The following is a 69,681-nucleotide window of genomic DNA, read 5'->3' as shown; positions in this document are numbered from 1 at the left end:
CTCCCAGATCCAGGCCTGAACACCCCAGCTCTCCGCTGTTCCTCTGAGAGCAGCTTGTCGTGTCCGGCCCTCCCTCACCAGCCACAGAGCAGCTCAAGTCACCTGCAAACCCTGCCATCCACGCACGACGTCCTGGCCGCGCTGGCTCCTGGTCAGGGCAGCTCCGGGCCCAGCTGTCCTGCTGCCCTAGTTGAGGGGTTTCCAGGACATGAGACTTTTGATAAAACCAGGACAAGCCTGTCACCCACTCCCACTCCATTCTTCCCAGACTCACTCAGCTCCCAATTTAAACCGGTCCTTCCCCGGCCTCCCACCCAGCAGGGCTGGGAGCGCCCCGCACACCAGTCACGGCCCCTGCCTCCTGCCCAGGGGTGTCTATACCAGTGTTTCTTGAGAACAGGAACCACGTGGGATTCATCCAGATGGTCCCAGAGCCTGGAGGATTACCTGACATATGGAAGGTGTCGGGATACAGCGAGGGAAGGAAAAAAGGAAAAGACAGAGTCAAAGCTCCCAAATCTTTAATCTCCTCAGATTCTAGGAATTGCACATTCAAAACAATGCAGGGAATGAGGTGTTTGAAGTTTCTAAAGGTTTACCACCCAAAGCAGTCTGCCAGGGCGGGTCACCTCCAGGTGTGTGTCGGGCTTCTTCTTCTCTGCGAGGCCATTTAACCACAGCTGTCAACAGCTCCAGCACGTGACCCGGCGTCACGGCTCAGACTCACCCCAGAGCTGCGTGCCCATGTGTGCAAGAGGGTGTGCTACGGGGTTCACGCAGGAACAGGGCTGGAGGCAGCCTCCATGTGCATCAAGAAGGGTGGACAGCGAGCAGGGCAGGGCACAGCCACAGCGGGGCTGTGACAGAAGGGGAGGGGCTGCGCTGTCCCCCGACAGTGGACGGGCACAGCGCAGGGCTGAGCGGAAAAAACCCAAGTCAGAGTCCAGCATGTCGTGTGCCCGCCTTCGGGTAGAAGTGATGGGTCAGTGGGAGTCAGTGTGTGCGTGTGTCAGGCTGTGTGAGCACGCACGTGTGAGGAGGAGCCTGTGTGTGCAGGTGAGCAGGTATGTGTGCACGTGTGAGTGCATGATGGGTGTGAAGGTGAACCGCCTGGGGGTGTGTAAGTATGTGTGAGCACATGTGCATGGGTGTGCGTGAGTGTGTGCAGGAACTGCAGTGTATAGGCGCTGGGTGGCTCCAGGAGGAATCCCAAGAGCTCGGGAGTTGTGTCTTCGGGAAGGAGAGCTGGGGGCTCAGGGGTCAGAATTGGGGAACAACTTTCCTAATAACCTTTTGAACCATTTGAACTTTATTTCATGGGAACATAATACCTACTTAATAAAATTAGAACCAACATCAAAATCAAAAGTGTGGTAGATGGAGTACCCTCAAGGCACCCCAAATACCAGCCCTCTTCCCACGCCGGGTCCCTAATCTTGCCAGGAGCCCCCAAATGTCCTCGAGTCCCTAGACCGTGGGACGGCCTCCCAGAATCTGCGATGCCCAGGGCGGGAGGCAGGTGGCTTCTGCCAGCCAGGGTCGTGCTGTGGGGACTCAGGAAGGTTCTAGAGACCCTCTGACAAGAGCTGAGAGAGTCCCCCCCTTTCCCGTGGGAAACAGCAGCATGAAAACATCCTTTTTACTTTTTCTTACTCTTAAGCAGGTTTCACCCAGATCTGTGATCTTTCTCAGAAGACAGCCTAGGTGTTGAGCGAGGGAGAGGCCGTGTGATGGGTGCGAGGGATCTATGAGAGGTTCCTCTCTATCTAGAAGTTATGTTTGCTGGCTTTTTTTTTTCTGAGTATTTTTATTAAAGATCGGAACAAATGGAAATGTCCCCCTAGGCAGCTTGGCCAGGCTGCCCCCTCCCAGTGCGCCGGGTGAAAGCCAGAAGTGGGGCAGGAATCCGCTCAAGCTTGCCTCCAGGACCAGGCACCCTGACCCCCCACCCAGCAGCAAGGTGCCCGCTGCAGAGCCAGCAGGGCAAGGTGGGCCTTGCGGCCCCGCATCCGAGAGACTCTACAATCTTCCCCTGGCATCCTGGGGATCCCCTGACATCTCTTGGCTTCCTGGCATGTCAGTCTCCTTGCCACCTCCAAGAACCAAAATGAGATGAAACCGAGAAGAGAGAAACGACGCTCTTTTGGTTAACCCCAAAACAGGACACAATGAGGATGCAGAAAGGACCACCAGTCTCCACCCCAGAATGCAGGGGGCCCAACTGCACCCGAGGAAGGGGTGCTCTGGGCGAGGGCACAGGCTTAAGGTACCCGGCCAGCGACAGGGACGCCTGTGTGCTCAGCCGGGGCTCTGCCAGCTTAAAACAGCTTCTCGTGACATTTCTGAATGTACAGGGGTTCAGACTGAAGCGTCTCCCCCAATTGCTCTAAAGACATCACAAGACAAATGGCATTTTGGGGGCAATCAGCCATTAATTAAAATGCCCCCTGCTCTCTTGGCTCCTCAACCACAAGTCGTGTGAGGGAGGGACCTAGTCTCTGGCTCACGGCGGGCAGGAGACCCCAGAGAGATGCCCGTGGGGTGGGGTGGGGTGGGGTGGGGTGGGGTGTGGACAGAAACCAAACCCCGCAGGGAGCCAGGGCGGACTGGAGAGCCCATCTAGGCCACACAGGCGTGATGGCCCGATGCTGCCGGATCATTCTCGATTTTTAGGAGAAGCTGATAGTTGGGATTTAAAAATACACAGAACCCTCTATTTAAGAGTTTAACTTAAACACACACCACCACCCCCCAGGCCTGCGGCAGAAAACAGGCGCCCGAAAGCAGGTGGACGTGAGAGAGGCAGCCTCAGGGGGAGGTGGAGCGGACGCCAGCGCTGACAAGGACCCCTGTCGGGGGTGCTGCTTCTTGTGTGCAGTCGGACATTTGTCTTCAGCATCTCTGCAAACATTTCCTGTGTCTGAGGTGTTTACTTGTTTAGGGATCATGTCCCAAGCCAAAACCCCCCTCGCGGCTGGGGCAGTGAGCATGGGACCTGGCTCCCCCGAGCACAAGCCTCTGCTCTCAGTCTCCACGTGGGGAAGGGAGCGCGCGGCCCCTCCTGCCCAGGCAGAAGGCTCCACTCCAGGCCTCCGTTTGGGAAAGAGCAACTCAAGGAGAGGCAGGGAAAGCCAGGAGGCTGGGGAGAGCGGGTAGGAGCAGCACATCTCAGAGGCTGCGCCCTCCCCAGCCGGATCCTGGGAGTCTGCAGAACTTCAGAGAATCGTGGACAAATTCCTCTTGTGGTGAGAGTCACCGCCCTGGGGTCTGTGTCTTGCAGCTGATCTTCTCGGCGGACACGCATGCCTTGGCCAAGCACGGTGGGACATTCACTAGATCCAGATTTGGCCATAAAGTCACATCGTCTTTCCTGACCGGCCCCAGCCCCACCCTTCTGCAGTGGCTGAGCAGCCTGGGGGTCGGGGAGGCAGGAATCCAGGGAGAGGGCGCAAGGAGACGTGTGCCCACCCAACCATGGTCTTCTCTGCCGGGACCCCGGAGCAGGGTCAGTGTTGTAAGGGAGCCAGGAGTGAGCCCTGGAGCGCAGGGAGCCACAACGGAGGCTTAAGACAAGAGCCACCTGCTGCTTAGCTTGCTCACAGGGGGGGCCCTACATGGGAGTCCCAGCAGGATGGCTTCCCCCTGGCTGGCTCTGTGTTTGAATGCCTGGTTTCCAAGGTCTGGGGCAGCCCGTGTTCACCCCAGTTGGCTGGCTGGCTGGCCTCGCCCTGGGCCGCTGCTGGCTTCCACTCTGGTGTGTGTAGAGGACTAAGAAATACTGGCATGAAAATGCATGAAGGGAACATCCCAAATGGACGCCGGTGGTCGCTGGAGGACTAGAACTCAGACACGTCGAGCTTGGTAACCGGCTACATAACCCCGTGCATCACCCCCATGAAATCAGCATCCTGACGCCTGAGAGCTGAGGAGTGTGGAGACGCCTCTCCAGCCTGCTCACAGAGAGAGACAATCACGATGGCTCTCAGCTTCAGAACAGACAATCTCTGCCCGCAGCGCTTTGCGGGCACCCCTTCCTTTTGCGTCTGTCTTTCCCTCGGTGAAGAATCGAATTTCTACACCCGAGGGGGGCAGCTCTGTCTATAAATTCTGTGTTTTTTCCCACATCACAGCCTCACCTGAGTGCTGTCTCCTGATAGCAATCCCCGAGGGACCCCAAGTGGAAGGCTTGTTCCCACTCACAGATAAAGCTCTGGCTCGTGGCTGAGCTAGTCTAACGGGGACGGGTTAATAGAGAGAGAGGCTGATGGAAGGAGCTTTCAGAAGGCAGAGGCCCCGCGCTTGGTGGGTGGCTGGTTTCACTTTCAGAGTGACTGAGACGCCTGTTGCGAGTCCCCCCTCCGCATGGCGCCCCGAGCTCAACCCGGTCAGCTAAGGCCTCTGCTGATCAAATCCTGGTTCCCTGGGGGGCAGAGTTCCCTCCACACCTGGGATGCCGGGCAGGGGCAGGGCCTATGTGGAGCCCCCTAGCCGACCCTTCCCACCCCCCCTGCCCTGTTTCTGCACATGTCCTCACACTCTGCCAAGCAGCCAAACCACCAACACCCCCACCCAACACCAGAGCACACATGACAGTACTCATTTCTTCACTTTGGTTCCACTTGTTTTGTCCCTGCTGTGCCTCTCTCCTCCCCGGGGATGTGGTAAGTGGGGTTGGGGATCCAGAGACCCTGTGAGTCCCAGCAGTGCCACCGCCTCACTGGCGGCAAGTCCCTCCCTGTGGTAATCTCTATTCTGGAGCTACAGACCACAGGAAAGGGCTGTGTGGCTAACATGAGGCAAACAGAACTAGCTAGAAGGATCTGACTAGATCAGTAGATCAAATCCTGGCTAGTTCAGGATTTGATCAGGAATGAACGCATGCAACGTGCTCAGAACAGGGCTTGGCACGTAATAAGGACTGGGAAACGTGTTGCTATTATCTGGTTCCTCTCAGGGAAGGGTATGGCTTCTAGAAAATTCTACCTTCTCCATTTTCTCTGGACCCTTGGTGAGGCTGTAGCCTCTGGGGGCCTCTGATGCCTTTGAGGTGGGCTCTTTTGAACCTCCTGAGTGTTTATGGTTCCTTCTACCACTCCCAGAGTCTCACTGGCTAAGAGAGGGTCAAATGCTCACCCCCTAGCTGGCAAGGATGAGGCACTTTGATTGACAGCTTAACCACAACCTCACATAATGCAAGATAGCTCCCCAAAGAGAAATGGGGTGCTGTACCAGACACAGGCCAGACAGTGCTGAGCAAGCAAGAACCAAAGTTGCCAACAGGACCGTCTTTGGGCTCCATGCCCCGAGTCCCATAAGGATGGGCTCCAGCTGGAAAGGCCTCCTCTGATGGATGGAACCCCAGTGGGGCATCTGCCTCCCTCAGGGGAGAAGAGAGTCTTCCCTGTGCTCAGAAGGGGCTCCTGGCCTGAGGAAGCCTTGCCGCTCCACGCTGAGGCCCCCCATTTAGGCAGAACCAGGCAAGAAAGGAATACCCTTTGAGTGGAAAAAAGGGAAGCCAGCCTCCACCCGCCTCATACTGCGATCTAGGACTTGAACTAGTGACCTTGATCTCATGAGCCTCCTAAACTCACAAGCCAAGCTGAAAGCAGCAGAGGGCATGGGCCCCAGGTTGCGTCACCCTGTCTGGGGGAAGACCAGCGGCAGTCCCTTACTGGGCTGCTCTCCGGGAAATGACTTTAATCTGGACCTCAGGCAACCCCCCTGGCCCCAAGGCCCTGATGAAGCAAGGCATGAGCCCAGACCGTGCGACCAGCCAGCTCCAGCACAGGACCCTGCCGCTACACCGCCTGCTCCTCTGACCCTCCCCTCAGGCCTGGGAACAAGTACCTAGGCGCCCCAGCCGCACCCCGGGGCCCAGACCAAACAGGCCTGGCCAGTGCACAGGGGCTGCAGGAGGTGCGGGGGAGGGTGAAGAAAAGACCACAGCACACTTGATCAGAAGGATGTGGCGGATGGCTTCAGGCCAGCGGCTCCAGACCAGAAGTGCTGCTGGCACCCTGGCTGCATCACCTGTCTTTCCTGCAGGAAGCAGGGGCAGCGGGAGCTGAGGGGGTTGGGGGTGGGGGCAGCTGTGAGGTGTGTGGTTTGGGCTGTGAAGTTCACACCAGAACAGGCCCGGACAGTCAAGCAAGTGGTCCTCTCACACCGGGCCCTCTTCCTGTTTCTCTTCTCAGCTCCTGAGATGGCCCTCTCCCGGCTCCCCCACCCCCATCCCCTGCCCACACCTGTCCCTTCTCGGGGCCAGAGCAAAGACCACTCAAAAAGTTGAGAAGAACTCACCTCAAAGGCATCAGAGGCCCTCAGAGGCTACAGCCTTACCAAGGGTCCAGAGAAGATAAAGAAGGTAGAACTTTCTAGAAGCCATACCCTTCCCTGAGAGGTGCCAGATAATAGCAGGTAGCAAACACGTCCCCCAGTCCTTATGTGTTAGGCCCTGTTGTAAGCACGTTGCATGTGTTAATTCCTGAAATCCCCAAACGTGGCCAGAGGCCCAGCAGCACTGGCATCCCCAGCAGCTGGTGAGAAATGTACAGTCTCAGGCTCCACCTAGGCCCACCGAGTTAGACTCTGCACTGCAGCCAGGCCCCCTGGCGAATCCCGTGGATGTGGATGTTCGAGAAACCTTGTTCACCCTGATGCCAGTGCCTCCAGCAGGTGCTCTTTGGTGTCCTATCATGCAGTGGGGAAACTAAGGCACAGAGAGGTAAAGGCCTTGCCCAGGGTCACACAGGTGGGCTCAGACTTGAATCCGGACCTTCCTGCTCCAGAGTACATGCTCCTAACAGCAGGGCTTCTGCTGCCTGGGGATGCGGGGGCTGTGGGCACGTCTGGCACTGCCTGGCCAGGCTGCTCTGACCCTCCACAGCCCACTCCAGCCTCCTCACCATTTCCCTGACCCCCTCCTCCCTGGGGAGAGTCTGCACACACTTTCCCAGACATGGAAGGTAGCAGTCAGCATGCACCATTTAAGCAGCCACATCAGCTCAGCTCTGGGCTGGGACATAGGGTGGCTGCAGAAGGAGCTCACGGCTCAGAGCCCGGGGCCTGCGGGAGAGACTGCACACAGCCAAGTGTGTGCCACAGTGACTGCAGCTTGCATGGGATGTTCAGACTCTCCTGGGCCATGGCTCCTCTGGGCAGGCCTCATGGAGGAGGCAGATTTTGAGCCAGGCCTTAAACACTGAAAGCTGGCTAACGGGGCAACGGGCAGAGGTGGCAATGGGCAGGGATGTGCAGGCATCCGTGTGGCTAAAGGAGAGGTCTGATATTTTAAGTATCCCTGAGTCCAACCCCCTCCACAGCATCTCACCCCTGACCAGACTCCCTTGAATTCCCCTAGTGATAGGGACATCATTCCCTCCTGGTAGCATGAGCCCATTTCAGTGCCAGTGGACACACAGGTGTGGCCATTCCAGCCAGCACACAAGACTCCTGTCAGGCTTCCTTCAAGCAAGCCTGCACCAGGCTGACACCACCTGGGGCGCGGGGGCCGCCTCGCACACAGTCCCTGCTACATCAGACGTCCCCCATCCTTGGCCCCTAAAGTCCTGGCCCTTTGGAAGTGCCACCAGCAATGTATCTGCACAGGTGAGCGGCCCTGCCCAGGGTGGCTGCCAGGGGCACCCTTTACTGAACCCTGGGGACAGCACTGGAAAGGGGCCCCTTGGCACCTGAGCGGCACCTGCCGAGAGGAGCCCTGGGGGCTGCTCCGTCCTTGCACACAGCCCCTCTGGACCAGGGCTCCTTGGAAGGCACTGAGCACCAAGGCTGTGCCTCCCCCCACCCGGGGTCAGGCCGGAGGGCACTCCATTCCTGACCCCTTTGATCCTCAGTTACCAGCAAAAGGAAGACCCCAGGACCCAGATGTTGCCCACCACAGGCACTCAGTAGCTGCTTTAAGAATTCTTGAGTTAATCATGCCATTTGCAGCAACATGGAAGGGGCTGGAAGGGATTAAGCTCAGTGAAATAAGTCAGAAGGAATAAGAAAAATATCGGATGGTTTCACTTATAGGAGGAATGTGGGGGCCCAAGCAAGGGAATTTTATGAGGATTACACCTGAGAGGAAAACTCAAACATTGTTCAGAAATGAGCAATTATGTAAAATAGAGAGAGAGGTACAGATAGATAAAAAATAATAAAAAATTTAGAATTCTTGAGTTAAAAAGCTGCAGGGCTCAGCGAAGGGAGGGCCCAGAAGTGGCCACCAGAGGGCGGTACTTGCTCTCCCCAGTCTCCACGCAGGGCTGCTGGCAGGAGGCAGCTGAGGCCCGGCCAAGGAGGGCTTCCCAGACTGGACAGGCCCGCCTTCCTCTCTGGGAGTTCCAGGTGGCTGTGGGACACCAGGGGCAAGCCAGCAGGGCCTCCAGATTCCAGGAGGACGAGGAGCCAAGAAAGGAGAAAGCCAAGACCGGTGACCTGAAGGGAACTTGGAGGCTCTCAGCTCCAGATTCCCTCCCTGCACAGACGCTGGGCCTGGGTCCACAGAGGGGCAGCGAGGCAGGGCCTAGAACTCGGGCTTGTAGGCTCTGTGGCGGGCGGGGAAGCAGAGCCCCTTGGCGGGCTTCCTCAGGGTAGGCGTCGCCAATAAAGCTCTGACCGAAAACAGGGCCTTTCAATAGGCTTTATTCACACGAGTCGCACACAATCAAGCACCATGCCTAGCGCCACCCTATCGCTGTGTCCCTCGAGCGATCGCTTACCGCAACGTCACTTTAGTTGCCGGGGAAAAGTTGTCCGTGGTCGGGCAGCTCGTGTTCAATCTCTTGAACTCAGCAGCTCGAGTACTGTCTCGGTTCCGCAGGGTTGCCCGGCAGGTGCAGCCCAGGAACGACGTTGGGTCTTCTTCTGTGGCTCTCGAAGGGGCGAGGCGGCTCTCAGTCACGCAGCAGAACATGCTGATCTTGAGCTCACCTTGAAGGTGAAGGGCTTTGCGATCGCTCGGTTTATATGCTTTCCCGAAGCTAGGTTACGTCATTTATGTTTCTCAACATATTTTCAATCACTTGTTTACATCCAATAACATATATACGTAAATATTTACGTCTTACTTTCACCAAAATATTTTCTTCACTGCAAATTCATCACCAAAACAAAAATATTTACTTTCATTCGCCCTTGGACAGCTGGTGTCTGATGACAATGTGCGTTTCGTTGCGTCATTCACTCCCGACCAGCGTCTGGTGTGCGCAGTCTGTGCCTGCGAGAAGCTGGTATGCGCGAGGAATGCAAGTGATGTTTACAACTGACATACTCGCTACAGCCTCCCATATTGCTTGCGTATTTGTCAGGATGCTTTAGGGTGCAGGGAATGCAGATCCAATTCCAAGAGCGCAAGGGGAATCACTCAGGCCTGAGGCCGGGCACACTCAGCAGGGAGCTTAACCTGGGGGTTCCACATCTCCCCATATTTGGCTAAAAAAGGGTTCACCTCCTTCTGGCCCTGGCTTCTAGCGCCCCTGACCACGCCAAGCCACAGCTCTTTGCCCCTCCTGCATCTCTTGCCCGTAACCCTGGGCGGTGTCCATCTCACTTCCGGCCTGAGTGCCCTTGAGGGCTGAGGCTTAGAGCCTGCAGCTGGTGCTGACCGCACCCTCAGCCCGCCCTCCCTGCCTGCCCATCCGGGCCTGAGACTCTGTGGCTACCTGTGTCACGTCCGTCTCCCCACAACCTGTAAGCCCCGCACGGCAGGACCCTGTGGCTCTGTGCTCTTGGCGGCCCCCAGGGTCGCACCTGTAATGTGTGGTCGACCCGTGACTGTTGAATGAATGAATGAACTAACGAATGACACTATCCAGTCTTTGCACTTCTTCTGTAGACGAATGTCATAAATGGTCTACCTTTAACAGCAACTCACCCCTCGGGGAGGCTCCTGTGTGCCAGCACCTTGCATACATTTATTTATTTATTTTTAAAGATTTATTTACGCATATAAAAGTTGGGGTACAGGCCAGAGATGCGGGGGGGGTGTGAGAAAATTCACCAGAGACAGAGTGGGGAGCAGAACATGCAGACTGACCGAAACACACTGCTGAGGGGAACAGCGGGCGAGACAGGAGAGGTCTGCTGCATCATGTGGGTAGCGCTCTGGCTGGCTGGGGATCAAACTCTTGCTGCAGAGGCTGCGGATTGCTTCATAGTGCAGTGCTTAACCCCTTGCACCACTAGGGAGGCCCACCTTGCACACATTTAGCTCCTTTAGCCCTCCCAGCAGCTTTTGGGGCCAATGTCTATCATCACCCACCCCCATTTTCCAGATAAAGAAACTGAGGCCCAGAGAGATCAGGCCACTTACCCTCATTCACCCAATTAGATCTGAACTCCAGTGGTGCTTCCCGCTGCCTCGGTTGAGCCCAGGGAAGGTCAGCCCTGCTGGGGACGGAGGGGGCTCCCAGAGGTGGGGACACTCATGTGGAGAGAGCCCCTGTGCCCCGGAAACTTGAGGCCAAATAGGTAGGGCTGTCAGCTGATAAGAGCTGTCATCAGGATTCTCGAGGTGAAGACCGCCCCCCAAGTCTGGGAAGGCTCCCTAGAAGCCCAGGACCCTGGCTGAGTCAGACTCTGCGTCCGCTCGTGGCCAGGGAGCTCTTTGAGGAGAACGGCGGCACTCCTCTTGGCCGCCTTTCCCCCCACGTCCCTTCAGATCTGGATTGAGGGTCCAGTCCAGCTCCCTGGGGTTCGTAGGTAAATCTCGTTTCCAGTAAGCCTATTCTCTTTCCCAGAGGTTGGGGTAGGTCAGGTCATGTGACGGGTTCTGGCCGACGAGGAGTGAGGAAAGACACTGGATGGAAAATCTGATTCTTTCATGACCTGCGTCATGCCTGATGTGACACCGGCACTGGGGCAGCTTCCTCTGGCCCCGTTTGTCCTGTGCCCTGGGGGCAGCTGGCCCAGGGGCAGAGGCTCACTTCAGTGTGCCCGGCCTCAGACCTGAGTGATTCCCCTTGTGCTTTTGGTATTGGATCTGCATTCCCTGCACCCTAAAGCATCCTGACAAATACGCAAGAGGGGTGTGGCCAAAAGCAGAGGAAGGGGGGTGCGTCTTCTCCAGGTTTTTAGGCGTCAGAACAGGCAAGGGAGAGCCTGGGTGCCCAGCCAAAAGCGTCAGAAGGGGAGGCATGACATGGACATCAGTCCCCTGCCCACCAACACCCAGATGACCCCTAAGTGCCCCTGGAGGAAGCAGGTAAAGAGGCAGCAAGGAATGTGTCAGTGTTGGGGCTCCTCCCCTGACAGAGCCTGACAGGGGCCACAGAGAGGACCCCCAGTAGGTTTGGAGCATCTGAGATCCAGGGGGACCCTCCTTCTCTCCCCGGACAGAACCCCAGGGAGGCGGCTGAGACCTCAGGGAAGAAATGGCCACGAGGTGTAGACAGGGCAGTGGGTCAGACACAGGCTGCTCTGAGGGACATAGAAGTTTTTGGCACCTGTGCACAGAGCACCTGGGCATCCTGGGAGGCCCTGCAGGTAGCCAGGAACCAGAGCTCAGAACTCAGCTGATGGCATGTGGGCACAGGTGCCAGGGCCCTGCCACCGCCGAGAGCATTTCTTCAACTTCAGCAGGACGGAAACACTTAATGGACATGAAGATTAGCTGGGCCATAAACTAGTCTGTTTTGTGTGCAGCTGAGACTGGGGCATCAATTCATTCCCCTCAGTGGAGATTAACAGTCAGCAAGCGAAGGTGGGTCGCTGGCACCCACACCCATACCCCGCCGCTGCCCTGCAAAGGACACGGTTCCTCCGTGTGCCTGGACCCCACCTACTGCATCCTCCTACCCGCACTGCAAGTGGTGACTTCATGCCCGTCCTGACCCTGAGCTACAGCCCCATCCAGTTTCTGTGCCCCCAGCCCCCCATCCTCCCAGGTTTGCGGGCCAGCGCTCCCCACCAGGCCAGCTTAGCGCCGCCAACTCTTGACTCCTGTCATGGAAATCCCTGCTTCCTCTCTGGCCCAGACTCCCCTGTCGGCTCCACCCGCAATGCGCTTGACATCTGTTTGTGGTCACGTTGAGATTTTGTCTGTGTCTCCCCTTCTCCGGGCTTATACGTGGCAGCCTGCGGCTGCTGGGATGGGTCTGAGGAGGTGGTGGTAGGGGTCCGACTTCTGCCTCTGGCCAAGGACTCCTGGCTCCTGTTTCTGGCTGCCCCTCTCAGTGAGTCATTTATTCATCCAACAATTGCTCCTTGCACACCCACTCCCTGCAGGCCACGGAAAAGGCACCAACGTCACTCCATTGCGGCCCTTTTGGAACAAAACGGAGATTCACAGGGAGGAAGGGACAAGCCCGGGTCACACCTACAGGAGCATTCAAGTCTGCTCCGAGCCAGGAGCTGGTCAAAGGACATGTGAACCCAAGCTCAGAGCCCCCACAACCAAAGGAGCCCTGATCCCCTGGCCCTCCACCCCCAGCACCCCCAGAGACACCACCTCTGGAATTTGAGCCTGTGCTGCTGCTCTGAAACTTTTCAAACCCCGCTGAGTGCACTTTATGTTCGCTGCTGCAGTCAGCACTGGCTGCACCTTGCCGTCCCATTGTTAATCTGGGGCGCTAATTCGAGGCTTTGGAACTGTAGCGTCTCATGCAGACTTGGAAACCCCCAAAGGCCTCAATGGGGCACTAGAGCAGGGATTCTGAATCTGACCTGCCAGATAAGAATACTAAGGGGGTCCAGGGAGTTTGTTCGCCTTCAGAGAATGACAGCAGCACCCACTGGGCAACCTCTCATCCAGCCCTGTGGGGTGCCCCATGGGGTAAATTATCATCATCCCCATTTTACAGACAAGGAAATTGAGGCTCGGAGATGTGGGGACTTTCCCAAAGCCACAGCCACGCACTGCACAGCAGACTCTGGGCTGGTTCCTGGGCAGATCCGCTGCCCGAGTGACTGAGGAGGCTGGTTTCTTTGTGCATGAGAAGTCCCGGACCTGAGCCCAGGGAACCAGGACCAGATGCCCGCCCAAGGTGGGCGAAGGGAGCCACGCAGAAAGCAGCAGCTGAGTCGCCGGGAAGACACAGCAATCTTTAATCACGCTGGATAAGCAGGGCAGGGGCGAGGCGGGCAGAGGCTGGACTCTCCGTCAGGCCTGGCCCCCGGCCCCCGCCACGCAGCCCTGAGCCCGTGGCTATGAGTGAGCACCAGAGAGCACCGCCAGGGCCGCATCAGCCCCGGAGTCTGCATGAGCACCAGTGGGTGGCGGCCGTCTCCCTGGGGAGAGTTTCAGGCCACCTGGAGTCAGGGGCGAGGAAGACCAGCGCAGTCAGGCCGCGCCACCCCAGGAGCGGGAGAAGCGACATCAGGCCTGATGTCCCTCCCTTAGCCTTGGCTTACCCGCTGCCTCTCTGGCTGCGTGGCTCAGAGGAGGACCCCCTGACTGACCTGGAATGCTGCCCGCTTCAGTTCCCCAGACCTGCTGAGGGACCCTAAGCCCAGTGCCTCCCCCAACCAGGCCCAGCACCCGACGGCATGTATAAAGGAAGCACCAGACCAGAGGAGGCTCTGCTGGGGGCGACTGCCCACCAGACTCAGCACCTTAGCAAAGCCTGAGAGCCGGGGGTGCCGGACCAGAGGAGGGGGGGGTCACGAGATCAGAGAGTCGGGGCACAGGCATCAGGGCTGACAGTGGCTGGGAGGCTGGAGGGCTGAGGCTCAGAGGCCCAGAGGCCTTGGCAGGCAGGTGAGCAAGGCCCTGGAAGTCCCCGGAACAGGGTGGGAGGAGGTGAGAAACCTTCGCTGGGGTACACAAGCTATGAGGGGAGCTTCAGGTTTGGGCACCCTTCTCAAGGGACCAACGTTGCCCCAAATACCGCTAAGGCCTCCCCTCATAGCATCCTTGCCCCGCCCAGGACCCCTTGGGGTTGGCTTTACTGATGGGCACAGGAAGGAGGGGAGTGGGCAGGGCTGTCCCACCCCGTAACTCCATCCTGCCAGGCTTGAAGAGCCACAGGCAGGAGGGGCTGCAGGACTGAACCCCAGCCTGCAGACTTGTGGGGAGGGACCCATACGTCTCTTGGGGTCTGCACATCCTGGCGGGACTGGGTGCACCTGAGGGCAGGCCCGGTGCCCGATTCACCTCCAGGTGTTGCTTGAATGAGGATATGAACGTGGTCCCACAGGAAGGGGTGCAGAGGAGCGTGTGAGGGAAGGAGAAAGAGGACAGAGGAGGGATGTAGCATCCAATGAGCTAAGAGGACAGCAGGATGCTGGCAGGATTCTAGAACACTTGGAGGATTCCAGAATGTTCAGAAAACCCTAGAAGGCTGTGCAAGATCTGGAACCTGGTTACCCAAGTGGGCCCCCAGGCCAGTAGCACCGGCTTGGCCTAACACGGGTTAGAAACACAGACTCCTCGGCCCCTCCACAAGCGCTTTGCATCTTAACAAGACCTCCAGGTGATGTGTGCACATTCCAACCTGAGAAGCACCAGCCTGAAAGGTGGGGAAAGTTCTAGAACATGTAGGTTAGGAGGTTTAAAGCACAGCCGAGGAGCAGACGGCAAGGGACGACGAGGCGGGCTGCCCGGAATGCCAGGTCCGGGCCCCTCCAGCAAGGAGCAGCCCCAGCCAGGGCCCCGCAGGAGGCGCTAATCCTCCTCGGGCTTGATGAGGTGGCCGCTGAAGGTGATGTAGGTGTCCACGTCGTCGCTGTAGACAGCGTTCTCCCTCTCGCGCTTGAAGAGCCGCACCCAGACGCGGTCGCCGGGCGCCAGGGCCAATATCACACTCTGGCTCTGCATGATGCTGCGGTCGCTGGGCTGGGCGTACAGGATCACGGCCGCCTCCTCGTTGTGCACCACGTGCACGTAGGTCTCCTTGAAGTTCCAGCTGTGCACGTTGAGGCTGAAGAAGTAGAGCCCCCCCAGCGGGGCGACAAAGTGGCCGGCAGCCAGGTCGAAATGGCCATCGGGGTTCACAAAGACCGTGTCGAAAAGCAGCGGCTGGAAGCCCTCGCTGCTGTGCAGGGCCGTCTTGCGGCCCACTGAGAAGGCCGAGAAGCGCGTCTGGCATGGGCTGCCGGGGCTGCCTGCCTGCCCCTTGGCGCCCTTGCTGCCCTGTGGTCCCCGCTCTCCCCGGGGACCCTCCCTGCCCAGCTTCCCGGGTGTGCCCAGCAGGCCTCGGTCCCCTTTGTCACCTGCGGGGACAAGAAGAGAGAAGTCAGGGTGGCCACCCAAGCTCTGCCCATCTGCAGAAGGTTCTGCCCCTGCCCAGGCCAGAGAGGGAGCCAGCATGTAGTGGACACACTGCTTGCCAGCTGTGCCCTCTGTGGGCCCTCTAATGCCTCCACGACCCTCTGCACTCACAGGTTGAGTGTCCCACGGATGGCCACACAGCCCAAGAGCAGAAGGGCCCCGGCCCCTGTACCCCTGTGGAGTGTAGGTAGCGAGGTGCACCTGGCACCTCTGACCCAGTGGAGGAACCAAGAGAAATACCCTTGCCCACCAGAGCCGACCCCTGGCACAGGGCGGGGTGGCCTGTGCCAGCCTCAGATGCAGATGCTGGGTTTCCCCTGACACTGGTGTAACCTCCCTCCCCATCTGCAAGGCGGAACTAATGACAGCTACTGAATTCTCGGGGTTGTTGTGAGTGAAGACAGAGGTCTAGGGTGTGAAGGGCCTGCGGGCACCGCGCATGGCCTCCTTCTTGCACCCTCCTACCCGCCGTCTTCTCTCCGGGAGACAGTAGAGCCATCCATTCGCGAGCTAAGTCTGGCCAGGCCTCTGTCCTCCCCATTTCACTTAGAGGAGAGTCTCACGTGATCTGTCTCCCCTTGAGCTGCTCCCCCGGTCCCTGCTCCTTAAACACATCAGGCCCTTCCTGTCCCCGGATCAGGCCAGTCCAGCCCGAGTCATGTGGGGGTCCTCACCCTTCAGGATGGTGATGTTAATGTAGGGCTTGACCTCGGGCAGCACGTACGGATGGGCAGCCGGAGAGGCCAGGGACGCATCTGCCGCATCAGCGGGGGCCAGGAGCTCCTCGGGGTCACAGCACCGTCTGCAACGCCCAGGAGGACCAGAGGTCGCCACTTCCCCGGCGTTGGGCTCCTGGGTGGGGACCCCAAGCACCAAGAGAGGGAGCAGGGGCAGTGCCCAGAGGAGGCCCAGGGCAGCCATCCCCATGGCGACCGGGAGCCTGCAAGGAGAGGCAGAAACACGTTTAGTTTGTCAAGGCACCAGGGCCCAGCATGGGTGCTGCATCCACGTGCATTGCTGAGGGTCGCGGGGGGTGCCAGCGCGGCAGGAAGCCTGAGGCAGACACCGAGAAGCAAGTTGACCCATGCCACGAAACGACTGTGGCAGAGCAGGCCATGGTGGCTGAGTCTCCCGGAGCCCAGGCCACGGCGGCCAGCAGAAGAGGGTCCCGGGAGGCCTGGAGGAGGTGGGTGAGGACCAGGCCGGCTGCCCCTGTGTCTAGGCCAAAGAAACAGCAAAACGCCTCCCGCCTGCCTCTGGCTGCCTCTCCTGCCATTGACGGCAGCATCTCCTGCAAGTCCTGCCAGCGGCGCAGCGTGAGCGAGGCTAGCATGCCCAGGGACAGCACGGACGATTCTGAGGCTCGTTCTCCAGGCGAGGGGACCCGGGGTTGAGCCGTGTGGCCGTGGGCACAGGGGTCCCCACAAGGGAGCCAGGAAAGTATCCTGGCAGGCAGGAGGCAGCGTGTCTGAGCAGCGCCCAGAGCCAGGTGATAGCATGGAGAGCCAGAGGAGGGGCTGGGCTCCCCAAGGCCACTGCTGACCTCTGCAGCGCCTCTGCGCAAGGAGAAGGGGCACCCTCTACACAGGCAAGTCAGGAAAAAAAAAGAAGTCCCTTTTGGGGAGGGGGTGGGCATCTTGGTGCAGTCAACAGCCCACACCACTCCACCTGGCGGGCAGCCCCCGGGACGGTGCCAGGAGAGCGAGTTCCCTGGGAGGCGGCACAGCCAGCATCACAGACCTGGCGAGCGCGGCCGAGTTGGGAAACTGGACTGAAGGGGCAGGACCACCAAGTCTGGAAAATTCAAAAGGCTCAGAGGAGTCCCAGGGTTCATGAAAACCCACCATCAAGCTTGGCCAAGCAGGGACCCAGGAGGGCAGGAAGCAGCCTGGACAGCGGGCTGGAGGCAGGCGGGCGGTGGGCAGGAAGCCGGGCAGCGGCCTTTGAGGTGGTGGCAGTTTGGGGGCTGGCGCCGGGTTATCGCAGGATCAGAAACTCGGCTTTTGAAACCAGACTGGTTTTTACACTTCTGGTGTTTCTTTGTTTATTTCCTTTTTGTTCTCCTTTAACATTTAGTACAATTCAAAAATATTTTTCTGTGGTTAATACATTATTACTATTTTTTTTCCCCTGTCACCTTAACTCAGCTGAGCACTGAGCCGAATCTTAAAGGGGCAAGAGCCTCAGCCCCTTCCCCTGCAGGAGGCGGGAGGGGTGGACAGGTGGACAGGTGTCTCTGAGCGAGACCACCCTTCTCCTGGAGGTGACCCCTCCCAGCCTCACTGCCCCCAGCCCACTCGTCCAGCCTCCTGTTGGAGCAGTGGGCCAGGGTAAATCCTCAGCGATCAACATTCTCACCTCCTCTATCTGTAAGTGACAGGTCCCTGTGGTTGTGAGAACAAAAAATCCCCTCTTTTTCTGACCATAGATGCGACCTCATGGGGAAAAGGGAGCCTTCGAGTCAGACCCGAGGAGATCCCAGGAGTTTGCAAGCTGTGTGACCTGGGGTTAGCGGCTTAACCTCTCTGGGTTTCCTGTTCCTTGCCTTAATCTCCCTCCCAGGCCATAGGAAAGGATTCAAGAAAATGCCGACCTGTGAAAGATTCCAGAAATGCAGGCAAAGTGCCTGACTCATAAAAAAGACTCAATAAAAAGTTTGTTCCTTCTTCTGCCCAACCTGGACCTCTTCCCAGAGGAAGAGCAGACTTCCCCCCAGAGGACGGGCACAGCTGGGGAGGCTTCTGCTGGGCCTGGCCAGGAGAGAGTCAGAAGCTCGGAGACACAGGACTGCAACAGAAGCAGGACACAGGAAGCAAAGCCACTGTAAAGAGTGACCATAACCACAGGGAGACCATCGTCTGGCCCTGGAGGGTGCTGGGCGGCCATCAGGTGTGAGGGGCCAGGCCAGTCTGGGGGCGCTGGGGGTCCCCGCAGCCTCTACCCGGGAGGGAGGAGGCCGGCGCTGCAGAGCTGAGTGGGTGTGCATGCCGGCAGGGGCGGGCACAGCCCAGCGCCAGCTACCCAAGTCTCAGTCTGCAGGAGGGAGGGGGAGGGTAGAGCCTGGAGGGATTTGCTGGGGAGCGCGGGGCCTGAGCCGGGGCCAGGAAGAGAGGAGGGAGGAGAGGGATCCCAGGCTCTGACCTCAGCCTCCAGGGCGCTGGGGCCCCGGCAGCGGCTGCGGCGGCCCCCCATCACTCACCCTGCGCGCGTCCCGTCCCGTGGCCTCGCAAAGCACAGCCGCTCACTGACCCCGGGCCTCTGGGCCGCCTCTGGCTCCTCGGCCCATGTCCGTGGTAATAAGTCCTTGCTGGCCCAGACCCCCAGGCTCAGCTGAGAAGGGAGGGAGGGAGGGAGGGAGGGAGAGAGATGGGATGGAGGCAGGGCGGAGGAGGGCGGAGGGAGCCCAGGCCGGCTTCCCACTTCCCCTCTCCCTGATCCCTCCCCTCCAGCCGCTGGGATCCGTGGAGCTGAGGGAGCAAGGATTCCCTTAACTCTTTGATGGTCCAGTGGGCGCTGCTGGAGCCACAGATAGAGTGAAGGGCTCTGAGGCCCCTCAATGTACAGGCTGGATGGGAAGTTGAGGCCCTGAAGGGGGAGCAGCTACCAGAACCCCAGAGACCAGGGGCCTCCAGCCTCAGCTCCAGAGGCTGAGAGGCCGGAGAGGCGTGGACACCAGCCCTGCAGCCACAGGTTCAAATCCTGGCCCTGCCACCCACTGACCAGTGACTTGGACGCTGTAGTCCACAGAGCTTCCGCCCCGCCCCACGCAGGCCTCCGGGCAGGGAGGAGCAGACACAGCAAGTCCTCGTTTCTCCTTTCCTGCAGGTTCTGGCAAACTTTGACTTTATGTCCAATAGCAAGAGCAGGTCCGGGCCTCCCTGGTGGCACTGGGGTTGGGCACCGCACTATGAAGCTGTCCACAGCTTCTCAGTTCGATCCCCGTCAGGCCAGGGAGCAACCCACATGGCGCAGCAGACCTCTCCTGTCTCGCCCGCTGCTCCCCTCAGCAGTGGATTTCAGTCAGTCTGTCTGTTCTGTTCCCTGCTCTGTCTCTGGTGAATCCTCTCACACACACACACACACCCGCCCCAACCCCCCGCACCCCCCCACCTCTGGCCTGTGCCCGGGCTGGCTCTTGTATGCATAAATAAATAAATCTTAAAAAAAAAAAAACAAGAGCAGGTCCTCGGATAAATTCTCCGCAATGTAAAAAACAAAAGGACTTCATTCCCTTTATACCTGCCCAATCCCCTCCTCAGGGTCTTGGAAGGCAGCCGCCAGTCAACTCCCAGCTCCCAGTGGGCACCAAGCTCTCCTGCCCTGCCTGGAATTCTGCCACAACTGATTCATCCTCCCGGCCTGGAGTTCACAGGAGGCCACGGCCCGCAGGGCCCCGGGCTGCCAGCATCCTGCTTCAGTTACCTTCAGGATAGGATGTGGGAGGTTTTGCAAAGGCGGCAGCCCTGGGCCTCGGGGCTCAGAGACCCCTGTGCAAAGCCCATCTGGCCCTCTAGCACCTCTCAATCAGCACTTGAGGGTTTACTGCCTGGGCCAGGCCTCATCTTTGCAGGGGCTTTTGGGACTCAGAGAGGGTTGGCATGCATTATTTCAAGGAACTCCACTCCAGCCTTAGGAGAGGGAGCTAGGGTGGGGCTGAGGTGCCTTCAGTGGAAGGGCCCCATCCACATGCTGGCCAGAGAACCCAGTATTAGGGGGGGGGGCAAAGGCTGCAGTTCGGGGCTGTCCCTTGGGAGGAGATGGGGACCCTCTCACATTGGGGTTGGAGCAGAATGCAGGGACCTGAGCGGGATGTTTGGGCCTTGGGTGCCAAATCCCAGTTCCCACTGACAGTCCCTGGGGGTGGGGGTGGGGTGTTGTGTTCTTGACCAGGGCTCATCACTGGGCCTCAGCTTTCCTATTAGTTCAGGGGAGAATCTAAGAGCCGAACATCAAGGCTGGAAGGTCCCTGGCGATGATCTAATCCAATTCCTTCAGCTGACCAGGGGGGAGACCTTGACCCAGGGAGGCCAGCTCTGTGGCTCAAGGCCCCAGGGCAGGCTGGAGTCCAAGCTGGGAACAGAGCTGGGTTCTCCCAACCTCCAGGCGCGTGCACGTTCCCACCTACTCCCCCAGCCCACTGGGAGCCCCCACACCCTGTAGGGGTCCACAGAGAGCAGATCTGTAGGAACTGCGGCCACTGGGAAGCTCAGATCCTCCCTGGCTTGCCCCAGGCAGCATTCCCAGGGCCCAGAGCCAGGGCTGCAGACCGGGAGGGGGTGGGGAACCATCCCCTCAGTCTTTCCAGGCTGCACCACAGAAAAAGGGCTGAGTCAGCAGAGCCCCAGGGGAGACGACAGCTCCTGGCCTCTGAGATCTGGCTGAGAAAACCAGCCTGAGAACAAAGAGGAGCGGGAAGGGAAGAGGCTGGGGGGCGGGGACAGCAGCCTGGGGACGCGGAATGCCTGCGTCCAGGGCTTACCGTGCACCCTGCCCTGTGCCTCACTCAATGTCCCCTGTCAGGGGAGGCTGCTCCCCCCACTTAACAGGGCCACAGGCTGAGGCCTGAAAAAGCACGAGGACTCTAGGTTCTAGGCCAGCTCCTTTGGCTCCCAGCCATGCCTGTGCCCCAGAAAAAGTTCCCTGTCCCCCTTTGGTCCAGGGAGGCTGGCTGGGGGTAGGGCAGACTCAGGAATATTAAACTTCATAATTTTTTCCTCCTGCTCTCTTTCACCATGCCTAAAGTTCCTCCATCTGGGTATCAACCCCTCACCCCTCCCACGCCCATCTCCAGCCATTCTGAGGGTCTCCCCAGCTGGCCGGGCAGCTCAGAGACAAAGCTCTGGCTGTGAGGCAGCCCAAACTGGGTTATATCTCAGCTGCAGCTCCTCCAGCTCCATGACCTTGGACATGCCTCCCCGCTTGACGCCTGGTTGTCCCTGGGCCAGAGAGCAGGAGGAGGCCAAGCCTCTCTGAGCAGCCTGGTGGGGACCCCAACAGAGGGACTGGTCATCGGCGCTGCTTCCCCCGTTAAAGGGGGGGATCTGGTGAGGGCATGTACCCCTCATGCACGCTCAGCCTGGAAGCCCTGGGACCCAGGACATCAACAGGTTCAGAAGCCCCCCCCCCCCTTTGCTCTGTAAAAACCCCTATAGCAAGGGCAGAGTGCCAGCGCATTGGGCCAGACCCTTGTCACCAAGGTCAGAGACCCAGGGCCTGAGCCAAGTGTGTGCAGCCACTCCCTGCTCACAGACAACAGTGTTCACTCCCACCAGGTCCTGCAGAGTCTGTAGCCCACTAACTCCCGACCCTCTCAACACCCCGGGGCGGGCATGGTGTTATCCCCATTTTACCCACGAGGAAGAGGAGGTTCAGACAGACCACACAACTCACAGGCCAGGGTGGGGAGAAGGCAGGTAAGTCCTCACCTGATGGGGACCCACAGGTTCCGGGAAGTGGCACTTTGAAGCGAAACAATGTACTCGGAACCGAGTGCCAGGATAACCCACTTATTCCCATGTCCACGGTTGGGTTTTTTTTTCTCCATCAACATAATGAAAGGACAGAAAAGCTATTCTAGGATGTGCTGTATGAAAAGAGTGATATTTAGTCCATGCTCACAGAGCCCCAGGCACCCTTCCTGCACTGAAAGGGATAAACCGTGTGCCTGCCAAAAAAAAAAAAAGACACAAAAGAGAAAACACGACGACTCTGGCGTGAGCGGCTGGCAAGTCCCAGACCCGCCTGGTCAGGGGCAGCAGGAATTAACAGCGACAAGGAGGCCGTGAGCGCCACCTGGCGGCGGCCTGCGATGCCCCGGCCCCCCCAGCACCCCCCCACCCCCCCCAGCACCCCCCCACCCCCCCCAACCCCGAGAGGCCCCGCGGGTCCCCATCCTAGGGCCTGCAGGGGGGAGGGCCCAGGCCGGTGAGGGGCCCGCAGGGGGCTGGGGGGGCCGCCCGCGCGCTCACTTCTGCCTCTGAACCCCACTCCCGGCACAGCAGGCAGAGGGTCCACCAGCACCCCTGTTCTCCAAAGCAGCCTGCTTGGGGGCGCGGGGGGGGGTGGGGGAGTGGGGGGGCGGGGGGGTTCTCCGGGCTGGGCGGCCCCAGATCAGTTTCGCCCTCAGGACTCAGTTTCTCCAGCCTGGGCTTGCAGCAACCATGTCAGACCCCGAATTAGGAGCGTTTAATTCCATTTTTCAAGGAGAAACTGAACCCCGAGGTCCTGGGAAGGAGCAGTGGGCGCCACCCCAGCCCTCTGCCGCCCCCCGCCCCGACGAGGACCCTGTTAATCGTTTAGGACGGGAAACTGAGGCTCAGTCAGCAGGTGCAGAGATGACTAGTGCCGGGGCAGGAAGGGGCCGCGCGGCGCGTGGGAGGCCAGCGCCAAATTCCCCTTTTCTTTCCGTAGAAGTGAGGGGGGTCCCCCTCCTAGAAGTGAGGGGGGCGGCCCCCCGACCCCGGGGCCAGCCGCCTCAGCCCTGGGCAAGGCTCTGGCGGCCTCCGCGCCGCCCAGGCCTCCGCCAAGCCGCCCCCCGCTGCGGGGGGCCCGGGCAGGTGGGGTACTCGGGCCTTGGGGGCCCTCCCCCCGGAGGCGGCCTCCAGCGCGCAGGGAGGTGCCCCGGGGGTGGGCCGAGCGGAACCAAACATGGCCGAGCAGAGCCGAGTCCGGCCGAGTGCGCCGAGCAGAGCCGAGGTGTGGCCGAGCAGAGCCGAGGTGTGGCCGAGCAGAGCCGAGGTGTGGCCGAGCAGAGCCGAGGTGTGGCCGAGCAGAGCCGAGGTGTGGCCGAGTGCGCCGAGCAGAGCCGAGGTGTGGCCGAGCAGAGCCGAGTCCGGCCGAGTGTGCCGAGCAGAGCCGAGGTGTGGCCGAACAGAGCCGATTCCAGCCGAGCGGAGCGCGGCGTCGGGGAAGTCCTACGGCGCCCCCTGCCGGACACAGAGCACAGCGCCGGCCTCGGTCTGAGCGGGCGGGAAGCCCTGCCGGTGCTGAAGCGCACCTGTGGGAGGCGGCGTGGAGCCCATCGGACAGAGGAGCAGACAGGCTCCAAGAGGTGCAGAGGCTGCTTCAAGGGCTCACAAGAGCTAGAAGTGGAGCCGCTGGAGTTCAAACCTGATTGTGTGGCCCAGAGCTGACTGCCACCCTCCCCCGAGGGCATTCTGTGTTTGCTTTGTTGTCCAGGCAATTGCTGCCATTTATTATGACCAGAAAGGAGGAAAGGCCCACCCTATCTGACGAGCAGCCAGAAGGCCAGAGCTCGGAGACAACTGCTCCCCTTACAGAGAGAGAATGAAGCAGGCTCTGGCTGTGATGCCCGGGTGTGGCTCTGGCCAGCACGTCCCCAGTGCAAATATGGACATATTTCCCGGCCAAAGAGTGGCAGGACCGAGAGGCCACAGCCCATGCCAGGTCTGCAACAAGATGGCCGCGGAGGACATGGGCTCCCGGCCGCCTACAGGCTGTCCCCAGGCTGTGGGAGGGAGCCAGGACGTGAGGTGTCTGGCACCCCGTGCCACGTCTGGCTGCTGCTTTCTCTGGGCCTGTGAAAAGGCTGACCTTGCTTTCCATGCACACACGTGTGCCTGAGTGTGCCTTCAGACCCCCCATGTACAAACAGCCTGGCCTGGCAGGCAGGCCGGCTGAGACTCAGTGTGGCTGGACTTCTGGGAGGTGACTGGGGTCCCCTGGGGCCTGGACCGCCCCTTATGCCCGTGAGGCACCGGGCACTGCTCTAAGCTGTTTGGAAGTATTCATTCATTTAGATCGCCTGACAATACAGGTGTCTACTTTCATCCTCATCTCAGAGACGTCTACTTTCATCCTCATCTCAGAGACGATGAGGGACACAGAAGAGTAAATGAACTGGTTCAAGGTCAAACAGTGAGTGAAGGGACCAGCCGGATTCAAAGCCCAGCAGGTCCAGAGCCAGGGCAATAAGCTTCCTGTTCATCTCTTATCTTCGCTCCTGACGGCTGGGCCCTGTGCTTCTCTGCCTTCAGCTTTTTGTGGTTGGCACTGCTGGGTAAACTCTTGTAGAATGAAAAGATGAACAGGTCAGTCAAGGTCTTCCAGAGACCCCGGGGAGGGCGGGCAGGGGCTGGGAAACTATATTTGTTGCTAGAGCTGAGTAACAAAAGACCACAGAGCAGTGATTAAGCAACATGGTTGTGTTGTGTCGACTCTGGAGACGGACGGAAGTCAAGGCCAAGGCGCGCAAGGCTGCTTCCCTGAGGGCCTGAGGGAAGGCTCCGTCCTGGCTTCTGGCATTTGCTGGCGACTTCTGGTGCTCTGTGGGGTGTAGAGGGTCACCCTGGTGTTTTCCCTGCGCTCACATCTCCGTTCAGATCCCCCCATTCTGGAGAAGGCCAGTATCCTGGGTAAGCTCCACTCCAGTAGAGCCTCATCTTCCCTGCTCACATCTGCAAATCACCCTGTTTCCAAACAAGGGCACCCCGGGAGGTACTGGGAGTTTGGGGCTTCCACATGTGAATGGGGGGGGGCACGATAAAACCCCCGACAGGAAATCATGTGTGACACCAGCATGTGTCTGAACTAGGCCTCTCCCCTCATTCACTGCCTTCCTCCAGCCACTAGGCCTTGGAACACCCAGGTGCCACTGTGTGGCACCCTCACTCCTCTGTCCCGCCCCCACCCTGCCACTGACCTCTCCCCCTACCCAGGGTCCCCCAGAGCACCCCAAACATCCCCCCGCCCCCCCTCCAGCTAGGAGACGGCCACTGATGTGGCACTGTGAGCCACGTTGTTCTTCCTGACGGGGCCCTGCCCAGTGTCGGGACCTCGCACACCGTCAGTGCCCAGGGAGGTCTCTGTTAACTAAAGCAGCCGTGCCCTGAGAGGTGGCGTGCATGGGCCAACGTTGCACAGTAAGTTTGTGGCAACGTGACTTTGGGTCCAGTAACTTTGGGGAGTGCATTTCCCCGCCCAGTCTCCCGATCGACTCTCAGGGGGTCTGTCCAGGGCCGGCAGTGACAGGGAAGCGCCCTGAGGTCGGACCATGGCCTCGTCACACTCCAGGGAGGGCCTGCACATCACAGCGAGGCTTCTCACCGCCTGCGGTTTCCTTCTGTATCTGGCGTCCTGTGGAACCCAAGCTGTCACCTCCCCAAGGAACAGTGGCCTCCATTCATCTCCCCGGCTGCTTTGTGGGTGAGCAGGCTCTGAAGCCTTGGGGCCTTGACCTCCCTCCTCCAGGCCCTCTCCGCTGATGCTGAGCTGATGCTGAGCTGACGCATGATGTCCTGGTCCAGAACCTGGTGGCCATGGGCTGTTGCCTGGCAACTGTCTCTGAGAGACAAGTTCAAGGTACGGCCTCGGGTTTGAGCAACTTGGATGCTTGGAGAGGGAGAGTCAGGCAGGAGGGTCACCACCGCCCATCTCAGCCCACTTCGGCTTAGAGCCTAGACTTACCCTACAACCCCCATGGTCCCTAAAACCCATAGAACCCAGCCCCTAAACCCCTCCAAGCTCCTTCTGTCCCCACAACTCTCCTCCCTCCCCATTTATTCAGCCACCACTGTTGCACGAATACAAGGGAGGATAGAATCACAGAGCAGAGGGGCTCATGGAGTTGTGAGATGGAACTCCCCCATTCTTTTATTTATCCATTGATTCCAAGTACTTCATGAAGGACCAGGTCCTGGGAACAGAGACTCGTCAGTCGCAGCCTGTTTAGCGGGATGTCCACATGCACGTGTGCATGAGAGTGTGCACAGGCCACTCAGTGTGGTGGGGAAGCACTGGCCCTGGTGTCCAGAGACAGTTCCCTGGCCTCCCAGGCAACACCCAGCACCCAGCAGTCCCTCTACTCCCACCCCACGCACACCTGCCCCAGCACAGCAGGCCGTTGGTGTTAAGGCCCCAGTACCCCTGTGGCTCCAGCTGAGACACCCTGAGCGCCTACTATGTGCACCCTGCAGCAGCTCAGACACACACCCAGACCGCTGCTGCTTCTGAATGGCTGCCTCCCCTTGCCATTGGTCAGTCCCTGACCCACCCCCATACTGTTGATCAGGCCAGACTGTCCATCACAGTGCCCCACCTTGTCTCTGGTGGAAAGGACTGGTATGTGACCAATCACCGCACCCCATCACTTTGTCTTTGGTGACTGGCCCAAGGCGCCATCATGCGATTCACTTTGAAGCAATCGGCTTTCTTCCATGAGATTTGCTATTTGAATGCTGGAAGAGAATGCATGTGCTGCTTTTGCATCAAGATCTGTAAGGATATAGGCTGAGACCTGCTGAGACATCATTCATGCTCCCCAGAGGACCTTGGGAGCCACACACAAAGGGGCCTGGGCACACCGAGGTGGCAGAGGGACAGAGGAAGCATCCTGATAGAGGTGGACTCAGTACACACACACACACACACACACACACACACACACACACACACCACGAATCCAGACACAACGCCTGGCAGAGGCCCAGGCCATGGCCGTTGTCTCAGGTCCCCATCTTTATAGACAAAAGCTGGGACAGAAGCAGCACGGGATCCCTCCTGCACTTGCACCCAAGAGTCAGGAAGGCAGGGTCAAGGGGGGACACGCTGGAATGCCAGCCCAGGCCTTCCTCCCGCTGACCCCCAGCTCCAACCAGGGCTGGCCGCAGCCTCCACATCAGCTCTGGTTTCGTGAACTTCCATCCCCGTGGGAGGCCTATACTCTCTCCAAACCCTCCTCCCTGGCCCCTGGCCTCTGATCTCCATTTCTCATGCCCTGCACTGTCTTCGCCCCCAAGAGCTAAAGACAGGCCACTCCAGGCCTATCTCCAGGAAGGAGAAAGTGGGTGTCGGCCAAGCTTGGCAGGGTATATCTAATCTTATATACCCCACCCCTAATTGCAGTATTGGTGACAATTTACCCAACATAACTCTTTTAAGCTCCCAAATGTCCAGAGGCAGACAAGTTGGGACAACCGCTTCCATTTGTGATGGGAACTGAGGCCCAGGAGGTCAAGGCTTGCCAGGCTGCTGAGGTGAGTTGAAGAGCTAGGTCTCCCAGCTTGTGGCTCATGTGCATTCCCTGAGGACCCCTGTGTTCTGCAGGGTGGGGGCCAGGAGCTAGCCTGAGGCCCCACCTCCCAGGCCCAGTCTCACTGTGGCTTTGAGGGGCCATCTCTGGGAGGGAATCAGGCCAGTCCAGATCCAGCCCTGGACAGCGACTCTCCCTATGGTCCCACTCCAGCTCCCTATTGTTTGTTTTCCCTGGACCTTTGGATTTGTCTCTCCAGGAAAATCTAAAGGGTGGGGAAGCCTGTTCTCCAGCCCCCCTGGGGGCACCCCACTCCTTCCAACCTCTTCAGGGAACCAGGCCCTGCTTCCCAATAATGATCCCGGGCTTGCATCAAGGCCCAGACCTCCTTACCAGCCCCGACGAGCACCCAAAGGGGCTGGACCAGTGACTTTCAGGGCATCTGCCTTCCCAATCTGATTGCATCCTTTCCTTGGGGCTGATTGGGCCAGCACCAGCACCCAGTCAGGCCAAGGTCGACTCCAAGGTCAGAGAACAGGCCTATCCTCCGTCTTCCTCTTCCTCCTGCTCCTCCACTCCTCCTCCTCCTCCCTTTCCTTCTCTTTCTCTTCCTCCTCCTCCTCACCGTGCTATTTAGACTCCACCTCTCTGTTGCCGGTCTGCATGGAAGCCTGGCTTTGGCCTCTACGAGGAGAGGAGCCAGGATGGGTCCTCCTGTGAGGAGGTACCTGGCACCCCCACAAAACCTCAAGACCCCCTTGTAGCCACAAATGCAAAGCAAACTGCTTTGGGAATTGGTCAGCTGTCCCTACCAGGGCCAAGCTAGGCTGTGGTAACTGGTTTATGCAACCTGGGGCCTCTCTTTAAGAGCTGGAGTACAAAGTTACTAGTACAAAATTAGACCCAGGGCTTTGCAGGGGCCAAGCAGTGAGAGACCCTGAAGCTGGACTGCTGCAACCAACTTCCTGGAAAATCTGCCTCTCTTGCTTTTTTCCAGGGGCACAGGAGTCCTGGCACTGGCCATCTGGGCCAGGAGGCCTGGAGGTGATTGGGTTGAGGTGAGACCTGAGGCCCAGAAGAGCTGGCTCAAGGCCTTGCAGCAGTTGGGGGCGAGCGCACACGTGGCCTGAACAGACACACAGCCTCCTTCCCACCATGAAATGCTCTCTTCTAATTGGAGGCCGTCCAGCTTCCTGTGAGCCTGGAGCCTCAGTCCCTCTCCAGTGAACCTGACTCTGAGTCCAGGAAATCCAGGCCTTGGTTTATCCCCCTGAGGACCCAGATCTCAGCTGATCTTCCAAGGGAGGAAGACCAGTCTGCAGCTATCCCCATGATGGACCCCCCTCAGGAAGCTCAGCCCAGGTGATGCCCTTCCAGACTTCTCCGGCAGAGCCCAACTAGGTCACTGCTATCCCTGAGTCACAGAGGAAAACGCGAGGTCCAGAGAGGGGAATTGACCCATCCAAGGTCAAACAGCCAGTCTCGGCAGCCATGGGATCCGAGCCCAGGCCTCCGCACCTCCCATCAGCAGGCCTCTGGAGCCTCAAACCTGGGTGCACCCCAGCCTCTGCCCTGCGCTGGGCCACCCTGGCCCTCCCCAGGTCCTACAGATAGCTGATGTGCAGCGCACCTGCCTTCTCTGCAGCTGCAGGCTCTTGGGGTAGAAACTGCTGCTCTTTGGCAGCCGCGCTGCTCCGTGGCTGCTCCTGCCTGCTGGTGCCCGGCTGTGTGATCTGGCTGACCCGGCCGTTCATCTCCCTGCCCGGGCCCTGCCTCCCAGCCCCCTCCCCGTCCTCCTCATCCTCATCCTCCTCCTCGGTCTTCTCCGGGGGCCCCGCTGCGGGCTCCTGGCTGCGCACGCGGCGGGAAGGCCTGAGCAGGACCCGGCGGAAGCCCTGCTTGAAGCGGTAGGACAGGAAGCCGTAGAGAATGGGGTTGGCACAGCTGTTGGCATAGGGCAGCGCCACCACCAGGAAGTAGAGGCCGAAGAAGGCAGGCTCCTCGGGCAGTGGGCACACCACGTTGACGATGTTGAGCACGTAGAAGGGCATCCAGCAGAGGACGAAGAGCGCCACCACGGCCACCACCATGCGCGTGACCCTGCGCTCCGAGTGCCGCCGCCGCTGGCTCGAGGGCGCCCACACCCGCCGCCCGGCCGAGCGCACCTTGACCAGGATGAGCAGGTAGCAGAGGCAGATGACCAGCAGCGGCCCGAAGAAACCCAGCGCGGCCGTGTAGATGATGAAGCCGGTTCTCCAGGCGGCCGCAGGCTCGGGCCACTGCATGTGGCAGGTGCTCATGCCCCGGGGCACGCCCGAGAAGACCACCACCGGCAGCACCACCACCGCCGAGGCCACCCAGACAGCGGCGCTGACCGTGCGGGCCACGGGGGCCGTGCGCCAGCGGGCTGAGCGGGTGGGGTGCACCACAGCCAGGTAGCGGTCCACGCTCATGACCGTGAGGCAGAAGATGCTGGTGAACTGGTTGATGCCGTCCACGGCCATGACCAGGCGGCACATGAGGGAGCCGAAGGGCCAGTAGGAGAGGGCGTTCTGGGCCGCCAGGAAGGGCAGCCCCAGCATGAAGAGCTCGTCGGCCAGCGCCAGGTTGAAGATGTAGACGTTGGTGACCGAGGGGCTGGCCGAGTGCCGCAGGACCACGTAGATGACCAGGGAGTTGCCCAGCAGGCCCACCACGCACACCACCAGGTACACCAGCGGGATCAGAATGCCGCGGACGGCCAGTCCTGCTGCGCTCGGGGCTGCCGACCCATTTCCCAGGGTGGCATCCGGGGGCCAGGCCAGGGAGGCGTTGCCGGGTTCCACAGTCATGGGCACCGGTGTGGGGGAGCCCGGGATGTCCATGGCCCGGGAAGCACGCTCGACACTCAGCTAGCGGCCTGCAGGAAGAAGCACACGGTCCATCACGCCAAGCTTGGAGACTCATCCAGCCCCCCCACCCCGAGGGCAGGCAGCAGCTCATTTGCTGCACAGGCCAGCCAGCAAGCCCCACCTTTCAGATGGGAAATCTTGGCTACAGGGTGGCATGGAAGGCTGGCTTGCCCCACTCCAAAGGGCAGGGACCAGCACCCTGGAGCCTGTGGTCACCCACACCCTGTCACCACCGGGGCACCCCAGGGGGAGCAGCAACATGTGGCTTCACCTGTGCACAGGGGACACCCCACAAAGGTCAGTGAAGGAGCGAGCAGATGCCTCAATCGGCCCTGACAACATGGCGCCTTTCCTCCACAGCAGCACTGTTCAAACGTTTTTGATACCAGCGCATCTAACGTTGCCACCTCAAGAAGTCACATTGCTTCATAGGACAGCATCTGCCCTTTGGGCTCGGGATCAGCCCAGGGCACAGGGTGTCAGGCGGCTCACCTGCTGCTGCAGGCTGAATGTGCTCCCCACCAAGTCACGATGCACCCCTAGCCTCCAGCACCGTGATGTGAGAGGTCATTAGGTCATGAGGGGGGGAACTTCATGGTGGGATTAGTGCCCTTATACAGGTGACCCCAGAATGGTCTAGGCCCCTCACGCCATGTGGCAACACAGATGGCGGTCTAAGACTCAGGAGACAGCTCTCCCCAGACACCGGATCTCCCGGCACCTTGATGTCGCACTTCTAGGCTCCAGAACTGTGCAGGAGAAAGAAATTTCTGTTTACACACCACCTGGCCCGTGAAACCCTATCACAGCAGCCTGAATGGACTAAGACTCACCAACAAGTCCTCCTCGCGTTTGAGAAACCCCTGCACATCACAGGTCCTTAGCCTGAAACCCTGGGCTCCTGGTAAAATTCGAAGGATCTGTGAGTTCCCAAAATGATGGTGAAACTCAGCATGTCCGTGGCCACTGGGCAGAGCCCAGAGCTCACATCTGAGTCCCAGTGCAGTTAAGAACCACAAGCACAGGGTGTTGCCTCCCCTGGGACCCAGAGACTTGGGGATCCCCTCAGCCCAGCCATCTCACTGTGCTCCTAAAAGGGACAAAGCTGGGAACCCTCCACCCCCATTTCACAGGCCAGGAGCCTGAGACCAGACCCAGGGAGTCTCTGCCTAAGTATCTAGCTCCCCCACCAGCCTGTCGTGAGCTCTCCCCATTGCTCCCCGGGCTCCTGAATGACCAGGATCATGGACCCAAACCCCAAGACATTTAGAGGCCTAAAAATAGAACTTTAGACACTTAAAACTGAGTTGTAGAGTCCTAGATTTTTTAGACTCAGTAGTCTTGAACCAGAGAATGTCAGGGTTCCAGGCTGCCTGAATCAACCCTTCTTAGATTGCAACTGTGGAATCTAGACCCTGGATGCCTGGCTTCCTCCGCCCAGGTCCCCGGCCCCCATCTATCTGCCTGCCTGTCCTGGGGCCTCAGATTCTCTTTATAGCATCCCCGCTGGGCAGCCAAGCCAACGCAGGCCTGCGGAGGGAGGGGCTCTCCAGCAGGAGCATGCTTCATTTCCAGGCTGCAGGATCAGATGCCCCCAGGGAAGCCTTATGGGGAGCTCAGAAGCCAGCCCCCCTCCCATACGTACATGCACATACACACACACACACACACACACACTCACGCACATACACACATGGGACCCTGCAGGAAACACCAAGTTCCCAGCCTTTGCACCTGGCCCTGGAAGCCTCCCTGCCTCCACCCTGGCTGGGCCCATCTTCCCTGTCAAAGTTGCCCGGGCCAGGCGCCTAGAGCAGGGAAATTACAGCTTTCCGGGGGCGCCAACCAGACCTGCAATTTAGGTGCTGCCTTTTCTTCCAGGAGCTGGAATCTGTGCATGATCTAGTTCATCCTCGGGGAGGAGGGACTTTTCTTCCCTGTCTGGTTTATCTTTGGCACAAGCTTGCCTGAAAGCTGGGGGCGGACTCCTCAGAGGACGGCTCTGGAGGGGAGGGGAGCCCAGCCAGGGTGAGTGGCTGTCCTGAGCCCACAGCAAATCAAGGTGGCTCCTCAGAGATACCCCACAGCCCCTCCAGTTGTCTGTCTCCCACTTCCTGCCCCTCTTTGGTGCAGGGACCCTGAGCTATTTATTTCTTTGATGCCAGTCCCTAGCGCGGCACCAGAAACACTGGCAAAGTGGCTGGAGCCAGCGCTGCAGTGAGGAGATTGGGACGGACTTTGCTCCTGGGCTGAGGCCTCAACTCACAGGGTGAAATCCTGGCAAAGCCCAGGCAGTAGGGACTTTAAAGAGGAGAAAGTTGAGGCTCAGAAAGGTTAAGTAACTTACACAAGGCCACCCAGCTGGTGAATGAACGGGAGGCCGTGATGCAAAGCCAGTTCAGTCTGCTCCTGAACCCACAACACCTCCTGGGCCTGATGGCTTCTCAGAAGGCCTGGGCTGAGAGGAATCAAGGACTAGGGCAGGGCTGGGCCAGTATCTAGTGAGCAGGCTGCATCTGCCTGCCCGCTGCTCCCCTGGGGCACCCCCAAGAGGCCCAACTGGTGCTAATCGGTGATCTTGGACCCACTCCCACTACAGGCCTGGGATTTGACCCCCAGAATTGCACCCCACAAACCCAGGTAGGAGGCTGGGCTTCGCCACAGAATTAGGCCATATTGCTGTGTGACCTCTGGCAAGTCAATATCCATCTCTGAACCTCATTTCCCTCCTATTAAAATGAAGACAGCATGCCCACCTTCCAGGCAGGGTTGTTGTAAAGATGAAGTGGGAGGGCTCAGAGCCCGGTGTCCAGCACAGAGGGGCTCAGGGGAGCTGGCATGTAAGCCGAGGAGGCCAAGCCTCAAGCTGCATCTGGTTTCTTCCTGCTCTGGCATTTGGCTGTTCTGAGATTCCCAGATTCTAGAACTGTGACAGGAGATTCCAAGATTAATGCCCCCCTCTATCTCCTGCTGCCCGCCAAGAAGAGGTCACGGGAAGGCCTCCCTCCTCCCTGGCCCTTCACCCTCTCCAGTCTCTCGGGTACATCAGGACAGATGGTGGGCTCCAGCACCCCACCCTCCAGACCTCCCCAGACCCCGACCTCCTTACCTGGCAGTGGGGTGAAGGCTCCCCTTCTCGCCACCAGGTTGGTCATCATTCTGCTGCCCCCTCTCCCTGCCCAGTCCCCCAGAGCGCCCCTTAGCTGGGGACCCTACACAGTGGCCACTTAAGGGCTTGCAGAGCCGGGCTCGCTCCTAGGCCCTCGGCCGCATGTCTGCCCACAGAGCCTCCCATCTGCTCTCCGGCCCTGACTTCCCACCCGCGCCTGGTGCGTCACCCCCCATCTACAGGACACCTCCTGGGGGGCGGGGAGGGGCACAGATGGGGGTCTGAGTGGGGGTGGAGGGAGAAGCCTCCTAGGGAAAAGAAAAGGGAACAGGGGGCTGCAAAGAGCCAATGGAAACAGAGGGAGGGGGGTCGGTCTGAGGTGGAGAGCAGGGAGAGGGAGAGACAGTGAGTGGGTGGAAAGCCAGAATGAGGGGGAGTGATGAGAACTGCGTGCTGAAGAGAGGAGAGAGCAGGAGAAGGAGAGAGAGATGCAGAAGAGAGGCAGGAGAGGGAGCGAGGAAGGAGAACGAGGGGGTGGCAGGGAGAGTGACAGAGAAGAATTGTGCCACAGATGGTGACAGGGGAGCCCTGGAAGGGGGGAGCAGGAGTGGGGGCTGCGGGAGGGGCGAGGGAGGGGCCGAGGGGCCGGAGAGCAGGTGCAAGGTGCTGGGTGTGGGAGGAGGGGTGGCAGGTTAAGGGAGGAGGCTGGAGGGGGACAGACCCTGTTACCGGGGAGATTTCAGCCACCCACGCTGGCCTTGGCTCCTGCAGAGGGCTGAGGAGGAGAGGGTGGTGCTGGGGAGCCGGGGGCCAATTGTCCGTGGCCAGACGTCCTCTTCCCGCACGTGTGCCTCGTCCCCCTGGGTTCCAGGGTAGGCTGGTGTGGGGTTCAGCAGAGCCGGAGCTGGGCCGGCCCTGGGCTGCAGGCTGACCTCACTGGCCAGAGGCGGGATGCCTGGCACAGGGCCAGTCCATGGGGGGCATCGCCCTGAGGCTGGCTGAGCCCAGAGAGCCGGAGGCAGGGCAGGAGGAGCACAGGGGAAGAATAAATACCGCAGGCTTTGAGGACCAGGAGCCAAAATGCCAGAGAACAAACTTCCTTTCTTTGTAAATTGATTCAATTTGATGATAATCAAGGACAATTTTTTGAAATACCAATGTGCTATTAAGAAGAGTGAAATTCTTTTGGGGGGGAGGGGATGGGGCAGCAACATTTTGCTAATAGGAATTATTAGGGTTTTATTGCAAATGGTCATCTGTAAAATCCAGTTTAAACTGGCAGGCTGTCCAAAAGCATCATCTTTGCCCACCTAGTTGAAGATGCTCTGCCTGGGGCCTGAGCACCAACCTAGCTGCGCTGGGGGGGGAAGGGGGGTTCTTGTGAAGGTCAAATGAAGGTCATGCCTGCCAGTTTGTCAGCCCCCATGCAGAGCTTTATTACAGCAATCTTGAATTCCTCCTTCTAGGGGCCTCCCCTGGTAGCGCAGCGGTTGAGCCTCTGCAGCACCAGTTCGATCCCTGGCCACCGGCGAGGGTCCCACATGGAGCGCAGACCTCTCCTGCCGCGCCCACTGCTCCCCTCAGCAGTGTGTTTCGTCAGTCTGCCTGTTCTGTTCCCTGCTCTGTTCCCTGCTCTGTTCCCTGCTCTGTTCCCTGCTCTAGCTCTGGTGAATTCTCTCACCCTCCCGCACTTCTGCTGCTCTCCATCTTCTGAGTCTCCCTCCAGGCCAAGCCTCACTCACCTCTTCTTGTTCCCCCTATTTCTGCCCTCACCTCCTATTCAGCTGGGACAGTGAGTTTGTTAAAAACAAGTCTCTCCAATTGCTTTCTCTTGGAGCCCACCCAAGGTCACTTGTTGCTGCGGAATAAAATCCACAGCCCCTACAGTGCCTGAGCACCCTGTCTCCACCTGCTTCTCTTCCTACTCGCCCCTCCCTCTCTTTCTAAAGCACCATGACCTTCATTCTGAACCTCAGCCCTTTGCACAGGCTGTTCCCACTGTTTATCCTTCAACAGTTTCAGGCATCACTTGCTCAGGGAAGCCTTCTCTGGAACCTTCCCATTCTCTGACACTCCCTCCTCTGGGCTCTCTTTTTTTATGTAATACAGTTATTTTTAGTTTATTTCAATTTTTATTAAAGTGCTATTTGTAGGCAAATATTAATAACCCATAGTAATAAAAAGATTTACAACAGAAAAAAAAAAAAAAAACAACCCAGCCGTCTCCCACAGCATTGATCCAGCCCCCTCCCAGAGGTAATCCCATCCTCTTGGCTGTTTCTCTTTGTTCATCTCCATCTTGTTAAGTATCAGGTTTATTTTTCTATCTCTTGATTCCCCAATTTTACCCATTATCTACTGACTTCTAATAATGGTAGATAAGGTCTTAGATTTCTCATCCTTTTCCCCATCCTTGCATTTCTTAATTTTCTGTTAAATGAAAATTCAATGTTTCCATTATTAATGCAATGTCAATATAATTTGCTGCTCAGTTAGCCTCATTTTTTCATTTGCTTAGTTTTTAAAAAAAACATGTTAGTTTTCTTGAACTAAATATGCCCATACATTCCTATAGCCTCACAGAAATCTCATAGTGGAATTTTCAGACTCTACCCTGGGTGGTAATTTTTTTCAAGACCCCTGAACTCCTCCCCTGTCCTTGCTGTCCTCTCTGCCCAAGCATAGCTGACACACTGCAATTCTCTCTTCACCATCCCACGAGGCATTCCCTTCCTTTTCTTCTCTGTTAGATTCTGTTTCTGGAATCCCATGTCTTCCTCTTTAATGGTTTACTCCCTTGTTTGGCTGGTGTACATCTTCCAGTAACTGCCGTGAAAATAAGCATGCTTGAAAATAGTAATTTGCCTTTCATCCTTGTTGGCAGCCTGGCTGGGTATAGAATTCTAAGTTGAGAGTCAAATAGTGGCAGGCATCAGTCCCTGTCACTAGCTTCCAGCTCTATTCTTATTCTCAATCACGTAAAGTAACTTTTTTCTTTATACTGGAGCTTCTAGGATTTTTGCTTTATCCCTAAATTTCTTAAATTTTATAACCAAGTGTTTTGGGCACTCAGTGTACTGTTTTAGCTTGAAGATGTTTTATTCTGTTCTGGGAAATAATTTTCTTCTGGAATGTCTATAATTTGGCTATTGGCTTCCTTTAATTAAATTAAATTAAATGAATCCTTTCATTTTCTTATTTTCTTTTATCTTATTCTAATTTTTGAGAGTTGTTGGGTTTATTTTTTACTCTTTTTATTTTCAAACCCTTTTTTAAAGTAAATATCATATTTTTAACTTCTACGAACTCATCTCTTTTTTTCTGGTTATTATTTTCTTATAGCATTCTGTTCCATTTTTGGATATAATGTGTTTTCTGATCTCTCTTGGGATAGCCATGATGATTTTTTTAAAGTTTTCTTTTGATCATTGCATTGTCTCTATTTCTTGCTAGTTTCTTTTTTCCTATTTATTTAATTGGGTCTCTTTCATATTTCAGCTTTCTCTTGTTATTCATTCTTATTTATACAATCATCTTTTGTTATTCATTCTTATTTCAGAATAAGGCATTAAAAGTCTGACTGGAAGCCCCAAACTGAAAGACAGGAATTGCCAATAATGAACCTCTCTGTATGGAAAACTGGATTTTTAAAACTTATTTGTTTGTTTGTTTGTTTGTTTTTGTCAAAGTCACCCAGATGTCAGCCTCAGTGAGACTGCTCTCAGGAGTTGTTGGGTCCTGTCCACAGATTCCTGTCTGGGATGAGTGGGTGCTGGGTGCTAATGCTGGGGGGAAAAGGTGTTCTGAACAAACTCCACAAATAGGTTTTATTGACCCCACCCCCACCCCAGACCAAAGAGATCCAAGACACCAAGGACTATAAATCCCATAATGCCGTCACCACTGAAGGGAGGATGCTGGGAACTGAGGATGGAATCAAGCAGCCAGGCTTGATATATAACCAGACATGTGGGCCTTGGGGGTGCTTGGTTTTTCATTAGCTTTCAGCATACTATTGGGGTTCCAGCTCAGTGGAACTGGTAAGAGGCATTCACCAATTTATCTCTCTCTTTCTCCCTGAGTTATGCATTTCTTCATTTCCCCTTTTTTGTAAACAAACCTTTTATTACCCTTTGTGTGTTCCTGCAATTGAGTCTCGTTATAAGTCCCTTTCAAGCACTCAGGTGAGGGCCTCCCCGGTGGCGCAGCGGTTGAGCGCTGGGTTGCGAAGCTACCTGCGGCCTCTGCGGCGCCGGTTCGATCCCCGGCTGCTCCCCGGCCACCGGAGGAGGGTCCCACATGGTGTGCAGACCTCTCCTGTTGCCCGCTGCTCCCCTCAGCAGTGTACTTCGGTCCTTCTGCCTGCTCTGCTCCCCGCTCTGGCTCTGGTGAATTCTCTCACCCTCCCACGCTTCTGACTGTACCCAGTGCATGTATAAACCAAACAAACAAAATAATAAATAAATAAATAAGACATGCCTCTAGAAAATTAAAAAAAAAAAAAAAAAAAGCACTCAGGTGAGGACCCACAGTCAGGCCAACCCGTTTCACATTGGGGTTGCCATGTAACACTAGCATTCCTGAATGGGCCAAGGAACAGGGCTGGGGTACTCTGCAATAGTTAAACCTTCACTTGAGTCTGCCTGCATCATTCAGATATTGCTGTATAACAACCACCCACCAAATCTTTGTGGCACACAATAATCAGCATTTATTTGGCTATACATCTACAGGGTGGGGGGGGGGTTGATCTAGATTGCGAGGGAATAAGCAAATCTGCAGGCCTGTGGGTCAGCTGGACAGCTTGGCCTCATGTTTCTCTTATACTTTTGGAGTCATCGAGTTTGCCAGCACAGATTTTATTGGGCACAAGACAGCTTGCCCCGGAGTGCAAGCACTCAACTCTCTCCTTGTGCTGCGCATACTAAGATCCTATTGGTCACAAGCCAGTCACATGCTCAAGGACAGCATCAGTGGAATGGGGACGTATGCTCATCTTGGAGGTGGGGGTGGAGAGAGTGACTGCTAAGAACAATCCCCAATGATCAATGTGTGCTCACACCCCCATCCACTCTGTAGCTGGTGTCCTTGGGTACAGAGTTCTCTGCTTGGATTTTCCTGGCCTGCATTAGGGAGGGGTGGTTACTGCCTGAGAGTGCAGTGGGGAGGGCCTGGGGGGAGAGTTTCTAACTATTCCTTAAACAGACTTCCAAGCAGCACCCCCCTTCACCCCCTACTCCCCGCTGTTTTCAGCCTCCTGCCTCACCATCTGTGGTAACCGGGGTCCATAGTTTGGAGCCTCCTTTGGGTTGCGCAAAGCCAATTGTTTTCCATCTCTTCAGTCTCCTAACCCCCACCCCACCAGGCCACAAAACAGCAGGCCCCTAGGTTTGCCTTTCCTGGACTCTGTTAAATCATTTACCACCTCTCCATCTGCTCTCCGCTGCGGTTTAGTGCCGCAGGTGCCTCCTGGTTTCTTTGAAGATGAGAGTTTGTGTTTCTGTTTCGTCTTCTCCTTGTAGAGGCAGCTTTTCGGTGGGGGGAGGTGGCAGAAGCATTGCTGCTTGGCATCTTGACACCAGAGTGGCTTCATCTTGATATTGGGTAGATCGTGGCAGGCACAGCCCACCTCCTGGCAGGTGTTGATTTACATGTCCGTCTCCCCTGCTGGCCTCTGAGTCCCCGGGGAGTTGAGGGCTGGGTCTCGCCCCTCTCTGTACCTCTTTCTGTCCACACAGCAGGCACGGAGCACACAGGAACTAAATTGAACTAGATTTTACGAACGAGTGCTCCTCATTTCATCTTCCCTGAGGTCTTCGGAGGCCTTCTAGAACCATCTTAAATCTCTTTCTCCCTCCCCAGAGTCCACCCTACCTTGCCTCCCTGTCCTATGAGGCCTAGATGGAGTCCAGTGTCCCCAGCAGTGCATATTTCCTGGGAGGGGAGGATGAGGGGTAAGAAGGAGAGAGAAGCCATGGAAAGCAGAGAGAGCAGACACTCTGACTCAGGAAAGCGTGGTCCCAGGACGCCATCTGTGATCTGCGACGATTCTGGGACTTGGCGGGACTCATTTGGGTGGCTCTTCCTCTCCACGTGAGGTTAGCTGGGGTCAGAGTCATCTGGGAACTCAACTGAGCCGCCACCCCCAAGATAGCTCACGTGGATGAGGGTGCCCTGGCAGGACTGGCTGGCAGGCTGGGCTCAGCTGGGTCATTCTCCATGAAAGTGCATCTGCTTATTTGTTTCTATCAACACCCATTTACCCAGTATCTGCAAGGTGCCAGGGACTTGCTTGGGTCTTGTTTGATAAGACTTGCTTGGTAAGAGATCCAAGCTGAGTGCGTTCTCCCCTGGCTCTCTGCTGGCTCAACAGCCTCCTCACTGGACTGTGAGCCTCTAAGAGCAGGCCCATGCCTGACTCCCCCTCAGTCCCTATGTTTGGCACCGTAGCAGTAATGATTTGCTGAATGATTCAGTGGTGAACTGAATGAGCCCGTGATTGTGTAAGAGTTTTGAAAGCACCCATGACATCTGGGTGGTACAATTACATTTGTGAGGCAGAGCTGGCTTACAGGCAGAGAGAGCGGAGGCATGCAGGCCAGCGAGGAGAGGCCGCTGTCCTCGGGAGAGACGCAGGCCTAGAACAGGAAGTGGCAACAGGGCAGATATGGCGATGGGTTAAGTAGATGTCAGGAGGTTGAATTGTCCAAGCTTGGTGCAGTGAATGAGCGAGTGAGGGAAGGGGAGGCACCGGGGGAGTCTCCAGACCAATGCTTTGGAAGAAGGAACAGCAGCAGCCCGCCTTGGAGACAGAGACCCCAAATGAAACCGTCTGGGAAGTGCTCCCTTGCCCACCAGGTGATGATTTCATTGCAAGGGGCTGGGTCTGATGCACCCGAGCAGCGAGACCCAGCGCAGACCCAGGACTCGACGGTGCTTAGAAGGGCTTCTGTGAGTGTCACACGCTGTCGGTGCCTGCCTATGACCATCCGTTCTTCCTGTTTCAAAGCAGGTTCCTCATCCACTTCTCTCAAGGTTTCTCTTTCCTCTCAGAGAGGTCTCTGGTCCTCAGTCAATTTGCAGAACAGAAATGAATGACTCACCCCATGCCCAGAAACTGACAGGCACAGTGTTTCAGTGAAAAGAGCCTGGTCAAGGAGTCCTAAGACCTCAGTTCCAGATGCTCTCAGCTTGTAGTACCAGAAAGCCTGACCAACAGTGGGGGAAATGGTTTCATTTTCGATTTATACCCACTGCAAGTCAGTCATCGGGACTGGTTTGGTCCATGACCAAAGTAGTCATCCTCCATCCTCATGGGATCCAGGGATCTTCATGGACATGGCTTCGGGTTCATAAGATGACTGCTGCAGCTCCAGACATCTCATCAGCATCCATCAAGGAAGCAGACAGGGCAAAGGGTGGCATCTGCTGGGTCTATCATTTTTTGTGAAAGAAAACAAAAGCTTTCACAGAAGCCGCCTTCCAACTGACTTTCACTTATTCCTGGTCACCAGAACTGTCTGACTTTGGAACCACAGATGCAAAGCAGGCTGGGAAAACAAGTATTTTTTTTGGTCTGGAGCTAGATACATTGTTTCTCTGCACAAAAATTAGGATTCTTTTAGAAAAGAGGATGGGCGTGGTGGTAAAAGGTGGCAAGTCGAGTGTCTGCCTTAGCGAGCTGATCTCTAACTCCTGGGCCTCTGTTTCTGTTTTGCAAAACCAGGCTTGCTGGCCTTACTTATCTTGGGAGGCCCCAAGGAAGACTGAAATCCTACGTGCTCAGTGAGGCCACAAGTGGAGAGAGAATATATTTACTGACATTTATTGGTGTAAAGTAAGGCCTGAGTCCACTGGGGCAGGCCCAGGGAAGGGGCACATGGCAGAGGCCTCAGCCCACACCTGGTGTGCGGGGAAGCTTGGGGAGGAGAGGAAATTGTTCGAGGAAGAGAACTAGATTAGTTTGTGCAAAGAGCTCGGGTTAAAGAAGTGTCAACATGACTTTGGGGAACTGAGAGCTCGGTCTGACAGTGGAGATGTGAGTTCAGGAGGAAAGGGGTGAAGTGAGACCAGGCCTCTGGGATGATCCTGGAGGGGATGAAGTTTATCCTGAGACCCCAGAAGAACAGGGAGGAGAGGGAGGCTCCCCTGGGACTCTGGCTGCCTGGAGGGGGAGCCTGAGGGCTTTTCGAGTTTGAGCGTTAGAGGTGAGTCTCAGCCGTCCCCCCACCCACGTGGGTGTTTGTGTCATGACTGTGTGGGTTTTAAGGGGGTTTTGTTGTTGCTGTTTTTTCTGGTTTTTGTCTCAGAGAGAAGTAACTTTCAAACATAACAAGCTGCTCTGAGCTGAGACTAAGGAAGGCCACAGGGCCTCGCCCCTACGCTCAGGCCCTTTCTGAGGGAGCCCCACTGATTCCCACACCCCGAACAGCCGCCAGCACAGCATCGTCTTGGTAGATGAGTGGATGAAGGTAAATGAGCAGATGTGGTAAATGAATGGATAAAGTTAAGATAGAGAAGAGTGATCATCCGCAGGAGTATAAGGCCTGGCATTTATAAATTAGCAGGTACTAATGTGGAACAGACCCCATGCCAAGCCCTGACAAATTTCTTAAGTCTTCACAGCGCCCCATCTCTCTTTTAAAGAAATGTACTTTGCTTCATGCCTGCTGGGATCAGCATCGCTTCCCACACTGCTGAACACTTTCCTGTGACCTCCCATAGTGGAGTTGGGGGTTTCTGGTTGTTTGACACCCATGTTCCCAAATCCAAGAATTCCAGTCCCCGCTGGGGTGCTAACCCCTACACCCTGTGTGTGTGGTTTTGGCAAGGATGCCTCCACTCCAAGCTCTGCTGGAGCATGTCGTCCAGGCCTGACCCATCAGACCACATCAACTCCTGAACAAAAATGATTGGTTGAAAGGGAAGCCCAGGATCTAAGCTGGTCCAATGAGAGTGAGCTTTAATTGAAACTTTGCCTGGGGCAGACACTTGCTCTTTTTTGCTGAAATTGAACCTGGAAGGATAAAACCCTGAGTCAACTGCCTGAGAATGAACCAGACAGCTAACTGCAAAGCAAAGCTATACAGGAAAGTGAACCCCCTAATCAAGCTGCACCTGAAGTCATATCTTTCCAAATTTGAAACAGTACATTTATTTTCTGCTTAAGCAGGTTGATTGGGTTTTCTGTTTGCCATAGCAAAAAGTCCTGACCAGCAGGGTCTGGAAGTTTTAAGACTCACCGGCAAATGCAGCTTGTGACATGAAGGATAAAGCAGAAAGACATAAAGGATAAAGGAGTCAGCTAGACCCAGGCTTTTGATTGGCTGGGAAATGCCCAGGGAGAGTTAAAGAATTTTAGTTCCTTTGTTATCTCAGAAAGGGAAACAAAGACCAGAGACCCAATATGTATGCATTCTCATTTACTCATTTTTTATTTCAGTAGAAGGGCTTCAGACTGTGCTACTGATCTGATACTCTCTCGTAACTCTCACGAGGCACTGACAGACCTGAGTCTGAAGGAATATATATGTTCGTTCACCAGTGACATGTGAACCAAAGTTCCGGGGGAATCAGGAATTTAGTAGAGTTGGAAGATGCTGGAAGATGCAGCTGGAAAAATGCAGCTTGAATATGCTGCTATCTCACCAGCTGGCACGGACCACAGTAACAGAGGGGTGGCTCACTGGCTCCTGGACCTCCCCTTTGGCCCCCAGGGAAAGCAGGGGCATGAAGAAATCGAGGCTTCTTGCCTACAGATTCACAGCCTTTGGCCCCTGGGGGTCTCCAGCACAGCGAAGATGAGCAGCAAGCTCTGCAGTCATCTGCTAGGAAATACCACGGGGAAGGGCAGCATGACAGCGGGGTGCCAGCAGGTATTGGGTGGAGGGCCTGGAGCAGAACCATCTGGCTGTGAGGACTGGGTGCCACCTGGATGGAGGAATTTGGGGATAGAATTTGGGGGTGCTCAGACTCATTCCCACCGCCCAGTTTTTGTGCAGGTGCCATCCTGCACACCACGCTGGTACTCTCTCTTCTTGCCCATCGCTCCAGGAAGCCTGTAGGCTGCCTCCACCCATTCCAGGGGTCCCAGCTCAGTCTGCTCTGCCTCCACCATATATGTGGGAGTCAGGTCTCCCTGGCTTGACTGGATTCCCTGGGGGGCCTACCTGTCCCTTGTACTCCCCATACCCACCTCCTACAGGACGGCAGGGTGGGAGCTCCGTGACACCCACATCTTGGCTTGTGTTACCTGGTTTTTGTTGATACCTTGGACCTTCCTTTTGGGAACCAAACTCGGCTGAGCTGGACTGGTTCGGCCAATGAGGACACTGAGGCCATTTTAAAACTCCCTCTCTGTCTTGGCCTAACTGCCACTCCCACTAAAACTGAGGGTGCTGAGCAGCTGCTGGACACCCCCCAGCTAGAACCTACTGTGTGTGTGTGGGGATCATGAAGCATGGGAGAGTCCCTCACCCTAGAGGATGCTGCAACCTTTCTTCGGCTGCCGCGTGGGCTGGGGGCACAGGACAGCCCGGATCGCCTCGTCGAAGACAGTTTTCAGGCCTCGCTGGGTGAGGGCAGAACACTCCAGGTATTTCACGGAGTCTGAAGGGAGGCGGCAAGGGAGCAGAGGTCAGATCTTGTGGGGGTTCTACGCACACCCCTCCCAAGTCCTACGACTGCCAGGCTCAGGGTCCAGTCCACACAGGTCACCTGGGCCATGTCACTCAGCACAGGGTCATTCCCCCTCTGTGCCTCAGTTTCCCTATGTTTAAAATGAGGAGTTTGACTTCAGGAGAGGTTAAGAACCTCTGTGACTCTCCAGGACGTATAAACCCTTAATTTTCAGAAGGCAGGTAGGAATTTTGATGGTTTCCTGGCAAGAAGGGAACTCAAGATAAAGCGACCAAATCTCTCAGCACCTCACTTTCTTCAAGAAAATCGTCACCTACCTGCCTCCCTGCTTCCCCCAGGAGGTCTGAGGCCCCCTGGGCCCTTACCAGGCCCTTCCAAATGCCATCTAGCATCTAGCACCGCCCCACTGTCCAGATGAGGAAGCCAAGGGTCACAGAGAGGTCGTTAGCCCAAAGTCACAGGCTGGACACTTCCTTCTGGCCCAGGGTGGGGCACCCAGGGACCTCCTTCCATGTGCCCACTCACAGCTGGAGCCCGGGGCACACGCGGCCAGAAAGGCAGGGACCCCAATGGGAAGCAGTGTCCCCTGACCTTCCGGAAGGAACCTGTGTGAGTTCCCGTGTCTACCGCACTCAAAACAGTTTCCCTGAAGCAAGGAACCACAAAACTGCTTCTCTAAGAGGCCCGAGGGCTGATTTCAGAAACAAGAGGAAGGAGAGGGTCAGGGGACGCGGGTTCCTCCCTGGAGCCGCTCTTCTGGGGGACGGAGGGGGACTGGGCAGATGGTACCCCCTCCCTGCGGGCATGGAGCTGGTGCTTCCGACCCCCTGTGAGGAAACCCTGCCCACTTCCCAGATGCGGAGACAGGCCCAGACAGGGGCAGCCGCGGCCCGGACACCCAGCGGAGGGCGGGGGCGCCTGGGAGGGGGACGTGCCTGCTGCTGCCTGGGGCAGGAAAGAGCAGCAGGAACTGGGAATCTGAGCAGGGACCAAAGTCACGGGCGGCCCCTGCCCTCCGCGGGTACAGAGCTCCCGGAGTTGGGGGCAGGGTCTCGGCGCCCGAGCCCTCTGTGCTAGAAGGCGTCACTGGGCATTTGACCACTGTCTCCCTGCCAGGGCCCGTGCCCAGTGCCACCTCTTCCCTCTCACTGGCTCCTCCGTCCTGGCATCCACTGCCCCCTTGCTGTTCTCGGCTCATGATGACCGGAGTCGCTGGGGGCCTGGGCTGGGGGCCTGGGCTGGGGGGCCTGGCCTGGTTTTGGCTCAGCCTCTGACCACCGAGGGCTTTGGCCAGCCCCCTCTGCACCTCCACCTCCCACCCGCCTGGGACGCGCTCCCGTGTACCTAGAGGTAACTAGAGCGTGTGGTGGGAGGTGACTGGTCAGGTGGACGTGGGCGGGGGGGAGGGGGTGCAGAGGATCCTGACGGTGACTGGGGGAGCCAGGCAGCCCAGGTTTCTGCTGGGTGTCCTGGAGCCAGCGACTTCTCCCTGAGCCTCAGTTTCCTCCTCTGTAAAGTGGGGTGGTAAGAGTTCCTCGTTCAGAGCTGCGGTGAGAAGGAAGAGGGCTATGCACAGCCGGGCTCAGGGAGCGCTTGGACCGTGTCAGCTGTGATCACCAGCGGAGGCCACAGCGGCCCCACGACTCGACCCCGCATGCTGGGGAGGACATGGCGGCAGGGGCAGCCTCTGCACTTATCAATCCTGCAGGACCCCAGGCCTCCCCCTGACAGGGGTGGGCCTCAGGCAAGGTCAAAGTCACTGCCCCCACCACACCGCCTGGAATCAGCTCCAGGAGGGACTGACTGGCGGTCAAGGCAGAACCCTAGAGTGAGCGCCTGCAGAAGAGAATCTTTGGGGTTGTGCAGGCCCGCTGTGTGGAGAAGACCGAAGCTCAGAGCTGGGGAGCTGCAAGCCCGAGGACACAGTCAGGGCCAGGGCCAGGGCCGGCTCCAGCTTCCCCCTCCTCCTCCTTGTCCCAAAACGTGTGCTTTCCAAGGGGAGGGTCGGAGCCGCTGGGGAGCTGCGGTCCAGGCGGAGCCCATGGGCAAAGCAGGCCAGAAGACCAGATGTGTGATCCCAGCACTGGTGAGGAAAGACCAGCACCCTGGGAGCCAGGGCCCAGGACAGGACTGGGGACCAGGGTGTGGGCACAGCCCGAGGCCCCTGGGAAGATGGCCCTGTCGCAGGAAGGGGGGAGGCGGCGGCTGTGGTTTCTCTTCCTGTGAAGAGATGTGCGTCCCCAGGGCCCTCCTAGTTCCGGCGGAAGGAAGAGGGGGTGAGGCAGGGCCGAGGTGGGGAGGCCCAACCTATCGGGGCGAGCACGTCCCACAGGACCCTGCAATGGGGCAGAGGACCAGGGCCCCGGATCCTGGCGGTCAAGCTTGGCTGGCGGTCCCGGGCTTTTGGGCAAGTGTCCCTGTCTCTGGGCTGCAGGCAAGCCAGGCTGGACCAGGACCACAGGCCTGAATGCCACAGGAGAGGCCAGACCCGTCAGCCACCACCTGCCTGGCTAAGGCACCCTGGGCCACCATGAGGAGGCCCCTGCGCTGACGATTGCTGCCCGTGTTCAAATCCCAGGTGTGACCCTGAGAAATCACAGCGGTGCAGGCCAGTGCTCAGGTGGAGAGAGGAGTCAGGCTGCGAAGCCAGGAGCTGGGGAAAGGGAGGGGGGAGGGAGGCAGAAAGGAAGGCACCACCCTTCAAACCCAGGACAGAAGCACCTCCTCCAGGAAGCCTTCTCAGAAAACCCAAGCTTGACTGTGCACAGCCACAGCACACCTCCCTCCACCCTTGCTCTGTCTGCCCAAAACACACGCACGTCAGTATCTGCTGCGGATACCACCAATGCTAACAGCAGAGCCTCCGGGAGTGTGAGTTGCTCTAGGACCTTCCTGGGCATTCATGCATTCAATTCTCCCAACTGCCTGGAACTGTCATTATTGCCTGCAACTGCTATTGCTTTTTCATTTACAAATGAAAGAACGTAGGCATAGAGAGGCTAAGTGATTTGTCCAGGGTCACACAGCTAGCACATGGGCTAGCCAGGGTTGGGACTGCACAGCCTGGTCCCAGAGCATGTCTGCAGTCACCCTGAGGCTGCGTGGGGACCCCTCCTGCCTCCCCCCACTGCCTTCCCCTCTGCTCTGGGCCCAAGCCCCATACCAATCTCCTTGGCCAGCGCCAGCCCCTGTGGGTAGCTCACAGGCATCAGCTTCTTCTCCTTCAGCTTCTCAATGGTGTCCTTGTCATCCCGCAGGTCCAGCTTGGTGCCCACCAAGATGATGGGCGTGCTGGGGCAGTGGTGCCGCACCTCGGGGAACCACTGAGCAGGTGGGCGGGGTGGGAGGTTGTGCAGGACAGGGGGAATGGCATGAGGTTGTGCAGGACAAGAAGGGGGAGGGCGCAAGGTTGTGCAGGGAGTGGAGGGAGCATGAGAGTGGGGGGAGACAAGGGGACACCAAATTGTGGGAAGATGAGCAGTGAGGTGAGGACAAGAGGCAGGCGTGAAGTTGTGCGGGGAGGAGAGAAGACAAGGTGAGCGTGCGCTGAGAGGCTGGCTGACTATCCCAGCGCCCTCTGAGACCGCCCTTAGTCTCACTCTGAGTCACTCCCCAGCCCTGGTTGGCATGGAGGACCCTCTCTGTCCACACCCTCTGCACCCCAGGAACAGGCCAAAAGTTACCAGTGCCTCCCGTCCGCCCACCTCCCCTCATCTCTCTGGGTGACCTGCCCCCATGAGACCCCCACTCTGTCCAGCTCACCTTGGCACGGACATTCTCATAGGAGGCTGGGCTAACGAGGGAGAAGCAGATGAGGAAGACATCCTGGGGGCAGAGCAGGCGAGGGGGCCAGTGAGGGCAAGTGCAGAGGTACCCCACTTGCCCCCCCACCCCGGCATCCTGGGCAGCGGAGGAGCAGCCGGGGAACATGGGGCCTTAGGACCCAGGCAGGCAGGGGCCCTGCCAGCTCCACTGCCGGCTGCTGCTGGTCTTTCTAGCACATCCTAAAGGCCAGGCCTGTTCTGGGCAGTTAGTCCTCACGGGGCTCTGCACTCAGTGAGTGGCTGCGCCTCCCCACAGGTGGGAAAGTGGGGGTCAAAGGCTTTGCCATCTGGACTCTAGAGTCCCTTCCCCTCACCAGACATCACTTCCCCTCTCAGGTGCCCATTCCTTTTGTGCCACCCGGCATGGAGAGCCTAGGCCAGCCTGGAGGCACGGCAGCCTGGAGCCACCTGCCGCCCTGCCCCATCCTCCTCTCCCAGCACGGAGCTCACTGTCCCGGCTTCCTCCTGGGCCCCATCCAGGTCTGCACCACCCACTGGCCGCGGGGGTGCCAGAGCCCAGGAGGCAGAGAGGTCGGAAAGATGGGCTCAGTGATAGGAGTAGGGCCAGGGAGGGCTTAAAGGGAGGGTTCGCTTTCCCTAGGCGGACTCGGGGGAGGCCCCCCGGCAGCGGACGGGCCAGCCAGGCACACACCGTCTGTGGGTAGGAGAGCGGCCGCAGGCGGTCGTAGTCCTCCTGGCCCGCAGTGTCCCACAGGCCCAAGTTCACCGGCTTGCTGTCCACCATCACGTTGGCAGAATAGTTGTCAAACCTGTGGGGAGCAGGCGAGACAGAGGGTCAGCCTCAGCCCTGGAGCTCCATCCGTATCCTCCCGCAGGGCCACGCCCAGAGGGCCTTCAATGGGACCCAAGTCACACAGCACCAGGCAGCTGAGTTTCCTTCTTTTTTTTTTTCATTACTCATGCATTACATTAAAAATCGTTAAACACATAAGAGCATCAAGCGGAAAATACTCTTTGATCATTTCTCTGTCCTCCCCTGTCCTGTAAAGGGGTGACTTTCATCCAGTCCGAGAGCCCATCACCATAAGCAAGCGTTACCCGCCTCCTGTGCTGGACACTGAGGCTGGTCTCCCAGGTGGGGTCCCGCAGGAGCAAACCCTCACCGAGGCGGTGCCTCGGTGACCCCTGGCAGCCTCGGGAGGGGGTTGGAAGGTGGCAAGGGGCAGCAGTGGGTCTTGTCCTGCCGTGTGCCTCTAGTGCTGTGGACAGCTGGGCTCAAGGGGCACCTGGGAGTCAGCATGAGCCCTGCAGAGAAGGGGTAGGAAGCAGGCATTTACCCACCATCTCCGTCTGCAGAGGCGGAGGGTGTCCTGGGGCGTCAGGTAACTCCTTGACCTTTCAGCCCCTCCCGGAGTGGCCACTGAGAGCCATCCGTCACAGGCACTTTCAGGAAATGCCCCTGGCACACACCAAAAAGACATGCCAACGGGACAGGCTGGGCACGCGCGCACGGTTAAAAGCCATGTGCTGTACCAGAGGCCTCCAGGCAATCTGAGCCTCCAGCTTCCTTGTTAATCCAACCCAACAGTATTCCTCATTACACACTGCCAGGAGTGGAAGCTCTGGTTGCTGATGCTGTGCAAGAGAAAGCGGGGATCAGAGAGGTAGAGCGACCTGCCCACGCTACACAGCCCGTGAGTGACCGAACTAGTGAGAAACAGGTTCAGTCTGGCTCCACAGCCCGTGCTCACTGCCCTGTGGCGCAGCTGTGCTGCCAGAGGCCCAGCGCTGCCCCAAGGCCCAGGACCACCCCTCCGTCTCTGCTCATTGAGGCCACCTGCATGGACACTGGACCTCAACCCTGGGCTTGGTCCGCTGAGACCTCAGGCTCTTTCAGACACCAGCTTCATGTGCAGGGCTGGCACTGCCCACCTCCCCACGCCTGCCCATGCACGCACCCTGCAGGAGAAGCCCTTCTCCTCCTCTCCTTGTCCAAATATCTTGACCTGTCCTGGCCACACGGCCCTGCATGCCGTCCAGGCCTGGCTCCTGCCTCTGCATCTCTCTGCAAACCCTTCCACCCCTTTCACCTCTGTCTCTGTTCATGCTTCAAAACCCTTCCCAGGGAGTTCCTCTTCTGAGGGTGAACCTTCTGGTCACCCCCTTCCCTGTCCCCACCTGGAAAGAGCTGACTGCTTCCTCCCTCCAGCAACTGTTTTGCCTTGACCTCGAGCAGGCACCCAGCGCCACGTGGGGGTCACCATCCCATCATGGGCTGTGGGCTCCCTGCAGCACAGCCAATGCCTGCTTGTCTCTGCATCTCAGGCCCAGCTCCCAGTGCATGCGGGTGGACCAAATGAGCAGACTGAACAGAAGCCCTCAGGTGCCGCCTCCTCTGAGAAGCCCTGTCAGAATGCTGCTCAGCAACGGACTGCATTGGCCCTAATGCTTCAGAGTAATGCCCAGGACCTAAGAAAGAGCCCCTCACACAGGCCTGGAGGTGGGCAGGTGGACACTGTCAACACACCGGACTTCTTGGGCCTCAGAGCGTGTTCCTAGACACCCCCTGGTCACCTCCCAGTTCCCCTGAGGCTCTATTCTCTCCTGCCTGTGAAGCTCCTGCAAACACTCTTCCCCTGACTTCCCACTCTCCTTCCCCCGTGCTGGCCTGACCCTAATTCATCCCCCTTCCACCACCACAGCCCCATCTCAAAGTCACCTCCTCCAGGAAGCCTCCCCAGCCAGCAGCCTTTGCTGACTAGCTCCCCGAAGAGCAGGAACCAGGTCTGGCTTATCCCTCACTGCCCTTGAGCCAGCACAGTGCCTGGAACACTGCCGTGTTCTGTGTATCTGCTCCAGGCAGCACCCAGGGAGAGGCCGCTGGGCACACTGGGAAAGGGGCCACTCATGTTCTTTGCAGTTAGCCAGAAACACCTCTTTGGGACAAGCTCTCTCCTCTCATGTCCAGTTTGAAATTCTGGTGCCAAAAGATTCCCAAGTTTCCTTGAGCCTGAGGCTTCTGTTCCCTAGATCACTCCAGGGTCTCAGGGACTCGGCCACAGGGAAAAGCTGGTTCCTGGAACCCCAGCACCTGCTCTGGGGTTGAACAGGGAGTTAGGGCCTTCATCCCCTTAGGTCATGACATCCCACGTGACCCAAGGCAAAAGGATCTCATGTAATTCCCATTAGACATGTGAGGAAACTGAGGCCCAAGGAGGTCAGGCAACTTTTGCAAGGCCAGCCAGCTCATGACCACAGCAGCAAGGGGCCTAGCCCTCTCTCTGCGACTCCCATGGACAGCAAGAGGGCTGCTTTAGCCTGGGACAGCCCCTGGGACCTGAGAAGGAAGCCAAAATTCCTTGTAAACCTGGACCCCACTGTGAGACCCTGGGTGAGTAACTTAGCTTCTCTGATCCCTACTTTCTTGGCTGTGAAAAAGGCCCTATCTCTTGGGGCCATTAAGAGGACCCCAAGTGCAAGAAGATGCCCAAACCCCCTGTGGGGACAGGCTGAGAAGCTAGGCAATCTCTTGTTCCATGCTCCCAAACCCCCACACCAGCCCCTCCTCCAGGCCCAGGCCGGAGTCCGGGGGCTGCAGGGAAGCACGAGTGATCTGCGATTCCCTGGGGTTGCCACACTTCAGAGACCCACAGGCAGCCAGGACCAGAGGATCAAGGACCAAATGACCACCACTGCAGCCATTTTCCAGATGAGGAGACTGAGCCTCATAGGCAGGAGGGCACTTGCTCGAGCCCCAGGGCCAGGACTGAGCCTGCTGCTCAGACAGGAAAGCCAGTGTGGCGAGCAGCACTGCTGATTCCGGCCAGAGGCTCAGAGGAGTTTGAGCCAGAGCATGGGGGGTGGGTTTGCGGGTGGGTGGGTGGAAGGGGCTGATCCTAAATGAGGGTGGAGAGGCACCAGGCAGGGAGCCCACATTTGCTGAGCACCTTTGGGTGCTAAGCGCTGTCTGGGGGCCTTCACCCTTCCATCACTTCAGAGGGCCGGGGAAGTGTACTTTATCATCGCCCGTTTGCACAAGGAAACCAGACTCAGAGGACTGAGACGGCCTGGCCGGGTCACATGACCGCACCTGGGGCGGCTGTTTACATGCAGTCTTTGTGGCCTCTTTCTGCACTCTCTGGGGCCGCAGGCCTGGAATGGCGTGGAGGATGGAAGCGGGGGCAGGAGAAAGGGGCTCAGCACCTGACCACCACCCAAGCCCAGACCTCAGGAAGGAAGCACCTGGACACCCAGCAAGTTTGAGGTGGATTGACACCCCCAGGTGGCGGGGCAGGGGCCGGGGAGCTATTGTCAGGATACCAGTCAGTGCCTGGGGCTCACCATGCAGGGCGTGATAAGATCAGATTTGCATTTAGAAAAGGCCCCCTTGGTGGGTGGAGGAGCCCTGGAGCAGGGTCTGAGGGGGTGGGGGGGACCAGTGGGAGCACCCAGAGAAGGGGAGGGCAGCTGGAGGAGATGGGGGAGCAGGGAGCTGTCCCAGAGGGGTGTGAGCACAGAGCAGGTGCATGAGCGAGGAGGCGGGGGCCAGCCAGGCACAGCGAGGGAACAGCATGACCTTGGTGGCTAGGACCAGCAAAGGTGGGCGTCGCCCTGTCGTGAGGATTTCAGGCTTGATCTGTCAGTCCGCAAATGAGGATGAAAGTCACACACTGGCCCGTCCAACCTAAAGTAATCGAGTGTTCTTCCTCCCCTCAGAGACGACCTGGGCTGAGACCCCCCATGGCCGGTTCTGGCCCCTGCTCCCGGCAGATGCTGGCACGTGTGGCAGCAGGCACTCCCACCCCCGCAAACCCTGCCAGCCAGGTCTCGAGACCACCAGCCACTGCTGCCTGTGCCAGGGACCTTAGGCACCTGTCTCTGTCTCCCACAGCTGCTCTCTCCCTGGCTCCCCGCCACCCAGCGGCCAAGGGCTTAGTGTGACACCCCCCCACCCCCACCCTGCTGCCAGAGGATGCTTATAGCAGGAGCCCCTCTGGGGGGGCTTGAGCAACTTCACTGGACAACAAAGGAGGGCGGGGCCAGGCACAGGTTCGAGTGCATGTCCCGCTGAGCCTGGGGTCCTGTGCACCTGCAGGTGGCACAGCCAGGAAGCCAGGCTAGGCCCAGGTAGACCTCGTCTGGGCACCTGTCTGTCCTTCAGCAAAGCTATCTGGACAACTGTGTTCACTAGGGCCCGGCTCCCCAGTTGCTGAGAGCAGCTGGAACTAGCCGGGCCCCCAGCAGTTCTGTCACCTTGTACCTTCCTGCACAGGGTTGGTGCCCCCAACGAGCCTGGCCTCCCAGCCCAGGCCCTGCCTCCTGTGGAAGGGAAACTGAGGTTCAGGGAGGGGAAGTGCTTGCCCTAAGGTCTTTCAGCAAGTGGCCCTCACCCAGCTGGGATGGGCAGAGGCAGGAAGACAGTGCCAGCATTTCCTGGTGACAGTGGCCCACCGCAGGAGCTGCCTGACGTGGGTCTGCACTTGCCTCCGTGCTCAGGCCAGAGCCAGCTGTCCTGGCACAGGAGAGGCCGCTGATGGGCAGTGAACAGGGGGGGGTGCACGCGCTCTAGGCCAGGTGGGAGTCAGGTCCGAGGTGGGCAGAAGTTAAATTGCACGTTCCCCACCCTGCCTATCCACGGCCTTCCTCCTACCTGGGGCCAGGTGCCTGAGGCAAGAATTGTCAGGAAAGCGAGCCCAGCCCATCCTGTGACCCCGAGTCTGTGTAGTGCGGGGTTTGGGGGGGGAGACGGGGGACACACGTCTCAGTGTCCGCCTTGGGGAATAATAATACCCACGCCTAGTGAGGTCAAGTGAGAGCTCAACCGTGTCATTTCTGGCCAAGGCCAGCACACAGTAGGTCCTCTATAGCTGGTTGCCGTGACCAGTTCTCCTAGGGCTTCTGCATGAGGTCAATTCAAAACACACCTACTGTGTGTAAGGCAAGGCAGAGACTGTACTGTGCTAAGACATGGGAAGACCTGAGGAGAAGTGGGGGAGGCTCCCTGCCCTCCATGGGCTCCTGGTCCTGGAGAAGCTCATGTAGGGTCACCTGGGGAGTGAGTGACCCTTTCAGGCTACACCAGAAAGGCTTCCTGGAGGAGGGGGCACTGCAGCGGGGCCTGGGGGTCTGACACGTGGTTGTGGGGAGGCAAAGCAGTCCCGGCAGTGGGAGCAGCCTGAGCAAAGGCCCTGGGGTGGACACTAATTCAGAGTTATCTGCACCCTGCGTCCATCATGACATAATTCACAATAGCTACAAGCTGAAAACAACCTAAGTGCCCATCCACAAATAAATGAGTGGATAAAGAAAGTGGGGTGTATATGCCCGGTGGAATACTACTCAGCTGTGAAAAAAACAGGAAACAGGCTGGTGCCAGGAGTGTCACCAGCAGGAGGCCGCAGCAGAGAGAGAAGGAAGCCAAGCTCTGGGCGGTGACGGGGAGACGGAAGATGGCAAGCAGGCCACGCGGGGCTCCACGCCCCGCCACCTAAGGTGAGAGGTTTTCCGTGAGAAATGGGCCCACTGAGGCCTGGTGAGGAGGAGCTGGTGCTTTCCCACGCGTCCCACCTTGAGTCTGACACTCACGTGCTCCTGCCCCCGGGCGGGCTCTGCTCCATGGCCTCCAGATGGCACTGCCCTCCCCAACACGCGCGGGCACCTCCTCCTACTCCCCTCCACTTCTCCCACCCAGCCCGCCCCCACCCTGCTCGGCCAGGCGCGCCCTCTCCGCCCCCCTCTGCTGTGAGGCGGCGCCCCCCCGATTGCCCACTTGCACAAAGGTGGTGCAGGGGAGGGGTGGGCCTGGTCACGTGTGCCCCACGCTCTGCTGCCCTCGGCACTCACACGGTGGGGATGTACTCTCCTGGGAAGGCGTTGGTGGTGTAGCTGATGAGGAGGCAGGTCTTGCCCACGGCTCTGAAAGAGAGTTTGAGAAACAGCGGTCATGGGCACTGCCCAGTCACAGGAAGTTCTGAACACCAGCCTGCCCCCTGCGCCCAGCCTTAGAGACCTCAGCGTGGACCCAGCCCCAGCCCTCTGACCTCAGCCTCCCCACCTGAGGAGCCATGTTTCCAAATCTAAGTGTCACCTGGGGTACTTGTTAAAGGACAGGCTTCGGGGTCCTACCCCAGAGACTCTGGTCCACCAGCTTGGGGCTGAACTGGGAACCTGTATTTCTCCCAGGTGACACCAAGGTAGGACAGTGGGTGAAGGGCAGCAGACACCAATTGAAAAATGGGTGGAAAACCTCCCCAAAGAAGACATGGAGTTGGACAACAGGCACCTGAAAAGATGTTTGTTGTCTCTTGTTATGGGGGAAATTCAAATCACAACAATGAGATACCACCTCACACCTGTAAGAACAGCTATTGTCAAAAACAAGCCAGGAAACAGGCTGGTGAGGAGGAGGAAGAAAACAAGCGCCTGCCCAGGCCCATGTGCTGCGAGTGGGAGCGTAAGCTGGGGCAGCGGTGACACAAAACAGCATGGAGGGGTCTCCAAAAAATTACAGTCAGAAACTCCATAGGATCCTGTTATCCCACTCCTAGATATTTACCTGGAGAATATGAAAACACGAATTCAGAGTTATCTGCACCCTACATCCATCATGACATAATTCACAATAGCTACAAGCTGAAAACAACCTAAGTGCCCATCCACAAATAAATGAGTGGATAAAGAAAGTGGGGTGTATATGCCTGGTGGAATACTACTCAGCTGTGAAAAAGAAAAGGTGAAATCCTGCTGTTTGCAACAACGTGGGTGGACTTAGAGGGATATGCTCAGTGAAGTAAGTCAGACAGAGAGACATAAGCATGATTTCACCCCTAGGTGGTAGAAAAAGAAACAAAACTAATGAACAAACAAGTTTAGATTATGTAGTCACCAGAAGGGAAGAGACAAAGGGGGTTGTGGGTAATCAGGTAAAAGAGGTGTCAACTATATACAACTAGACTTTATTGGTTATGTGGTCGGCGCAGAGGTTGACTTGTAAGGCTGTGCACTTGAAACCCCTAAAATGTTATAAACCAATGTTACTTCAATAAAACATTTTTTTTAAACAAAAAGCAGGGGTGCCCGGGAACCCCTCCCTAAACAATGCTGAGGACTCCTGGGACCTTGGCCAGACTCTGCCTTCATGCTCCTGGGCTTCAGATCCCATCAACAACACCCACCAGTGGCCAACCTTAAGCAAGTCATTTAACCTGCCTGTGCCTCAGTTTACCCGTCGAGAAAATGGGGATGAGCACATCTTCATAGGAGTGTGCAGAGAGTCACTTAGAAGAAGCCCACAAGGAAACCGGGCCAGCGTGCGGCATGGAGTGGCAACCAGTCAACACTGGGGAGGACCAGCTCTCCTCTGCCCCTCCCACCTCACCAGGAACATAGCAGAGAAGAGCACAGCTGTGGAGTCAGAGTTCAAACCCCAGGCAGTCTTGGCAAAGTACTTTGCTTCTCTGAGCTTTGGTTTTCCCAGCTGTAAAATGGGCCTGATGTTAGGGTCGGCGGAGGATGAAATCCAAGGCCATGCCTGAACCCAGCACCTGACACATGGCAAGCGCTTAATAAACAGTGGTCAACAGGACTGGGGCTGCCCCCCGCCCTCCTCGGCCTGCTGGCCTGGGAGGGGGTTCAGGTGGCCCAGAGGGAAGCATGAGGCCAAGGGGCAGCCCTGGACCTTCCCCCGCTCACTGGGTTTCGTCACTTCCTATTCTAAGGAGCCTGGGTGCCCTCTCCTCCCAGCCACGCCCTCCCAGTGTTTGCACCAAGGTAAATTCAAATGACTACTAGAAGGGCGCCCTTGGCTTCCTCCCGCCCCTCCTCAGATCAGACACAAAGCAGAAGTGAGGGAGGCTGGGCGGGCAGGCAGATAACGGCCAGCGGGCATGCATCAGAGTCAGCTGAGGGCTCCCTGATAACTGTCCTGCTGCCGGGACCCTGGCCAGCAAAGATGGGGTCTCCCAGGGCCTCAGGCTGTCCAGTTAGAACCTGCTGGGATGTGCTGGTGGGACCCACCGAAGGCCCAGCATGGATCTGCAGGCTGGACACCGAGGCACTGGGCCTGTCCTGTTCCAGGTGAGGAGCCTGGGGCAAGAAGGTCTGACCCTGAGAAGACCCCTCAGCCCAGCCTGCCCCAAAGTGACCCCCACAACCCCCTTCCCATCCCTTCCTCCCTCCTTCCCGAACTGTGTCTCTCATTGGCCCCCTTCCTATTCCGAGCCCACGTCCCCCACATATCCTCCCCAGCCAGGTGGGGAAGAGGCAGGGAGGCGCAGATAAGGATGGGAGGCTAACATTGAGCATGCACACAGGAGTCTCTCAACACATTTCAAGTGACCCCAAATCTACTTCTTCCCAGATGGCTGCGCTGCGGCCCAGCGTGAAGCGGTGACGTGCCCAAGGTCACACACTCAGCCCAGGTCAGCCTGGGGAAAAGGCCAGATTCTTGGCTCACCACCCCCCACTGCAGCCATAGAGTTGGAGACTGGGGTCCCCGGGAGGCCAGCCCCAGCTCTCCAGGTGCGGGCAAGATGTCCCCGGTACCCCCACCCACAGCCTTGCACCTTCCACCCAGGCAGCTTCCGGGGTGAGGAGGGAAGAGAGAGGGAAGCTGTCCTCAGCCTACGCCAGGGCGCCCCCGCCCCGGACCAGGGGGAAGAGGGAGCACTCCTCCTGGCTGGCCTCCAGGATACCCACATCTGCAGGGCCGGGGTCTTCCTCAGGCCAGAGGGCCAGGGCTGCCCCAGGAGCGGGCTGCCTGTCAGGTACCTACCCATCTCCCACCACCACACACTTGATGGCCTGCATGGCGTCAGGAGCCCGGGTGGCAGCGTCGGTGAGAACTCAGGGCAGGAGCCTTTCTGCGGCCACCAGGGGTGTGGAGAGCCTGGCGAGGCGCCCAAAGAGCAGAGGAGCCTTGGGACAAGTGTAAGAGGAAGCGGAAGGGGAACTTGCCCAAGTTTCTGCCCCCGCGGCCGTTTTTTTTGCAGAGGGCGGAGCATGCGGTCTGACAGAAAAGCTCGGGGTGGGGGCCCTCAGGTGTGGGCTGGGCCAACCCCTGCTCTGAGGCACCGGCAGGACACCTGGGAGCCTCTGGTCACGCCTGCCCGTGGGGCAGGGCCAGCGCTGGTCTCCAGGTTGGGGCTTCTGAGAACTCAGTTCACCTCAGTTCTAAGCCTAGTGCATTTAATGGGCACCTACTGTGTACCAGGAACAGTTTGGGGAGTTGGCAGATCCAGGAAGCAGGGGGTAAAGCTGACCCTGGGGAAGCGCCAGCCCCATGAGGGTGTCAGTAAAGCCAGGCAGGAAGGGATGAACCTCAGGGGATCTGCCAGAGGGGGGCATTCAGCCCTCAAGCTGTGTGGGAGAGGGGGCGCTCCAGGGAAGGGGGTGCACGAGCAACACTCAAGGCCGCCCAAGCCAGGGCCAGTGCAGGAGCCCCTGAGTGTGAAGGGTGGGAGATGGGGGCAGATGACGAGGCTGGAAGGGAGGTGGGGGTCTGCTGATGGGGAAGGGGAACTGGAAAGGAGGTGACAGCAGTGCCACAGAGTCAGGCAACTCGGGGGATGGAGGAGAGGGACCGGAGAGCAGAGCTAGGAATCCCCGGCCTATCCTAATGGTGCAGAAGCTGAGGGGTGCAGAAGCTGAGGGGTCAGGTGACTCGCCAGGACCATTCAGCATGAAACAGACCCAGGCCAGGTGACCCCAAGCTCTGCTGGCACCCCAGCTGCTGTCTAGGGTAAGTTCTGCCTGAGTTCTGCATTCCTGCGGAGGGTGAGTGCTCCCTTAGGTGTGGCCAGACTCCAGAGCACTGCACCCCACGTTCACCTGGCTCTCAGCTCGGTTGTGGCTTCCCATGCACAGCACCGGCGGACCAAGAAAAGGAAATCCTATATTTTTGCTGTATTGGGAAGGTCGGCCTGCACCCTGCCGGCCCCTCCAGAGGCTGGCATCAGGGGAACAATGATTCTTGTCACCTGTGAAGACCCCTGGGGCGTCAGACTAGCCCATAGACTGAGCCCCTGTGGAGCTGCAGGAAGGAGCAGGAGGTAACAGCCTGACTGCACCCCACATCTATAGGGGTGCCTTTAAGATGAGAGATTCAAATCACCTTGGTCCTTCCATCGTCCCACAGGCAGCTCTGACTGAATTAGCTCTGCGAGATCAAGGGAGGCTTTGAGAAACCAGCTAGGTAGCTTCTTTCCTTAGTTAAGAAGAAACAATCCTGGATTCTTTACTTACCTATATAAATTGAGGTCAAAGCCCTGAGGGAGAGGAAGGGTGGTAGAGCACGGGTCACCCACCTGAAACACAGGAGGGTGTGGAGCACCCAGCCTGCTGGGAGGTCAGCACCCCTCCCACAGCCCTCCCTGGGGGGCTGAGCCCAGGATTCCCATCTGCACCTGCGGAATGAACCTGTTCAGCCATCCACCCAAGCCGTGGGGCTGGCAAAGTGGCTTTGCAGAAAGGAAGAGGCAGCGTCCCCAAGGCCAGTGATGAGAACCAGCCGCCCGCTGCCCGGTACCCAGGCTGAGCCGAGATGCTAGGAAGCACTCCGAGGTCCCCAGACCAGGTCAAGAAGGCCAGGCATCCTCCATGACACCCCTGGACCCTCCCTCACGGGCCACCTCTGGACTTTATCCTGGCCGCTTCCCTTCAGCCTTTCGCCATCCACAGCCAGCCCGTGGGGCAGCCGCCGGGTTAACCTAAAATAAACATCATGCAATGTGGCTTCTTGGGCTGGATCCTGAAACAGAAAATAAGACAAAATAAAACACCCTTGTAAAAATAGTACATCCAAACAATAGTAAATCAAATCGAGTCTGAAACTGAGTTAACACCACTGCGTCACTGCCTCACTGCTTAGTTCCGACGAGTTCCTCGGACAAGTGATGTGAATATAAGGGGAAACTCGCGGAGGGTGTACGTGAACTCTTGTACTATGTTGGCAACATTTCTGTAAATCTAAAATTATTCTAGGCTAAAATTTTGATTTTGTTAAAGAGAATAAAGAAACTCTGGGAAGACACAGCCAATGGGTATGACCCCATGACTTGGAGCAAGACAGTACTGGATGTTACCCTCCACTCAACCCCTAGTCAGAGCTTCCTCTTGCAGCCAACAACCTGCCCAAGCACACATGGCCGCAGAGGCCCTGAGAGCGCACCTCCTTCCATTCTGAGAAAGCTACTATCCCAGGACAATCCCGAATAAAAAAGTCTCCCTGGCTGAAGCCATCCGACTCAGGTCTTCTTCAATACCCTCATTTCACAGATGGGGAAACTGAGGCCCTGGTCCTGGTGACCAAACCCTCATGCCGCCGCCCTGGCCTGTCCAGTCCTCTTCACCTTTACTTTGTTTTCATTTTTGTTTTCAGGTGTCTAGACTGAGCTATCATTTCCATGCAGTGCATCCATTTGAAGCGTGTACGTCTTCCATTCCCTTTGGCAGGTGTAAGCACCTCTGAAGCCACGATCAAGATACAGAGAATATCACAGAATATTTCATCACCGTGAAAGTTTCCTTGAACCCCAGCACATGCACACATACTCACACACACTCACTCACACTCATTCACACGCTCCCCCATACCCACACCCTCTCACAAGCTCAGATCTGCTTTCTGTCACTATAGATTACTTTACGTTCTCCAGAATCTCACGTACATGCCAGCTCTTGCACGAGGCTTCCTTCACTCTGTTTTTGAGATTCACCGTGTTGTGGCAGCGCCGTGACCCGTCCCCTCATTAGTGAGTGGTGTTCCATTTCAGGAATGTGTCACCATGATTATTCATTCAGTCCTGTCCTCTTGACCACATTCTGCAAACCCGCTGAATCATAAACCATGGGACTTCTGGGCGAGCAGAGAGACCATACGGGCCATCTTTAACCCCCTGCCCTTGCACCCCTGGAGGCCAATGCCTGCTTCACTGCCCAGGTTACATACTTCCAAAGACAGAGAGCTCATTCCCTTAGGAGACAGTTTGTTCCATCCTGGAGCAGCTGGGCCTACTGCCCCGGATTCCTAATTCTGGTCTTGGGGTCACTCAGGTCAATCAGATCCCTCCTCCCCACCACAGGTGGAAGATACACCCTCCTCCCAGCAGTGTGGGGGCAAATGTTGAACCTCCAGCTCTAGCTTAGCTATTTTTAGCTGGTGTGTAATGTTCTAATATATACATGTATTTATCCAATCTCCTGCACATAGGCTTACAATGCTTGCTTTACAGATAGTCTTGTTATGAATACCTGTGGGCTTCTAGAGCTTTCTCTAGAAACTGGCATCTCATTGTGTGAATATATATAGAGCCATGCATTTCTAGCAATGTTGAACTCCTCTGTCCTTTCCAGAAATTCAAGTTTCCTGTTCCTAACGTTGTTTCATATCCTTTGTCCATTTCTTTATTGGAGTGTCGGTCTTTGTCTTATATGTATTTGGAGAAGTCCTTTCTATATTCTGATTTCCAAACTTTAATTACCATCTGCATCGCAGATACTTCTTCCAGTCTCTGTGATGTCTTTTGATCAGATGTGATTTTCAATTAATAGAATTTTTACTTGGATGTAGCGTAATTTAAACGCTCTTTTCTAATAACTCATGTGTGTGGAACCAGTCTTGCTTCAGAAGCCCTTCTCTCTTCCCAGTTTTATAAAAATTGCCTCCTGTGTTTTCTTCCAAAGCTTTTAAAAGTTTGCTTCTTTCTCGCAGTCAGATTTTGACACTCTTGGGATGGATTTTAGAGTGCGGTGAGAGATGGACTTCTTCAATTTTTGTGAGATATGGATTTAATTTTGTCCTCTCCACGATCGATTTCTCCCCACATTTTTTGAGGGGATCTGTCTCATAACGCGTGTCCACACAAGCGAGAGTCTATTCCCAGCTTCTCTGCCCATTGGCCCATATGTCCACCGGGGGTCAGCGCCTTTAATTACAGAAATTCGGTGTCAGATCTTTATATCTCTTTCAAAATTTTATCGTTATCACTGACCATTTACTCTTCCATATAAATTTTAGAATACTCTTGCCAAGTCCCAAGAAAAATCATGTCAGAATTCTGATTAAAATTCTATTCAATTTATAGAGGAATCTGGGGAGAATTGACTTTGTAACATCCAGCCTTCCTTCCCATTAACATGGTGTATTTCTTCTTTACATCTTTCAATCAAGTTTTACAATCCCCCCCAGAAAGGTCACCCACATTTCCTCATGAGATTTATTACTTAATACCTTATTACTTTCCATGCCACTGTAACTAACACTTTAAAATTGCATTTCTATTTGTTGCATCTATGCAAGGAAAGTGTCAGATTTTGCATATTGGACTGATATATATGGCAACCTGGAAGGAAATTCTTACTATAATTGATCTAGAACATTTGCTACTAAGATGTCAAACTGTCTTGGCAGACGGTGTTATCAATTGTGGAAATGACAGTTTTATTTCTACCTCCCCAATTTTTATAACACCAATTCCTTGGAACTGTCTGGGGCTTTTACTGCAATATTGTGGGGTCACAACCCCAGGCTCAGCCCTGATGTAATCTGAAGCCGGCTTCCCATAGGCCGGGGGAGGGAGAGACACTCCACACTGGCAGGCAGCTGTAAGGAACAAGGGGGAGTCCCACCAGACCTCCCCTCCCAGCCCAAGCTGACAAGTCGCAAATGTCTATACAGCGACTTAAGCTGTGTTAGTCACACACGCAGAGCAAAGGCCTCCACAACACTCAGCTCATCCCCACACCTGCTCCCAAGGCTATGTCCTTGAGGGCTTCTGGGAGGCGCTTTCCAAGGGATGAGGCTATATGCACCTTCCAAAGGAAGGGGCACAGGAAGCCCTGGGGTGCCCAGCTCTGAGCCAGCACCTCTGACTGCTGCCCCCTACAGGTGGGGGCCAGAGTGAGGGACGGTGCACATGATGCATGATGTCTGCTGACCTTAGGTTTATTTTCCCACCCCCACCCCTACATCCCCTTGGCCTTTTCTCCCTCCCTCCTCCCTCTTTTTTTTTTTTACCCCCCAAACAGGGAAGCTGCAGGAAGTTGCCTGTGACCCTAGCTCAGGGCCAGGCTCATCACCCCCTCAACCTTCTCTCTGTGGGACCAGTTTTAGTGGATGTGCTGCCAAAGTAAACACCCTTTTCCCCCCTTAACCTCAGGAGCCTCACTTCGTGTTTAAACGGCCGTAGTTTTCTCCAAGTGTTTGCTTCACCCATGGCCCGCCATGTGAACGCCCAGTATGTGTCGCCCTGACTTGCTTGGCTGTGCGGAATCCCCCGCCAGCTCCTTCCATTCTGTGGCCAACGGTTGTGGCCATCTGTCCTGGTGGCTAAAGAGCGGTCCCCACTGGGCATGGCCACATCTTCTTACTTCTGATTTTCTTCTTTTCTGCCTGGGGGGTTATTTATTTATTGAGCTGTGCTTTCCCCACCACCAGCCCTCGTAGCCCCTAACCCCCTACCCCCAACCCTATAGCCCTGCGGGGGTTATGGCACCCGCTAGTTTATTTCTGATTTTAAACCTGACTGGCATCTCATCACGGAACCCCGTGCAGGCTTGGGGCAGATATTATCAGTTAAAGAAGTTTCCTTCCTATTCTTAGTAAGAACAGTTGTATTTTGTTATCATAAGTGTTCATATTATTGAGTGCCTTTTTCTGTATCCATGGAGACGTGACGAATAACAAGAATGCATTTTCTAGCATTCAATTAGCTTGTACCAACCTGGCTTAGTCACCCCAAGGAAGGCCAGCCTCCACTTACTCACAACAGAGCTGGGGAACTTGCAGCCCACAGCCCGAGCCCACCCCATGGATGCCAAGGCCACCCCTTGGATGCCCACGTGTGGCAGCTCCCATTCAGCTGAGAGCAAGGGTGTGAATGGACCTCATGTGGGCAGCAGCTTCAGCTCCCTGAAGGTGAAACCATGTGTCCTGTACATCTGCCCTCCCTCTCCCTTGGTTGGAGGATATAGAAACGCAGGTGCAATCACAAGGGGTGGGGGTAGGTGGGGGAGGGGAGAGTTGGACCCCTGGGCTCTGGGTTTGAGCAAAAAATACATGCTGTTTCCTTTATGCCACTGCACCTTGAGGTCTTTTTGTTACAGCCGCTTAAGCTATGCTAAGTAGCCATTCATGATAACAGTCTTTTATAATTTCTGGTTTCAGGTTACCAGTTTGGGAGCGGGGTGAGGTGCCCATAATCATGGGATCAGCCAGAATTTTCCTTTCTCGTTATGACCGCGCTTTTTTTGTTTGTTTGTTTTATGTTTTGGTTTGGCTTCTGTGTTATTGTCAGTTTCATGAAATGAGTTGGTGATATTATCTCTTTTACTATTTTTAGAGAAGATATGTAATATTGAATGATTTTTTTTCCCCCTTAGGAAGAGGGATTGGTAGATTTTAAACTACTAATTCATTTTCTCTACTGGACACAGGACTATAGGATTTCTATTACTTCTTGTGCCATCTTTTATCTGTCTTTATAGCTTTTAAACTTATTTTTCTGTTTTTCTTGGGCTTCCAAAGTCATTAATATAAAACTATTCATAGCACTATAGCTTTTTTTATTTCAGTTATATCCCTCTTTTTCTTCCTAATTATTTTTGCCTCCAACCTTTGTTCTAAATTGCTTCCCAAAGTCGTTAATTTTACTGATCTTTTCAGAAAAACCAATTTTTGGCCTTGTTAATCCTTTCTGTTACACATAACTAATTTCTGTTCTTTATGAAGTCCCTTCATTTTCTTCCCTTTCCTTTGATTATATTCTAGTGTTCTTATTTTATTTCTCAGTTTTGAATGTTTAGTTCAAAATCTTCAGCCTTGTTTTGTTCTTAATATAAACTCTTCAGGCTATAAATTTTCCTCAAATACTATTTTAGCTGCAACCTACAGTTGTGTTTTTTAAATTATGGTGGAATATAAATAACACAAAATTTACCACCACTTACAATTTTGATATGTAATATTTTACTGTCTTAGTTTCAAGTATCTTTAAATTGTCAGTATGGTTTTGTTATGGTTTTCTTTTTGATCAAGTTACTTGAAAGAGTGTTACTGATTTTCAAATGTTGGGGGAAATGTTGCTATTTGAAAGGTCTTGTGGTCAAAGAACATGAAGTGTATCACACTGATTCTTTTACATTTGTTGAGATGCGCATGATTTATGTCTGACGTGGACTGAGGTTCACTGTTTCATAATGTGTAGCTATTGGGTGTTCCATAGATGTCTAATAAATCAAAGCTTTTAACTGTGCAGTTCTAGTCTTTTATATCTTTATAAATTGTTTTCATTTGCCTCGCCCAGTCTCTTTGCTCCTGAGAAAAGTTATCTTATTCTCCCACCATGCTGGTGAATGTGTTCATTCTACTAGCAATTCTGGTGCTTTTTATTCTTGCTTTATAAATGTGTAGGATATAACCTAAAATGTATATGACTTTTGAATTAGAGTATCTTCCTAAAAATGGTAATCTTTTATTTAAACAGCAGCCAACATTTTCTAAGTCTTTACTATATCCTAAGATCTGGGACAGAGTTGGCACTTAATAAATTATTGCAGAAATGAGAGTTGAAAATAAGAGCTAAAAAACCCCAAGGGGTGGAGTCTCCTGCAGATGTCAGGAGGCAGGGCTGGAACCCTGGGGTGGAGGATCACTCTGCCTTGGGTGGGCCCCTTGCTCAGCATCGCAACCAAAAGAGATGGGGTGGGGGTGGCCTATGCCTGATAGGCCCCCAGTGGCTGCTGTTTGATCCCCAGCCTGGCAGGGTCCTCCCCAGAGGGACTGGGCTCTGGGGTCAAAGTCCAGGGGGCTGATTCAGGAAGATGATTGTTTCCCCATCCACATCCCCAATCCAGCCCCCTGAGCTGACCCCAATTCACTCCAGCCACTCCCTCCTTCCTCCTCTGGGAGCCGTGTCACAGGCTCAGGCTGGGGTTTTTTCTCCTAGGAGATTCCCACATAGTCCTGGGTGCAGAGTGTCTTCCTCAGGGGCTTTCCTGCTGCCCTGGATCAGGCTATATGCGTGGGACACACTCCAGAGAGTCAGGACAGCCATGGCCGTCCCCACGGCCCCCACTTCAATGCATGTGAGGACCCTGTCCCCATGCAGGCACACCTCCTCCTCCTCTGCTCACCCACCAGCTCCGCAGCACACTGTTTGTGTGTGTGTGTGCGCACGTGTGTGTGCGTGTGTGTGTGCTGAGGTAAGTCCTGCTAAGAGCACCAGGTAAACACTCTGCATTTAGTCCCTTAAGAATAACAGACTTTTGGCTCGTTGATCTGGAGTCACCTTACAGGGCCCTGGGGCCAGGTGAGAGAGGGCCTTAGACCCGCTAGCAAAGAAACCTAACAGCACAGTCTCCCCTCGTCCCCCCCAAATTCCTATCCAGTGGAGGGAGCAAATACTAAATTTATCCTGAAAGCAGGGATAAGATGGAAAACTGAAGTTAAACAGCTACTGAACTTGCGGGCATGACAAAAAAGGACCCCTCTTCTGCCCAGCAGAGGAGAGGGCAGCAGAGGAGAGGGCAGCAGAGCCAAGCGGGGTGAAGTGCCCACTCAGCAAGGGGCAGTGCCCAAGGGCTCAGAACTGGGTCCATACAAGCCTGAGGCTATGGGGGGCCAGGCGGCACCGCTCACAGAGCCTGGAGCCTGATGGGCTTTCCTCTCTGTGGTGCCTGCAGACAGTGCCGCTGCTGTGCTGCCGGACTCGGCTCCGCTCCTGCGAGAGCTGGCGCTTCCTCTCCGCCCCTGCAACTCCACTCACCAGCTGTCCTGGTCCCTTCTCTCTGACCCACTGCAGTCCCAGTTCCTGCGATGACCCCTAGACACTCCCCTCCACCTGCTGGAGAGGTCCTATCCTCACCCCAGACCCCCATTAGCCCCTGGAAATCCACTGTCTTCTCCAACCCGCCTGCCCCCGCCCACCCCACACTCCCCTAAACTGAGACCCTGACAAAAAAACATTTAATAAGTTTTTTAGTTACTAAAAAACGAACTTTGAGGGAGGACTACATTCCCAGGTACCTCCCAAAGGTACAAGGAGCTCAGCAAGATACCCAGCCTTCCAACCCCCCCAGCCCGGCCCCTGCAGCCAACCAGGCCCCTCCCCAGAGCACACCCCATGGCCAGTTTTTTGTGAGTCCTTCCCACCCCACCTCCCACAAAAAGCATTCTTTATTTCCTTTCTCTGGCCCCAAACGGGAGCACCGAATACAGGTTCCTGGCACCACGGGTCTCTGTTTACCATCAACCTTGAAACTTGCTCTGTGTTCCTCCCCAAGTGCTCTGTGTTCCTCATTCATCCGTGAGTGGAACAGAGTCCCATTGTTGGGGTGTGAGAGGGTCGATCACTCCCACTGACGAGCAGAGGGATCCCCACATTCTGTTTCTCCACCTGCATGGCAGGTGGGGCGTCACCCATCTGCCCTGTGCCAGGATCTAAAGGCGGCGTCCCCCTGGGAGGTTTCCGGGAGACAGGCCTGTGCCTCGGGACCCCGGATGGGGATGCCCACACATCCTCCCCCCGAGCGCAATGGAAAGCTGGCAACCGCACACTCTCCCCAGTACAGTCTTTCAGGCAACTTTTCTTATCTTTCATACTCTGGTAGGCAAATAAATAAATAAATAAAACCAACAGTAACACAGTGGGGTTTGAATTTGCATTTCTCTTAGCAGGAGTGAGCATTGTTCAGAGGGCTCACAGCCACGGGCATTTCCCTATTCTGCCAGCTGGGTCTTCATGCCCATTTTCTTACTTGATGCAGGTCTTTTTCATTGATTTCCATAGTAGGGAAATGAGCCCTCGGGCTGTCGCACGACTCACGTCTGCACAGACTGTCCAGGGCCTGGGCTCCGCTCACGGCTTGTGCCAAGAGGATTTCACATTTATGTCTTTCAGTCCATCAATCTTTTCTTCTATGGCTTTCAGAGTCTTTGTGATTGTTAGAAAGGCCTCTGAAACATGATGTTTCTGGAACATTCGCCTATGGTCCCTTTCTGCAGTGGAATCGTTCAACTCTTGACATCGGATCATCGGCCCATCTCATCGTACCCCTGGGCCACCACCAGGGCCCATCAGTGCTTGTCCCCACTGCCTGGGGTCCCTTACCGGGCGCTGCATCCCCAGGGCGCCCATCACACCTGCACCTGCCCCTCCAGACTCACTCTCCTCCCTTCCCTTCCCCAGCCCAGCACTGTAGGCCCTGCGGCTTCTCCCTCCACCACATTTCTTGTCCTCACCTCCTCCTCTCACCTTCCACCTCGCAGCTCTAGTTGGGATTCAGCGCTTCTCCCCAGGAGTGCCTGATACTTAAGGGTTAGCCCTGCGGGAGGCAGGCTGTGGCTTTTCCAGAATGTTCTCTGCATCCTTTTCCCCTCTCCCTCTCTGGGGCAGGAAGTCCTCCAGCTTGTCCCACCTGCCCTACCCACTCCAGCGCTGGTCCCTGCCACCCTGGGTCACCCCTGGGAGTCGACACAGGCCTGTGTCCTGTGCCCCCCGGTCCTTGGGCCCTGAGGCCCTTGTCCACCCCTCCCTGCCTGACCTCATCGGATTTCTTCCCCCAGACTCTGCATGGGGTGCTCGCCGCTGGGGTCCTCAGCACCCACCACTCACCCCCGCCCCCATCCCTAGCCCTAGGCCTGCCCTGGCTGGGAGGGAGGACCAGAGACCCCTCCCCAGCGCGCCTGCCGCCCGCTCCGCCAAGGCTGCACAGCACAAGTCCTGCGCCCACATGCCCTCGCAGGGGGTGACAGCCTTGGGGTGCCTGCGCAGCTGCTCCGCCCACAGCGCACCCCCCGGGGCCTTGGGTCTGGACTCCCAGGACCCCCTGCTTGGGCGTTATTTACAGTGACTGTGATACAGGGGCCGCCTGCGCCCCTGGACAGAGGGCTGGCAAGGGAAAGATGTGGGGTGCTCACACAGCCAGACGCCCCAGCTGACAGCAAACAGGACAACCCACGGGTGGCAAGACGAAGGCGCTCGAGGGGAGCGGGGAAAGCTGCCAGAAAGAGCAGGGCCAGCACCAGGGCGTTCCACAGGAGTCATGTGGGGAGACAGCGCGGGGAACTGACAAAGCAAAATTGTTATAAATGAGCCGACACTGGTCGCCACACTAAGGTTTCCGAGGTTAAGGGGAGGAGGTCAGGGGATTCGGGGGATGGAAGGGTCAAAAAAGCCATCTTTGTCAGCGGGAAGGCTTGGGATGGGCGAGCCGGAGGCCAGAGTGTTTGGTGGTAACAAGGGAGGGAAGCACCCCAGGAAGACAACTGGCTCCCCTTCACCCAGACCTCAACTGCCAGCAGGCAGTGCGTCTATGCAGCCCCTGCTCCCAGAGCCCCCCAGAGGCTCAGCCCCCCGCCCCCCTCCTGTGCCCCAGCCCCGGGGTGGGTGGGCCAGGGGGTGGTGCTGAGCAGGGAGCAGGGAGGCAAGGAGGCTGCCCCAGGGTGGGGGGTCGTGGGTGCAGAGGAGGCTGCCCCCGCGAGTCCCCTCTAGCAGGGCTAGGCCGCAGGCATGGGCGCCCCTCTTTTGGCAAGTATTGCCCGCCCATCCATCCCGGGCCAAGCCCGGGGAACAGCCAGGGCAAAGCCGCGCCCCTGCCCCCGGGGAGCCCACCCCGGCAGGGACCACAGGACACAGGTGGTACCATAATGACATCACAGGCACGAAGGAAGAACCAGGGGCCAAGGAGAAGCGCCTGCCCGGGGCCGGGCTGCCCCGAGGAGAGTGGACTGCGGGAAGGGCCCACAAGTGGAGCCACGCCAAGGGAAGGCCCCGAGGCGCAGGGAGCTGCGAAGGTTTTCCAGGGCAGCAGGAAGGCCAGAGGGGAGGCACGGGCAGGAGCGCTTGGAGAAGCCAGGACAGACTTTGGGATTTTTTTTTTTTTTCTGTTGACCATAGTTAATTTTTTTATGTTTAATATATTTTATTTTATATAATTCTTACATCATTTTTCGTTTTTGCACAATGTTTGCATTTTCATTTTGGTTCTCTTCCCCAGACAATTGCACCCCCCTTATTTTGACCCTAATCCTTCCCTACCCCACCCCCCAGTGTGTCTCTGGC

The 69,681-nt window shown here is 56.7% G+C and overlaps 3 protein-coding genes across 3 annotated transcripts; all 3 read right to left on the bottom strand.

Annotated features, from left to right (window-relative positions):
* Window positions 1-14,605: 14,605 nt before the first annotated feature.
* C1QTNF6 (C1q and TNF related 6) lies at window positions 14,606-16,138 on the bottom strand (the record flags this gene model as incomplete). Its single annotated transcript, XM_084254637.1, has 2 exons — window positions 14,606-15,153; window positions 15,886-16,138. 2 exons carry the CDS (start codon window positions 16,136-16,138, stop codon window positions 14,606-14,608), a joined length of 801 nt encoding a protein of 266 aa, XP_084110763.1.
* A 12,408-nt stretch (window positions 16,139-28,546) lies between these two features.
* Window positions 28,547-30,064, bottom strand: SSTR3 (somatostatin receptor 3; the record flags this gene model as incomplete). The annotated part of the gene is made up of 1 exon (XM_084254998.1): window positions 28,547-30,064. One exon carries the CDS (start codon window positions 30,062-30,064, stop codon window positions 28,805-28,807), a length of 1,260 nt encoding a protein of 419 aa, XP_084111124.1. The 3' UTR covers window positions 28,547-28,804.
* A 13,613-nt stretch (window positions 30,065-43,677) lies between these two features.
* RAC2 (Rac family small GTPase 2) lies at window positions 43,678-57,430 on the bottom strand (the record flags this gene model as incomplete). The annotated part of the gene is made up of 6 exons (XM_084255089.1): window positions 43,678-43,808; window positions 47,002-47,161; window positions 47,601-47,663; window positions 48,315-48,432; window positions 54,467-54,538; window positions 57,396-57,430. 6 exons carry the CDS (start codon window positions 57,428-57,430, stop codon window positions 43,678-43,680), a joined length of 579 nt encoding a protein of 192 aa, XP_084111215.1.
* Between the last annotated feature and the right edge of the window lie 12,251 nt (window positions 57,431-69,681).

Source organism: Talpa europaea (assembly GCF_964194135.1).
Source record: "Talpa europaea genome assembly, chromosome: 15".
Classification (NCBI taxonomy): Eukaryota; Metazoa; Chordata; class Mammalia; order Eulipotyphla; family Talpidae; genus Talpa; species Talpa europaea.
Note: the sequence above shows the minus strand (reverse complement) of the source record. Positions and strands in the feature narration are given on the sequence as shown.